The sequence below is a fragment of the Neophocaena asiaeorientalis genome, unplaced genomic scaffold (genome assembly GCF_003031525.2).
Source record: "Neophocaena asiaeorientalis asiaeorientalis breed wild unplaced genomic scaffold, Neophocaena_asiaeorientalis_V1.1 scaffold120, whole genome shotgun sequence".
NCBI classification, from domain to species: domain Eukaryota; kingdom Metazoa; phylum Chordata; class Mammalia; order Artiodactyla; family Phocoenidae; genus Neophocaena; species Neophocaena asiaeorientalis.
This window is the reverse complement of record NW_020185322.1, coordinates 50,595-122,683: the sequence shown is the minus strand read 5'-3', so window position 1 is coordinate 122,683 and position 72,089 is coordinate 50,595. Positions and strand designations below refer to the sequence as shown.

Genomic DNA, 72,089 nt, shown 5'->3' with positions numbered 1-72,089 from the left:
AAAATAATGTTAGCTTAGAATAATGTTAATACACAAAGAGTAAACCTTCCATTTGATAAAATAAATTGGACTGTATTTGCTCCTTATTCTCAGTAGCATGATTTTCTTCATTATTGTTGGATATGTGTATTTTAGGAGTAAGGTCACATTATTTTTTAGTTAAGGCAGGGTTTCTCAATCTTTTTTCCTTCTCTCATTGATTGCCCTCTAGGTAATAAATGCTTCAGGAAAAGCCAGATTTCCATTCTATTATTTTACCTCTTTTCTATTCAAGAAAGCATGTTATATAATATTTCAAACTATACATAGCTTAACCTTCTTCCTCCCTCGGCTGCACCCCTAAGGAATGCAATGATTGGGTTACAGTAGAGCCTCTCAAGTTAGGTCAGAGGAGTGACAATGGACCACAGGGGACCACTGATAAACTTGCTAATCCCCAAATGCATCATTTTCTGTGCTTCCAGAGCAGTGAGTTGTACTTTAGGAATTGTCTTTTTGTTCATGACTAACTGCTCCTTACTATTACTAAGTAAGTTAATAAAGTTCGATTTTTCACATACCAAAAATATGCACTATTAGGGTTTATTGAAGATTCACTCTAACTGAGTAATCTTGTAAAAATCCTGATTACCATATGCCAGTTTGCAAGATTATGTCCAAAATTCTGATCACACAAGGGCACCTGCAGAGTTGGAACTCAAACAGTCTTCAGGAAAAGCACTTTGTTATCAACGCATCATCAGTTTATATTGTTGACAATGGATATTAACTCCTGTTATTTTGGGTTTTTAATTAAAAATTGCCGTTAGTTTAGCTTCATCTTGTCAGCTTGGTTTTATTATACTTGTATGAAGTGATACGTGTTTACATTAACAATATTTTTAGACTGTAATTTTCCATTAACTGTATTTCATGCCCTGTGACTGAAGTACAAAACAATCATCCCTTTTGCACAGCAGATATATACATAATGTAGCCTTACCCTCAGTTTTGCTTGAATATATTCCTATTAATTTGTCCTATTTAAATAACATGTAACACACCATCAAATACATATTATAGAATAGTTGGTTTAAATTTTATACCAGTGTTTCACTCAAAATAATGTATATAAATGTATACTATAATTGTTTATATTGCTTTCTAATTCTCCATTATCATTGTTCTGTTTTTTCACAGGAATGTGGAAAGAGCTACCCATCGTAGCTTATGGGGTCAGTTATCCCACTTAAGTGGGCAGAGGTTTAAAAGGTTAAAGATTCTCAGCTTTACATAATTTTTTTAACCGTTTTTTCCTCCCTCTTAGGAAAGTGACAACGCAGTGGGCTCTACAATGATGAGTTGGAATACAGTCGAAAAGCCTTTAGGTACAAAATCTACAAATGCCATGGAGACCAAAAGTTTCAATAAAAGGGATCGTGAGTTAGCCGTTTCTCCCATTCATAACAGCAGTGCCGATCCTGCCACTGGAAACTCGTGTGGAAACCTTGCTGAAAAATGTTCTTCTGGGGAAGTTTCTTGGGAAGCAAGAGAACTGAATGTAAATAATATTCATCTGGCTGCTGACACAAGCCAGTCTGGTTACCATCAGTCACATCAATGTGCTGTGGATTCCAGTGGGGTGACTGAAGAACACCTTGGGAAAAGAAGTTGTAAAAGAAGTTTTGAGTTAGTTGACTCCAGTCCTTGTCAGGAAATTATACAGAATAAAAAAAATTGTATCGAGTATAAGAGTAGTAATGAAATGAGAGATGGTTATGTCAATCAAAGGACAGGCTTAACAGCTGAAGTCCAGGACCTTAAGCTGTCGGTATTCAGAGATCAGCAAAATGACGGTGCTAATAAGGAGAACATGGACAATTCTTTCATTGATAAGCAACAAACCCCAGAAAAATCACCTGTCCCAATGATAGCAAAAAACCTTATGTGTGAACTGGATGATGAGTGTGACAAGAATAGTAAGAAAGACTACTTAAGTTCTAGTTTCCTGTGTTCCGACGATGATAGAACTCCTAAAAGTATTTGCATGGACTCTGATTCATCTTTTCCTGGAATTTCCACCATGGAAAGTCCATTAGGACGGCAGTCCTTAGATCCAGATAAAAGCATCAAAGAATCCTCTTTGGAAGAATCAAATATTGAAGACCTACTTTCTGCATCCCCCAGCTGCCAAGAAAGCACCTTGCCGAGAGGTGATGAGAGTCCTGCCGTCCAGGACAGCAACCGAAAAATGTTAGCTCCTTCTTTGGAGGCGTTGAAAACATTAACCTCTAAAAGAAATGCTGTGGCTTTTCGGAGTTTTAACAGTCATATTAATGCATCCAATAGCTCAGAACCATCCAAAATGAGCATTACTTCTTTAGATATGATGGATATTTCATGTGCCTGTAGTGGTTCATATCCCATGGCTATAACCCCTACTCAAAAAGAAAGATCCTACATGCCATATCAGGTATGTGATCACTTGCTAATATTCTGTCCTTTATATTTTAGAAAAATAAACTATTAAGGCCAGACACTTGCCTGTCAGCTAGACTATATAATATTAATCATATAGTTTTGTTTTGCTTGTTGGGAATCTATGGCTCCTTGGAGGTTTTAGTACAGAAAGGTAAAGCAGGTAGCAGTGTTTATCATTCTTAACTGCAATGCCTCCTTCATTTGTACTGTTCTGTATACTTTCACATATTTACATATCACGTTTACATATTTACAATCACATATTTTCACTTGATCACAGCAACTCTGAGATACAAAATTAAAGTCCATCTACCTTACTGCCTTTTAAGGACATATTTAGATGATCTCTTTCCTTTACAGAAGAAAGTTGAAAAATAGATATTTCAAATCTTTTTTTTTTCCTAAACCTTTATCTTTTTAAACCCAAAGTTTCATTTTTGCCTCCTTCCTTCAGAGAGACATCATAATACAGAAAGTGTAAACCTCGACTGTAGGGTTACAAGACTTGAGTTTTCTATTTAGAACTTACTGAGTGACTTAGAAGTCCTTATCTTCAGAGCCTCTGTCTGCCGTTTGTCTGTAAAATATAATGACACCTGTCCTGCTGGTCCCACAGAGTCCTTGTGAGACAACAAAATACCTTAAAACCATAAATGCCAGTTAGCACGAGAGGTTATTTATGTGTAGTTCTGTTGTGTGCATTGTCCTAGTAATTCACTCATTTGTCAGCCACAGCCTCCCTCTGTGACTGCTCTCAAGCTTGTATTGATCCATCCTATCAAGAATTTTTTCCTGTGGATTTTTTTCATTGTTTCTTGCATTTCCAGCTCTTACTGAAATCATTGGTGTTATCTAAGCTATTGAATTTCATTATTATAATTGGGGCTTTTTACAATAGGACTTTTCATAATTATAATTAGTTACAAGGCCATTTTCAAAACTGATCAAGTATTTGAGTGTATCTTTTATGTCCAGCAGCCTAGCTTTTCTTTTGTTTTAGCATTTCTGTTCACTGTAAAAGGAATTAAGATATTTATTGTGTCTTAAACTCTTTTGAAATTAGCAGACCCCAGATCAGGTCAAGTCAGGAACTCCATACCGAACTCCAAAGAGTGTGAGAAGAGGGGCGGCCCCCGTGGATGGTGGGCGAATTCTGGGAACTCCAGACTACCTCGCACCAGAGCTGCTGTTAGGCAGGGCCCACGGTAAGGCATGCACATCTTGTGTTTTTGAAGTATCACTATGTTTTCTTCTGAGATAAATTGTTTTAAATTTCTTTAGTACTTAGATTGCATAAGGTAAAAGAAAATGAACTTGTGCAATACTCTTTTCTCACATATATGGCCCTTTATTATAGGAAAGAAGACATGCAGCCATTTGTTCTTGGCCTGCTGGTTTAGTCTCAATGATCCAGAGAAGTCCCGCCTTCCACCCCCCTCTACTGTCTTTGTTCTAAATGTCTCCCCAGGTCTATTTTAGTTTGGGTTCAGGAATAGACAGTTGGGCCTACACTAAGATCCCGCATGCCACGAGGCCAAAAAAAAATCTGTCTCTGATCCTGACTTTCTCTAGGCAGCAGACACGTGGCCAAAGTACCTATTCTGTATTCTACTGTCATTCAGTTGCTATGTATCAGAGCTCGACTTGTCCTCTAGCTTGCTCTTCCTCTGTTCCATCTCTCTGTTCACCATCTTCATGGTGACATAAACATTGTCCCTACCTTCAGGCATTTAAATCTGATGAATTACATCTCTGCAGTGTGTCTCCTCACTTTTTCATCTCTGCCACTATTCCATGTAAGAACCTCATCTTTCCCTTTCCTTCATTTAATAACTTTCTCTTTGATCTCCTCAACTTCATTCTCTTTTTTGCTATCACTGCCACCAGACTTTCCCTTTTAAAGCATAATAGAGTTCATGCTACTCTTCTCCTTGAAACAGAGGAGGTGTTTGGCTTGGTGGCTCCTTCCTACCTGCAAAAAGAAAGCCAGATCACTGATTCGAGGTTCTGAGCTCTCATGCTAGTCTCGTCTCTCAGTTAGTCTCTTTATAGGCCTTATCTTCCCATTTTACTTAGACACATTTATTTTCACATTTTCCTTATTTTGCACAACTGTTTTGCCTTAGTAGGGTTTTTTCTTTTTTTGGCTGCGCCGTGTGACATGTGGGGTCTTGGTTCCCCAACCAGGGATTGAACCTATGCCTTCTGCAGTCGAAGCGCAGGGTCCTAACCACTGGACCGCCAGGGAAGTCCTGTTTTGTTTTGCCTTAGTTTAGAAAAGCCAGTCCCCAGTCACCTCCCTGTCAAATTTCTTCTCATCTGCTCATCAGTTCAAATGTCACCTCTTCCATAAAGCATCCCTTGATCAATTATGGAGAACTAATTATTCACTGCTGTATCTAGAGTCTGAGTTCTCCTTGTGCATAGCCCTCCAGAAGAGCTCCTTGGCAGCCCTCACTCACCCTTGTCAATAATCTCTACAATGTTGAAAGCAGACACATTTAATATTCCCCTTTCTTTATCCGCCAAAGCATCTTAAGTTCCTCTGGGCACTTAACTAGTTTTGGTACTTTGTCCTTTTTGCTAAGTCACAGATTTGCCAGCTCATTTCCTATATTATAATTTACATTTTCTCCAACTTAGGATACAATATGAAAGTAAACCTCAAATGTAAAGATTTACTTGATAAGATCTTGCCACTCTTTTAGTGGGACATGTAGTTAGTTATCTTAGCTAGCTAGTGAAATATTCTAAAATTTTTATTTTCTATAAAAGTAATTTGATACATAGTGTTTAAAATAAATAATAGACAGCAATTTATAATTTTAAAAAACAATTCCCTGCTCTCTAACCTCTTCCCTGGAATCCCAGGCCCCAGAAACACTCACTTGGGCTCTTTAGTTTTCTAATTCCAAACATCCTACTGAGACCTCTGATGCCCTCCATGTCTTCCCTTCAGCCAAGGGGACTTAGGGACCCTGGCCTGAGTTTCCACAGCTTCTTGTGCATGTTTGTTTCAGCTCTTTTAAAATTGTGTTAAAATTACCTGTATTGTCTCTCCCAGAGTAGGGTGTTTTCTCCTTGGGGAAAGCTGTCTTCCTCATCTTTGTATCTCTTATATCTGGCACAATACCTGGCTTCTAATTCAATGAATGATGTGAGAATGAACTCATAACTTTAAGACAATGTACCTAACTCCTGTTTTCTTACATGCAGGATCTCTGACTTTGGGTGAGTAAATTTCTCCATAAAGGAACATGGCAAAGCACATTTAACTGAACAAAGTCTAACTAGATCACATTGCATATAAAATATTTTTTCATTTCAGCTCATTTATGAACTGTCTTCTGTCTTCTGAGCAGGAAGACATCCAGAGAAATTGCTCTTCTCTGTGAAAACAAATGTAGGCATGTGGCATTTTTTTATAACTTTTAAAGGTAGCAGAGAGTGTGGATATAGCTTTTTCTATTGCAACTGAAGAAATAGGCTTGATAAAAATATTAATATTAGTGGCTACAAAAGGGCTTGAATTTTCTAAATCATTCAATTCTATTATTATTAAAAAATAGAAAGGAATTAACAGTATCAGTTTACAAATTAAAGAAGCAGGTTTTAAATTAGAAAGCCAGTAGTATAAAACAACTTTATTCTATATCTCTGGCTAATGATATATATTATAATTGATTTATTTTATAGTTGATAATATGATTTATCACAATACATGATCTTATTAGACTTTGACTCAATTATATGGGTATGTATGACATATCCATGGAGAAATCATGTATGTTTTGACATGACATGAGTACATTTTTGGCTGAGCTGGGAAAAGGGTCCTAATTTCTAACCTAAGTAAAATAAATTAAAATGCACATTTTTTCCTGATTTCCCCCTACTTTTCTGTTATTTGGTTATATTATCTGAGCTGTTGGAATAATTCTTTCTCAGTGCTGCTTAAAAGCCTACTAACCGAGGTGTTTTGTATATTTTTATAGTGATTACTATAGAAATAGAAGCCTAGAGACTGTTTGTACCTTGTGTTCCTTAGGGAAGATTGGATTACGTGGCTTGCAGATGAAAAGGCACTCTAAATGCATGTGATTATTTTTTCTAATGGCATATTCCATGATGCTTTCCTACTTGTTTTTTTTCTTTCCTACTTGTTTTAAAATGAAATGGTGGTAGTTGCTTAACCACAGTAATGAATTTTGTGAAATTGATTTTTTTAAACATCTTTATTGGAGTATAATTGCTTTACAATGGTGTGTTAGTTTCTGCTTTATAACAAAAGTGAATCAGCTATACATACACATATATCCCCATATCTCTTCCCTCTTGCGTCTCCCTCCCACCCTCCCTATCCCACCCCTCCAGGTGGTCACAAAGCACCAAGCTGATCTCCCTGTGCTATGCGGCTGCTTCCCACCAGCTATCTGTTTTATATTTGGTAGTGTATATATGTCCATGCCACTCTCTCATTTTGTCCCAGCTTACCCTTCCCCCTCCCCATGTCCTCAAGTCCATTCCCTAGTCGGTCTGCGTCTTTATTCCTGTCCTGCCCCTACCCTAGGTTCTTCATAACCATTTTCTTTCTTTTTAGATTCCATATATATGTGTTAGCATACGGTATTTGTTTTTCTCTTTCTGACTTACTTCTCTCTGTATGATAGACTCTAGGTCCATCCAACTCACTACAAATAACTCAATTTCGTTTCTTTTTATAGCTGAGTAATATTCCATTGTATATATGTGCCACATCTTCTTTATCCATTCATCTGTCGATGGACACTTAGGTTGCTTCCATTTCCTGGCTATTGTAGATTGTACTGCAATGAACATTGTGGTACATGACTCCTTTTTTTTTTTTTTTTTTGCGGTATGCGAGCCTCTCACTGTTGTGGCCTCTCCTGTTGCGGAGCACAGGCTCAGCGGCCATGGCTCACGTGCCCACCGCTCCGCGGCATGTGGGGTCTTCCCGGACCGGGGCACAAACCCGCCTCCCATGCATCGGCAGGCGGACTCTCAACCACTGTGCCACCAGGGAAGCCCCCTGCATGACTCCTTTTGAATTATGGTTTTCTCAGGATATATGCCCAGTAGTGGGATTGCTGGGTCATATGGTAGTTCTATTTGTAGTTTTTTAAGGAACCTCTATACTGTTCTCCATAGTGGCTGTATCAATTCACATTCCCAACAACAGTGCAAGAGGATTCCCTTTTCTCCACACCCTCTCCAGCATTTATTGTTTGTAGATTTTTTGATGATGGCCATTCTGACTGGTATGAGATGATACCTCATTGTAGTTTTGATTTGCATTTCTCTAATGATTAATGATGTTGAGCATTCTTTCATGTGTCTGTGGCAATCTGTATATCTTCTTTGGAGAAATGTCTGTTTAGGTCTTCTGCCCATTTTTGGATTGGGTTGTTTGGTTTTTTTGATATTGAGCTGCATGAGCTGCTTGTAAATTTTGGAGATTAATCCTTTGTCAGTTGCTTCATTTGCAAATATTTTCTCCCATTCTGAGGGTTGTCTTGTGAAATTGATTTTAAAGAGTAATTTTCAGGCAAATTTAGTTCTAGACTAGAGTCTCAATTCTAAATTTATATTGAAGTTAATCATTTTTGGACTGAAATTAACCTTTGCTTAGGAAATTTTGTTCATAGATGTATCTAAACAAGCGTATAAACCAGATTATAAGGTCATGTTTAAAATAATTGTCTAAAATGTCTTTGTATACAAATGATGCTTCCAATGAAGATTTTATTTAGAAATCAGTTTTACCTGGGCGTGGGATGAATTGGGAGATTAGGATTGACATATATACACTACTGATACTATGTATAAAGTAGATAATTAATGAGAACCTACTGTATAGCACAGGGAACACCTATGAGAAGGAAATCCAAAAAAGAGGGGATATGTGTATATGTATAGCTGATTTACTTAGCTGTACAGTATAAACTAACACAATATTGTAAAGCAACTATACACCAATAAAAATTTTTAAAAAAAGAAATCAGTTTTACCCATTCATTAAGACTTATCTTCTAATTACCTCCTCAAGCAATAGTTTGAATGAATATTTTTCGTTAAACTATTTTGTCCCTCTATGTTCTTAAAAGGAATAAAGCCACATTAAAACCTTCTGTAAGGGGACTTTCCTGACAGTCCAGTGGTTAAGACTCTGTGCTTCCACTGCAGGGGGCACGGGTTTGATCCTGGGTTGGGGAACTAAGATCCCACATGGTGTGTGTGGCAAAAACAAAACATAACAAAAAAACCCTCTGTAGGTAAGGCTTTCCCTAGTTAGCAGGTTATCCTCCAGTTTGCATTAATATTACTACCTCATCTCATTCCTTTGTGAAACGAGTGGGCTATAGAATCATCTGAATGTTATTGTTTCCTGATTTGAAATACTCTTTTAGAGAATAATTTTTAGATTAAATGCATTCCTTGGTTGTGTTTTAGGATTTAGCACAAATAAGTATCCAGAATATCAGAGGTTATTAATAACTTTTTAAACTTTTTTTTAACTAGCCATGTTAATTGCTAATCTAAATGTCTGTTGGGCTGGCCAAAAAGTTCGTTTGGGTTTTCCATATCATCTTATGGAGCCCACTATTTTCCAAGAAAGTAATTACCACATTGCCTAAAGGAAGTAATTTGGGTCTTTGCACGTTTGGAAGCCAGAAGAAAGCCTTAAGGAAATGAGCCTTTGGGTCTTCATTGTGCCCAAATATCCACAGTTAATGTTTTAGTTGATCAAACATTTATAGAAAATGCTTGCAAGTTCAGCTGCTTCCTCTTAAATTCCAGGTCCTGCAGTAGACTGGTGGGCACTTGGAGTTTGCCTGTTTGAGTTTCTAACAGGAATTCCCCCTTTCAACGATGAAACACCCCAGCAAGTATTCCAGAATATTCTGAAAAGAGGTGATTCTTTTTCTCCTATTAAGATAGATTCATTTATCTCATTTATCTCTGTGTATTATTGTCTTGAGCAATGATTAACAAGTTTATTTGTATTTATAGATATCCCTTGGCCTGAAGGTGAAGAAAAGTTATCTGATAATGCTCAAAGTGCTGTAGAAATACTCTTAACCATTGATGATACAAAGAGAGCTGGAATGAAAGGTAAGGTTTTGTGTTAGTTAACTTTTACCCTTGATTTGTTGAGCCAGACTACTGATTTAGCTCAGTAGTTGCGGCTCGTGGGCTTCAGTAGTTGCGGCTCGTGGGCTCTAGAGCACAGGCTCAGTATAGTTGTGGTGCACGGAGTTAGTTGCACCGCGGCATGTGGGATCTTCCCGGACCAGGGATCGAACCCATGTCCCTTGCATTGGCAGGTGGATTCTTAATCACTGTGCCACCAGGGAAGTCCCTGGTATCATTATTGATTATCAAATATTTTTATGGACTTTGACTCCCTGTTGCATTCTTCACAGCCAGGTTGCCTCAAAGAAGACAAAATTGGTGCATTGTGGCCCATTCAAAGGTTCTTTCCAGTGCAGGAAACTCCAATTAATTTTAAAACCCAATTTTCAAAACTCCAGTAAATCTCATTAGCAGCTGCCTTTTTGTCACAATGTATATATAGAGACAACTAAGCACTGTGTCTCAGAATGCATTTCCATGTGAAGTAGGGTATATTACTAAATGGACTTTAGTAATATGTCATTCACATCAGCTTCTAGTTGTTCCCTCCAATGAGGTCAACAGTTTATTTATTTAACAAATCCTATAGAGTGACTTCTAGGTGCTAGGCAGTGTTTTCGTTTCAGGCACTGGAGGTATCCTAGGGATGAACCAGACACATCCCTGTGCTTAAGTTCTAGAACTTACATTCTAGTGGAAAGACAGGAAGTAAACAAACAGTCATAACATAACACCATCTATTGGTAAGTACATGAAGAGAGAAAGCAAAGTGAGAGGGTACAAAGTGAAGGCAAGAGATTTATATTTTAGATGGGGTGGTCAGGAAGACCTGAAGAGTAGAATCTGAGCAAAAACTTATGTAAAGTGAGAATGCAGACATTTGAAAACCAAGCTCTAAAAATTGCTTTAGGGGACTTGCCTGGTGGTCCAGTGGTTAAGACTCCAAGCTTCCACTGCAGGGGACACAGGCTCGATTCCCTGGTCAGGGAACTAAGGAACTAATATGACAAAAACATCATACAGTTTTATTTTTATTTTATTTTTATTTTGGCTGCAAGGTATGGCCAAAAAAAAATAATAATAAAACAAAAAATTAAAATAATAAAAATAAAGATTGCTTTAGAACAGCCTTCTCCACTGCTGATGATTTTGCTCCCCAAAGGACATTTGGCATTGTCTGGAGACATTTTTTGGTTGTCACAACAGTTGGGGGCATCTAGTAGGTAGAGGCCAGGGATTCTGCTCAGCATCCTACAGTGCACAGGACAGTCCCTACTACAAAGAATTATCTGGTCCCAAAGGTCAACTGTAACAAAGTTGGGAAACCGTTGTTTAGAAAATGGCTATAATGCTCTGTAACTTGCTCAGTACATTCTTACCAGTGACCTCAAATTTTTGTTCATTAGTTAAATGAACAGTTTACCTAGTGAAGCAGATAGGGGTATTCTTCAGTTAAGAAACAGTTGTTTCAACAACTGTTTATTTAGTTAATCTTAACCTAGATTAGAATTCTTTTGCAGATTCAGTTTAAATAAATAGTTATGATGAGAGGATCACAAAGCATCACATCACATCCAGATATCCCAGTTCGAGTTAATACTACAAATAACTCTAAAGTAACACATGCTTGAACCGTTGAGACAAATAAATTCTCTAAATGTGCATTATTTTTGCTCTTTTATCCCTTTTCCTACCAGTCTTTTAGTTTATGGAAAATCCATCATATATACATATTGATTTTCCAGCCCATTACCCCCAATACAGACAAACAATTCTTTCCTGTCTGTGTAGTCGTCTCCTGATATTTTCCTTAAATTTGATTGCTTTTTTGGTTTGTATACTGCCTTAATTGACACTTCATTTTTTTGCTGTCTTTATTGTTGCCTAATGAAGTGAATAGTTGAGGAGAGGGGTGGCTATGTCTCCCAACTAAATACCTGTGTGATCAAAAGAGATTTCATTTTACTAGATAGAAGGAAAATGTAGTTAAGGAGGAAGGCGAACTTGAGATTTTGTAAGTGGAAGCAGTAGACTTGGATGTGGCCATACTGCTGGGCGGCTGGTGTGTTGTAGAGGTGCAAGTCAGTGAAATCAAAGAAATCAAAGAACCAGGAAGAGAAAGCATGTGTCAGAAATATCACCAGTGTGTATGTTGAAATTACCAGGAAGGATAAGGATGGAGCACAGGGAAGAGAGCAAGGGACTGGAGGATGAGCTTCCTGCTGAAGTAATCTAGGGTGACGATGCTGAGGATTACAGAGAACAAAGCAGGTGGCAAGGAATTGGAATGAGAAGTGGGGCATTAATCATGGAAGATTAGGATTAGTGGTGTGGAAGCCGTGTCGGGGAACAGGAAGTAGGCCAGGCTGTCTTCTCTCATCGAGTCAGGGATTCTGAGAGAAGATGCAGGCAGTGAGAAAGATAAGCTTCTGTTAAGGCACCTGTCATATGCCAAGTGACATACAGAATGACACTGTGTGCTGTTGGGAAGTATGTGGTTGAAGAAAGAGAGAGATGTTTTTAAAATGTCTGTGAAACGGACATAGTAAACCAGGGCAAGCTACATGTGAGACAGTCTCTCTTTAATTCCTGTAAAATAGGACTTTGGTAATGGTGTCATAATATTGCTTTGTTTGATATTTTTCCTAAGAGTTGAAACATCATCCTCTCTTCAGTGATGTGGACTGGGAAAATCTACAGCATCAAACGATGCCTTTCATACCCCAGCCAGACAATGAAACTGATACATCTTATTTTGAAGCCAGGAATAATGCCCAGCACCTGACAGTATCTGGATTTAGCCTATAGCACATAAATTTTCCCTTTAATCTAACCTTGCCTTATAGGATAAGCTAGCATAATTACATACGCCTTAATACTAGATTGATCTAAGGGGGGAAAAATCATTATTTTACCCAGATCAATGAGCTTTTCATGTATGTTACAGCTTCCACAGCATTAAAAGGCTATCAAGAACATAATCAGTAATTTATCTTAATCTCAGAGTTGTACATAGATCTTCAAAGCTTTTTTCAACGTATTTATTTTGTTAGTGCACTTTATGAAAATTAATGCTTTAGTAAAACTAGAAACATGACCACTTTAGAGAAAGAGTGAGCCTCGAGCTTGATTTTCTTTCTCATCTGTTCATCTCAGTCCACCATTCAGTTTGGTGTTAATATGACAAAAACATCATACAGTTTTATTTTAGTGTAATTTATCTGTACCTGATAGCCTGCAAAAGCCAATCATTTAAGGCTGTAACTGTGACCTCAAAAATGCAGTTGGAAAATTCCTTCATTCAGTAATATAACTCCTTTCGGGAATGAGGAATAAACAAAAGGACGAGGGTTTTGGCTTATTTTGCTATGAATACAGTTTTGCTGCCTTGACTGCTTCTGGTGCTTTTTCTACAATACATATGTATTTAAAATAGTACTGGAGAGCTCAGGTGAGATATACTGTAGCAATTTTAACAGCTTGTTCAATTTTAACAAAAAATGTAATGGTTTACATTTTTAAATAATTTGCTTAAAACATATGCAGCATTACCAGAATAGCCGGATTCTTTTAAAAAAATAACTAACTTACTTTCACTTAATAAATATAATTGTAACATACTTCGATATATTCTCTGTCAACATCATTCTTTTAAATATAGATACACTACGATTCAGCTTCACAAGTCATATCTTAAATTCATTGAGGTTTTTTGCAGACTTACCCCCCAAAAGAGAAAAGTTCAAATTTAAATGTACCATGTGTAAATTTTCTGTTAATCTATTAAATACTATTGTTCCTTTTGCAAAATGGCTTGAGTGTTTTTACTTTCCATCACCATCCCAGCACGAGCCGTGTTACTAATGTAGTTGACGAAGATAATATAAGTTTAAAGCTCTTATACTGAAAGAGACACTGTAATAATCATTGCAATGTAACTGAATCCATGATTTAATGGTTTCACTGAGCTTGTTTTAGTAATGACTACTCAGATTTAATCCACCTAATTGTTACCTCTTCTAACAATATGTTCAAAATACAGTTGTTAACAATTAAAACTTTGTTTAATGTAAATTACATCTTTCCCTTAAATTAGGTAAAAGCTAGGATTATTTGTCATCCTCTTATGGAATTTTCAAGTAGTAGAAAGAACACTGGCTTTGGAATCAAGCACAAATGATTTAAACCATTGCTCTGCCAGAGTAAAAAACCTTGGGTGGATTAAACTCTGATTGTTTACCTGTATTGTGAAGATTAATTATGAGGAACTTCCAGGACACCAGTCTTATCAGGGATTTGAAACATTACTGAATAATCAAGGGAGATGTACATTTAACCTATTCCCAATGCAGGAGACAGTGCCCTTAAGTGGAAAAGTTAAGAACAGTTTGCTGTTGCAGCCCTAGCAGGCGCAGCGATGGCCACCTGGAATTCTGCATGCTGTAATGGTGTTTGCTGGGAACAAGTGATTTATTATCTGAACTTAAACCTTTTTGTGGGTTCAGATACTCATTAAGGAAAAACCTGAGACAGAACAAGAATGGAAAAATGGAAGTGTTTTGGCAGTTGTATGGATGTGTGTGCATACATGTCTTTGAAGAACACAGATTGCTCTGCCAGCAGAAATCTGCATTCATTACTATATATGATTTTTATTAATTGAAAATAAATTTCCCCCCACTTCCACTAACTGTTAAACAAATATAGAAAACGTATTTACTTTAGTGTACCTTTGTCAGAATTAAATTAATTTACTTTAGTGTACCTTTGTCAGAATTAATTTAATTAAATTAATTAATTTAATTAAATTAAATTATACAAAGTATGTAGCAAACATAAAAGGTGTTTAATAAATGATCATTATTTGAGCCCTAAGTACCCTACTACTTCTCGGAATATTTGTCTTAATTTGGGGTTTGGGAAATGGTTGCTGTATAAAACTCTGCTATTATTCTCCAAAACATCTTGAAGTTCACTTTCAGGTCTGATCACTCTGTTTGCCAGGAAGAAACATCTTGTTTTTAGCCAGTGAAGAACATGCTCAGAGTCCAAAAGATTGTGCAAATATTTACCATTTCCACCAGGCCTCCTTTCAGTTAATATCAAGCTAGCTGTGGATGGGTCATTCTTATAACTATGGAAAGTGGACTGGTCATGGCAACATTTGAAGGAGGGAGACTGAATAGAAGGCTACTGAACCAGCCCACCTGGATTCAAGACATTTTAAAGGTGCAATCAATACAACTTACTGATGGATGGGATGAGGAGGGTGAAAGAATGGGAGTTTTGAGCTGGTTTGTTACATAGCATCATTGCAGCAAATACCCTTCCTATACATCCCAACTTACAACAAAGTGACATTTCAGACACCAGAACAAAGAGAATATCCTATAAGAATCCAAAGAGAAAGAAAAGAGGATGGTAAGGTAACAGAAAATATATATATTGGTCTCTGCCTCCTGTTCCCACACAGAGCTCCTAAAATACTTCTATCAATAATTTCCGAAGAGATAAGAGCACCAGGAGCATTTTTTTTGTTCTCATATTTGGTCTTTGAGTCTGGTTCCTGACCCAGGGCTTCTGGCTCCCTTGGGATTTCCTGGGTGATAGCAATGTCCTTTGTTCTAATCAGGTGACTCTGGGTGGGCTCCTGTAGGGGGGCCTGTCAACAGAAAGACCCAGCCATGATTAGAAGCTTGCAGTTTTCTGGGACTTCCCTGGTGGTCCAGTGGTTAAGACTTCACGCTTCCACTGCAGGGGCACGGGTTCAATACTTGGTCAAGGAACTAAGATCCTGAATGCCATAGGGCCAAAAAAACAAACAAACAAGCTTGGAATTTTCAGCCCCACCCTCCATTCTCCAGAGAAGGGAGAGGGGCTGGAAAGGGAGTTAATATTTGATTGTGCCTATGTGACTAATCCTCCATCAAAATCCCCAAAGTACAGGGTTTGGAGAGCTTCTAGTCGGTGAACACGTGAAGGTGCTGGGAGAATGGTGCCCCCTAGAGAGGGCACAGAAGCTCCACACTCCTTCCTGCATACCTTGCCCTATGCATCTCTTCCATCTACATGTCCACCTGTATCCTTTACCATATCCTTTAGTAACAAACTGATAAACAGTAAACTGTTTACACATGAGCTGTGACTGCAAAGGAAGGAAAAAGAATGAAATCTTCAATTTTCAGTAGAGGGGGGACTTCCCTGGTGGTGGTGGTGGCACAGTGGTTAAGAATCCGCATTCCCAATGCAGGGGGCTCGGGTTTGATCCCTGGTCCGGGAACTGGATCCCACATGCAGGCCGCAACTAAGAGGTTGCATGCCACAACCAAGGACCCAGCGAGCCACAACTAAGGAGCTTGCCTGCTGCAACTAAGGAGCCCACGTGCTGCAACTAAGAAGCTGGTGACCTGCAACTAAGGAGCCCACCCGCCTACTGCAACAAACACCCGATGTAACCAAATAAATGAATTTAAAAAATTGTTTTTCAGTAGAGGGAAGTAAATAGATAATTCCCAAAACAGAAGTATCAAAAAGTAGCAGTTCAAGAAAGCAAACAAACAATGACAAACAACATAATTACTGAAATTAAAAACACTCTAGAAGGACTCAATAACAGAATAACTGAGACAGAAGAATGGATAAGTGAGCTGGAAGATAAAATGGTGGAAATAACTGCCAGGGAGCAGAATAAAGAAAAAAGAATGAAAAGAATTGAGGACAGTCTCAGAGACCTCTGGGACAACATTAAACGCACCAATATTCTAATTACAGGGGTCCCAGAAGAAGAAGAGAAAAAGAACGGGTCTGAGAAAATATTTGAAGAGATTATAGTTGAAAACTACCCTAACATGGGAAAGGAAATAATCAAGTCCAAGAAGCACAGAGAGTACTATACAGGATAAACCCAAAGAGAAACATGCCGAGACACATATGAATCAAACTATCAAAAATTAAATACAAAGGAAAAATATTAAAACCAGCAAGGGAAAAGCAACAAATAACATACGAGGGAATCCCCATAAGGTTAATAGCTGATCTTTCAGCAGAAACTCTGCAAGCCAGAAGGGACTGGCAGGACATATTTAAAGTGATGAAAGGGAAAAACCTACAACCAAGATTACTCGACCCAGCAAGGATCTCATACAGATTTGATGGAGAAATTTAAACCTTTACAGATAAGCAAAAGTTAGAATTCAGCACCACCAAACCAGCTTTACAACAAATGCTAAAGGAACTTCTCTAGGCAGGAAACACAAGAGAAGGAAAAGAGCTACAAAAACAAACACAAAACAATTAAGGAAATGGTAATAGGAACATACATATCGATAATTACCTTAAATGTAAATGGATTAAATGCTCCAACCAAAAGACACAGACTGGCTGAATGGATACAAAAACAAGACCCATACATATGCTGTCTATAAGAGACCCACTTCAGACATAGGGGCGCGTACACACTGAAAGTGAGCAGATGGAAAAAGACATTCCATGCTAATGGAAATCAAAAGAAAGCTGGAGTAGCAATTCTCATATCAGACAAAATAGACTTTAAAATAAAGACTATTAGAAGAGACAAAGAAGGACACTACATAATGATCAAGGGATCAATCCAAGAAGAAGATATAACAATTGTAAATATTTATGCACCCAACATAGGAGCACCTCGATACATAAGGCAAATGCTAACAGCCATAAAAGGGGAAATCGACAATAACAAAATAGTAGTAGGGGACTTTAACACCCCATTTTCACCAATGGACACATCATCCAAAATGAAAATAACTGAGGAAACACAAGCTTTATATGACTATCCAACAGCACATTAAAAGGATCATACACCGTGATTAAGTGGGGTTTATCCCAGGAACGCAAGATTTCTTCAATATATCCAAATCAATCAATGTGATACACTATATTAACAAAATGAAGGAAAAAAACTATATGGTCATCTCAATAGACGCAGAAAAAGCTTTTGACAGAATTTAACACCCATTAATGATAAAAACTCTACAGAAAGTAGGCATAGGGCGAACCTACCTCAACATAATAAAGGGCATATATGACAAACCCACAGCCAACATCATTCTCAGTGGTGAAAAACTGAAACCATTTCCTCTAAGATCAGGAAGAAGACAAGGTTGCCCACTCTCACCACTGTTATACAACATAGTTTTGGAAGTTTTAGCCACAGCAATCAGAGAAGAAAAAGAAATAAAAGGAATCCAAATCAGAAAAGAAGTAAAGCTGTCACTGTTTGCAGACAACATACTATATACAATGGAATATTACTCAGCCATAAAAAGAAACAAAATTGAGTTATTTGTAGTGAGGTGGATGGACCTAGAGTCTGTCATACAGAGTGAAGTAAGTCAGAAAGAGAAAAACAACTACCATATTGTAACACATATATATGGAATCTAAAAACAAAAAATGGTTCTGATGAACCTAGGGGCAGGACAGGAATAAAGATGCAGATATAGAGAATGGACTTGAGGACACAGAGAGGGGGAAGGGTAAGCTGGGACAAAGTGAGAGAGTAGCACTGACATATATATACTACCAAATGTAAAATAGCTATTGGGAAGTAGCTGCATAGCACAGGCAGATCAGGTCGGTGCTCTGCAACCACCTAGAGGGTTGGGATAAGGAGGGTGGGAGGGAGATGCAAGAGGGAGGGGATGTGGGGATATACGTATACATATAGCTGATTCACTTTGTTAAACAGCAGAAACACAACACTGTAATTTATAATTGTAAAGCAATTATACTCGAATAAACATGTTTAAAAAAAATAAAGGAGCAGTTCAAACATATTGTTTAGAACCTTGGAGGTAAGTACAAAACAATCACCCAATGTGCTGAAAGTAGTTGCCTCTGGGGCAGAAAAAAATGGCAAAGTTTTTAAGGAAAGGAATAGTATCCAGAGCATAAATGGTAGAAACTAGCTGTTGTTAAAAAAGAAAAAAAAATTTTTTTGGTACATTTGCAACATTTCCAGTGTCTACCTCTGCAAAAGGGATTTGGATTCTTATGTACTGATAGTGAAATAATAACCCCAGTCATTATTATTACCATCACAGTAGCTATCAGTTACAAAGTACTTACTGTATCCTGAACATTGTTCTACGTATTTTATACATATATTAACTCTATGAGGTGTTTTTTTTTTTTTTTTTTTGCGGTACGCGGGCCTCTCACTGTTGTGACCTCCCCCAGGCTCCGGACGCGCAGGCTCAGCGGCCATGGCTCACGGGCCCAGCCGCTCCGCGGCACGTGGGATCTTCCTGGACCGGGGCATGAACCTGTGTCCCCTGCATCGGCAGGCGGACTCTCAACCACTGCACCACCAGGGAAGCTCTCTATGAGGTATTTTTATCCACATTGTATACATACGAAAACTGAAACATAAGGTAAGGGACTTCCCATGATTGCAGAGAATTTGAACCTACACAGTCTGGCTTCAGAGCCTACACTCAGTCCTGACAATCATGCATTTTCTATACTAGTCAGGACTCTGGTTCCAAGTGTCAGAAACCTACCTTAAACTGCCTTAAGTAAGAAGGCAAATTTATTAACCCATGTAAACAAACTGTATAAACATAGGGGTAGTGTTTTCAGAATTAACTGGATTAAAGGACTTGAATTCACTGTTTCTGACCCTTGTCTAAGTTCCTAGGTCTAGATGTTGGCCTTATTATCTAAGGTTCCTCCAAGTGGCAGGATATACAGCCCCAGGATCTCCCTGGTAATAACCTTACAGCCTGTAATTCAAGGAGAAACAGAACACAACAACGAGATACCACTACACACCTATCAGAATGGCTAAAACCCAAAACACCGACAATACCAAATGCTGACAAAGATGGGGAGCAACAGGAACTCTTATTCATTACTGGTGGGAATGCAAAATGGTACAGCCACTTTGGAAGACAGTTTGGTGGTTTATTACAAAACTAAACGTAACTTTACCATGCAATCCAGCAATCAGCTCTTTAGTATTTACCCAAATGAGTTGAAAACTTACGACCACACGAAAACCTATGCACAGATGTTGATAGCAGCTTTATTCATCATTACTAAAATTTGGAAGCAACCAAGATATCCTTCAATAGGTGAATGGATAAATAAACTCTAGTACATCCAGACAATGATACATTAATCAGTGCTAAAAAGAAATGAATTACCTAAATCAGAAGTCAGCAAACTACAGCCCATGGGACAAATATGGCCCCCTACTTGTTTTGTAAATAAAACTTTATTGACACACAGCTATAAAAACATAAAAATAAATGAGCTATGAAGACATGAAATTACATGGAGGAACCATAAATGTATATTGCAAAGTGAAAGAAGCCATTCTGAAAGGGCTACATACTGTATGATCCCAACTATGTAATATTCTGTGAAAAGGCAAAATGCTCTCTCTAGTTTCCTGAAATAAATCCAGAGAATAACTCTGACTGTTTCACTGATGGTCATACACCCCTTCCTAGGACTGTCACTGTGGTCAAGAGGAGAATGAGATAGACACTGGCCAGGTCTGAGTCACATGCCCATTACTGTGGCTCGGGGGGTGGGGCAGGATTACAGTGGAGGAAGAGGAGCTCTGTGCTATGGGGAAGGGCAAGGAGAGTGATGCTGTTATCAGGAGGAGGAGGGACAGGTGCTGGGCAGAGAAAATAACAATGGCTACACCTCGCCTGTATTATGTACGTATTTAAAAGTTCTTTTAGTTGTTTCTTTTGAAAAAGGAAAAGAACACTTACCGTTTTTCAGCTTGAAAAAGTGGTTCCACTGGGAAGGAGGATTAATGGAGAGAGAGAAGGTCAGTGGGAAAACAAGGGTTGAGAAGCAGAAAAGAAAAATAGATAAAGAAGAGAACTCAGTTAAGTGTATTAAAGGCCAAAAGACATGGCCTTTCCTGTGTATGGGCAAAATTAAATTTGTAAAATTATATCTATATAAACAATTTTATTCTTTAAATAATATTCTTTCTTATAGACAAAGATATAATTATGAGACCCAGTTCTAGCCAAGTAGATGGAGAAGGAGTATCCTGTGTGAGATTTCCAGGAAAGTTACTGTTTCCCGATCGGATAAGGATCTTTGCCTACCTGTAATGTAGACATTGGACCGAGATGTACAGCAGCCATTTAGCGAACAAGACAAGGCCCACACCCTAAAGATGACAGAACAGAAAGAACCTGTGTCCCTAAGGACATTGTGGAAGCACCTTACCAGCCCTGGACTTCCTACCTCTGGACTCCTTGTATATGAGGAAAAAAAACTCAAGCCACTGCAGTTAGCTTCCTATTACAGGCCCCAGAACACTGGTATCTTAATGTTACAAATAGCTAACATCACTTTTATCACTATCTGGAGAAGTTAAAAGTTATACATTTGTATTAAAAACATAAAACCTTCTACCATTTTCTACCTAAGACCAACTGTATGTATTTAACATGGCTGACTAAGGCCACACTGAGTGGCTACGGGAAGCTACCTATTTGGAGTAAGAATTGAAACTAAGATTTTGACACGATAAGTAACATTTTCAGCCAGATGACTAAATGAATTCAACTTCAGCCTGTTTCTGATTTTTATAAAATTACATGTAATAGCATGGCTTTATTTTGAACGAGGCACAATTACTTCCTATGAACCCCTACTATTTATTCTCATTTAATCCTTATATAATCACTGCACTTCTAACAGTAACAAGGAATAAAAACCATAACATTTTTCATTAACCTTTTATTTTTAACTTAATTTTACAATAAAGAAACAGAAAAGAAGTAGATCATTAAAAAAATACCATAGCTGTCAATTTTAAATGAGGTTCTTGTTAAACAAAGCAGTAACACTACATCCTATAATTACGTCTTTACTTGTATATACAAGAACTGTGTGCAAAGTGCTTTTCAAACTATAAAATAAGACTTTGGAATAGGATACAAATGGTTATCCCTAGGAATTAGTTACCTCCAACTGCTTGTAATGAATCACAACTGCTTACATTCTTACTTTGCATCTTATTTATTTATATACTAGGCGAAAAGCCACCATTTTCTGATACCAGATTGATAGCTAATTTTTAAAAATAACTCCAGACCCACAGGTCTAAATTTTATTTTTACATATAATTCAGTTACTGGCTTCATTTTTTTTCCCTAAATAAATAGAGGACAGCTTTTAAAAAGCAAATATTAGTATATCTCTTGAGACAGATACATTTTAATCAAGATGGGATTAAAAAATAAAAAACATCAAGTTACATGTAAGAAAAAAAATAAGGAAAAAAAGAGTCTTCAGAAAAGCAAATTGTATTCTTATACTTTTTTCTTCAGGTAAACAAAGAACCACCTCTAGACTAGGGATGGATTACTTTCTCTCTTATTGAGAACACTGAACACATGATGCTAAACCCAACATCACACATACCAAGAATTTAAAAAATTATCTGATACTAAACCTTTGTATCAGAGAAATCTTTAAAGCATAAGGTACATCTACATGAGCAGGGAGTTTTAAAAGGCATGCAGGAAGGATAATTCCAAACAAAGCCTTCAAGAATCTAAATTACAGTCTTCTTCTTAATCTAAATGTGGGAGGTGGAGGAGAGACACAAATTTACATTAGTTGGGTATGTCTTATTCAAATGGAAGCATATGGCCTGCTAGCTTGCAGATCTCTCCAATACCCCTTGTGAAACAGGTGTATCTCCAATATTATACCCCGAAGGAAAAACTGAGGCACTAAGAGGTTAAGAGTCCGGTCTGTGTGGTTTACCAGTTGCAGAAAAGTGATTTTCATGTGTTTCCTCTTTGACCTTTGTAAAAACAGTATAAATAAGTTTTCATTTTATATTTCAAAGCACCCTATGAAGCAGAAACAAGATGTCCTCAGTTAAAGGAAAATTATTACAAAGGAATCCATGTATATGATTGAATACAAATCTTATTAATGATCTGCAGGTTCAGAACACGTTAAGCCCATTCTTCATCATTTCCATTAGCAGGTTATGTCTATTCTGTGAATCACTTGTAAAAACAAAGCCTAGTACATAGGGCTCTACTTTGTCATAATGATGCCTAAATACTAAAGTTAGAGATGTGCATGCCCAAGAAAGATTATGGGCAGCCCACAAAGTGGATGTGGAGAAGATTCTTCCAGTCGTTTTCTACTGAATCGCATGGTGGTTCAGTGACTAAGAAAGTCGATTTCATCTCATTTGAAATTCACTCCTGGTTTGCATACTTTCTCATATTTAATTTAGAAAATTAAAGATACCCAGTTATTAATCTGTTCTTATTATCACAACTGTACCTTGGAAAAGCAGCTTATATTTCTCTATGGGAGATAATCAGGTAAACATGTTACCAAACAATAATTAATAATTTAATGTCCTTCAAGTTCAAGGGTAGGGTAAATCTAAGTCTATTACTTATAACCTAGTTGAGATTGATTATTCAAGTATCAGCAATATTAGTCCTTAAAATGTTATCATTTGTGTAGTGCAAAATATATATATGTATATATGTACACAAACCAAACTACTGGACAACAAAAAGAAATGTAATCATCACAAACGAGGAGTTTCGTGTGAGCTCCACAATCTATTTCATCCCGAGGTCATCCAGGCCCAGTAGCCTTCTTCAGGAAAATATTTTCTTCAGTTCAATTTTCTTTGAAAAGAAAGGAAAAAAACAATGTCCTATGAGTATAAATACAACCTGAATATGAAACATATCGATACCAAAGAATTCGCTGATGGTAACATAATAATAATATTCAAATTCAAAATAAGACCATAAAATTACAAATGATCCTTATGAAGTTACTTCATGTCACTTAGAGCTCGATAGGAAAGATCCAACTGCAAGTGATGACATTACCAAGTAGTTTCTAACAAACGATTTAAATGTACATTCCTCTCACAGCTTCTAGATTCTCATCTTTTTCTAGTTGGCTATTCCACAGTTCAGATTTTTGCAAATTATTTCATAATTTTATCAAAATGGAAAGTTTTGAAACAAAAAAGCTTCATAAAACAACAGAAGGGGGCTTCCCGGGTGGCGCAGTGGTTGAGAGTCTGCCTGCCGATGCAGGGGACACGGGTTCGTGACCCGGTCCGGGAGGATCCCACATGCCGCGGAGCGGCTGGGCCCGTGAGCCATGGCCGCTGGGCCTGGGCGTCCGGGGCCTGTGCTCTGCAACAGGAGAGGCCACAACGGGGAGAGGCCCGTGTAAGGCAAAAAAAAAAAAAAAAAAAAAAAACAACAACAGAAGGTTGACAGACACACAACCTGGACTGTTCATTTAATCAACACATATTATGTATCTGTTATTTTCCAGGCACTGTGCCAGGTACTGGAGATTCAGACATCTCTGAGGCAGGCTTTTAGCCCTCAAAAAAGCTCTCAGTTTAGTTGATAGGATGGGGATGGGAGGGACATATAAACCAGCAACTCAGATGTGTATAATCTGATGGTTTTACTGATAGCAGAGTGAGCTACCAGAGAAGAATGGGCTTGTGACCACAACAATCACATGTGATCTGAGTTCTGGGAAAGGACCCACAGCTGTAAAATCTCTATATCCTCCTCAGCATTCCAGATGCCAAAATGCCTGAAACTCTCTCATTACAAGTTTATTCCTCTCCTCTGTAGAAACGCCCTTATGCAACCTCCTTGGCAGGAATGATCTTTTAAATAATCAGACTACTCCTTATCCTTTGCAGAAATCTTATGTACACCTTGGCAGGAGGGACATTTTAAATAATCAGTTGGATTTTCACATAATAGGAGGAGATTACTCTGGCATGAAGAAAAACGGCCCCTGGAGGCAGAGAATCGTGGGTGGTTGTAAAGACTGCCTGAGTGAGACTTCAGCAGAAATGCTAGTTGGGAGGTGCCTGAACAGTTAGCAACACTTACTAAGAACCCACGTGATGCAGATTGCTATACAAGATTTACCAAATCTGTAGATTTACCAAAAAACACACAACTTGGGTCTATGAACCCCCCAACCTTCAACTGTAATAGGAAAATAGAAGAGACATAAATCATTATCACTATCTTTGGAATTTTGGGATGTTTTCCAGGCACATAGTGAGCTCTTTCTCTCCTTTTATAAAAAATTAACTTGTAAAATGTAGGGTATAGTGCGATAAGAGAAGAAAAGTTACAGAAAACAGGAATAACATTTTGCCTTTCCCCAGCCCACTTAACTCTCTGCTCTGCCTGGACTGCTGAGATTCTTTCCCTGCCTCAGAAGCCTGGGCCTGAATTTTTGGTCCAGTATCACCTTCCCCAGGCTCCATCTGAAGAATGTTTCTCCTGAGACCTGTCCCACGCTATCCAGTTTTTATTAAATAAAAACTGAAAGCTCATTGTCTCTAAGGAAACCACCTACCAGCACATTTATGAACCTGGACAGACTGATAGAGGAAAGTGGTTAGAAACATCCTTTCCTTCAAATTACAGGCAGACCTTGAAGATCATGCAGGTTTGACTCCAGACCATCGCAATAAAGCTAATATCGCAATCAAGTGAGTCACACAAATTTTCTGGTTTGCCAGTGCATATAACAGTTTACACTCTACTGTGGTCTATTAAGTGTCAATAGCATTATGTCTTAAAAAACTGTACATACCTTAATTTAAAAATGCTTTATTGGGCTTTTCTGGTAGTGCAGTGGTTAAGAATCCACCTGCCAATGCACAGGACATGGGTTCGAGCCCTGGTCTGGGAAGATCCCACATGCCTAGGAGCAACTAAGCCTGTGTGCCACAACTATTGAGCCTGCGCTCTAGAACCCACAAGCCACAACTACTGAGCTCACGTGCCACCACTACTGAAGCCCGCGCGCCTAGAGCCTGTGCTCTGCAACAAGAGAAGCCACTGCAGTGAGAAGCCCACGCACTGCAACAAAGTGTAGCCCCCCACTTGCCGCAACTAAAGAGAGCCCATGTGCAGCAACGAAGACCCAATGCAGCCAAAAAATAAATAAATAAAAATCCCTTAAAAAAATCATTAAAAAAATGTTTTATTGCTAAAAAATGCTAACCATCATCTGAGCCTTTGGCAAGTCATAGTAGCAACATCAAAGATCACTAATCACACATCACCATAACAGATATAATAATAATGAAAAAGTCTGAGATATTTCAAGATTTACCAAAATATGACACAGAGACATGAAGTGAGTGAATGCTGTTGGGAAAGCGGTACTGACAGCCTTGTGACAGGGTTGCCACAAACCTTCAGTTTGTAAAAAATGCAGTATCTGAGAAGTGAGGTCTTTGTGTAATAGATTAAGAATAGTCTTGTGGACTTAAAAGGTCTGCTTTCAGGGAATTCCCTGGAGGTCCAGTGGTTAGGACTCGGTGCTTTCACCACCGTAGGCCTGGGTCCGATCCCTGGTTGGGGAACTAAGATTCTGCAAGCTGCCGCCCTGCGGCCAAAAAAAAGAAAAACTGGCCTGCTTTCAGTATTTAACTCATGGATAATTTTAATAGCAGAATGACCAGGTTAGGTAACTGAGGGGAGGTAGTACCATAGGAGGCTGTTCAGGGTCTAATTTTGAACAGGTCTGCAGATGATACTCTTCATAGCACATACAGAAAGAATGTTTTTCAGATCCCCTGCAGAGTGATATGAGATCTCTTTTACTTTTAAATTTATATTTTTCTGATGTAAGCTATTATATATAGAATGGATAAACAACAAGGTCCTACTGTATAGCACAGAGAACTATATTCAATATCCTATGATAAACCATAATGGAAAAGAATATAAAAAAAGAATATATATATTTGTATAACCGAATCACTCTGCTGTATAGCAGAAATTAACATTGTAAATCAACTATAAAAAAATTTATATTCTTCTATACTGGGGAAAAAAGAATCAAGCAGTGGACCTTAAGTATTACTTTTCATGTAAAAAAAAAATTTTTTTTTAAAGCTTACCACAAATAGATAACCACTTATTTTGCATGTGTATAGGATTATCTCAGTGTGTGTTTGCATCCAGATGTTAAACATCAAAGCTTCTCCATGTCACATGGTACTTCGGCTGCCATCCTGCCAAGAGTGGGCCTTCAGCCAGGTATTCAGCACATATTTATTGAAAGCCTAATACATGCCAGACACTGTGCTAGAGGATGAGGTACAGGGTGGGCCCTGTTATAAGTAGGGCACACCCTCTCCTGGTCACACTTTTCCTATCCTAAGAGGATTTCTAAATCTTTCTCTTCATCTCTAACACAGACCTGTCTTCTCTAAACCATGCACAATGTTCTCTAGTCTTCTTTCCTATAACTGTCAGATTAAAACCTGTTAAACACTGCCAGATTAAAAGATGCCTAAATCCCCTCAAGCCAAAACTTATTTCCATCGCCAACCCCAGTTGACTCCTTACATATATAAGTAAACAATACATAAAAACACTATGTCTCATCAAAATGCAGTTGCAGAGCACTAATAATTTACAACTTTGAAGGATTAAATACCTAACATACATTGGAAAACTGGATAAAGATTCAATAATAACAAAGTAGAAAATTATGAACAGAGAAAAGTTTCTCCATTCAGAGACATCTGTCAACAACTGAAAGGAATACTTAGGAGAAATGGCATATACTTTTACAAGTAAGGAACATTAAACAAAAATAATAATTTTAGAAAAACTGCCATTTTCCGTGACTGCTGAAGCAAAGTACAGTTTGTTTTTTCAGTCTTTAATAAACTGACAAGCTGCTTCAACCTTAAGCATGAAATAAATTATTAATGGAAGTAAACTTTAAGTTTTTTTGTTGTGTGTTGAATTTCTCTATTCTCCAATCCCCAACTTTCTACAAAGGAAAACATGAAAAAGAACTTTGAAATGCATTGCAAAACATGTAAACACCTCCCATTAGCACCACTGTTGCCAGCCGCTTAAATCCAGTATAACCACATATTGAAAAAAAGGTTTGGTTCTTTTTTCCTCCTATTATCACGGATATTAGGATTTAAAACACTGTATAGCACCCAACCATCACAGGAGAAACACAAAATGTGTGAAAAAAGAAAAGAAAGGATTTAAATTAAGGTCTATATCTTTTTTTCCCTCTTTTGGGCCATATCATGCAGCATGCGGGATCTTAGCTCCCCAGCCAGGGATTGAACCCACACCCCCTACATTGGATGCGTGGATTCTTAACCACTGGACCATGGTCTACAGTCTATATCTATAGATATAGTCCCAAGGTCTGTATCTTAACAGCTGAAATAACACATACACAGATGGCTTAGAAAGGGGATAAATGATACTGAGAAGGCAACTTAGGCTTCTGAAATCCCACAAAAGTTTTTTAAGTGAGCAAGAATATTCCAAGAACATTAATGTACCAGAAAACGTATTGAGTTCATTTATGAACATACATCAAACAGTCTTAACATAAGCAGAGAACAAGGAAGACTAAACCAAGTCACCTAAGGCCACATGCATTTCCTTTTCTCTACTATAAAGCATTCTCACTGGAGCACTTAGTGTGCTGCTTAGCCCTTTGACGTAGGAGAAGGGTAAATGTTTGGTTTTTGCTTTTGTTATCACTTGCAGTAATTAGAAACGTGGGTTCTTTGGTAGAGGAACAACAGACCTATAATTATTTAAACTTGTAGATTTTTTAAAAATGTGTTTCTACTGCACATATGTAAGAGAGCACTTAAAATCTTACCACCAAATACCCTATATCTTTTCCCCATCTGTTGTGACTTAATGGCAAATGGTGATGAAACACCAGAAACATAATCAGTGAGGCCACGAATGACAAATATTTGTCCATCTGCCCATCCAGGGAAAGTAATTCAGTTTACATAGTGTCCAAAAAAATGCTTTTAACGATTTTCTTGAACCCAAGAGTTTTGGCCTCAGGTTATTCCTCATCTAGACAATCTCAGAGCACTTGCAAGGATTCGAACCTATTATTCTCAGACTTATCTGAGTTATTTCCTGGCATCCAAACGAGTTCTGGCCCTCAAATTAGAATAAGCCCTATTTCTAGTCAACCACCAGGATGAACATTTTCTGAAATGCCAATGTCTATATTTCTAAGGTATAGAGAGCATGCAGGCATTATTAGTTTTCTTATCTGTTGTCCTTTAATATTAGCAAAGGGCCCCCCCAAAAAATCATACTTTCAGAACACTGTTTCTTCATAAGACATAAAACTTAAGCCTGTAATCATTTTCTTGCTGTTGCATAAATCAAAGGTGTAAAAATACATCAGATGCTCTCAAGTGAAAAAATTTTAATCTAACAAGTATCTAAAAACCCACTAGATATCATTTCCAAGGTAGTTTCAGTCTCAGGATCAGTACAGAATGCTCAGTATGACTACCTATAAAATGGACCTATCTCCCTAACTGCCGCTGAAAGCTCTGTCTGCTATAGATTCTAAGAGTTTACATACCACTTTGAATTATAAAACTATCATATTACCTTCTCCTTCTTTGGTAATATAAATGCACTAACCACTGGGCAATAAAAGGCCATATGATAGCAAAGATTAATGCACCAGGAGACATCTCGAAGGGCCACCAAGATGGTCTCTGAGAAAATAAAATAAGCTGGTCACCAATCTATTACATATTGCACATATAAATTTAAAAAACACACCATAATTTTGAAACTATATAACTAATAATAGATCTCACTCCTGCTAAAGGGAGGGAGATATTTTAGAGCATAATTCAGTAAGTAGACTTTCAGACTTACTACAAAACAAATATATTTTAAACTTCAAAGTTCTAAAGGGTAGATTTCATTTGGAATACTTTAAGGATGTCATATAATCGAAATTTACTGTAACTTATTTGAAACCCTGGCACTTAGATTTAAGATAAGAATTTCTTACCGGCGAAGGGGGCTGATTACCGGTCTGTAATGCTGATGATTTTGCCTATCAACACAAATGAAACTGATTTAGCTTTGACAAAAAGAAAAAAAAAACACAGTAATTTTTTCTATTTCCTATCTTTTTTTTTTAAAAAGGGTGAAATATTGGATTACTCTCGATTTTTCTGCTAACTATGCTTCGATTATCCTGAAACTCACAGTGACCAAATTAAAAGTCCCTAAAATTCCTAGCCAAATAATTACCTCTGACATTTTATAGTTCAAATAATATAAAGTTATCAAAATAAAACCTCAAATTAATCAGAACCATTACTTCTTTTACATTCTTATTAAATTACTTACTCAACATTTCTTATTAATTCCTTGATTTCCATATAAACTACCAACTTACAAACACATTTGAGAACTATAGCCTTGATTATTAAAGCTGTAAAAGTGTAAAGATTATGTGAACAATATCCAAATATCTGTTTTGGAGATTCCTGATAAGCTATAGCAAACCATAGTGGAGGTCAAATCATAACTCTACATTTCTCTCTGGCTTGAAAGTGTTGAGCCTAAAACTAATTTACCGTAAAGAATGGGTAAGTTAGTGTATTACCTCCACAGCATTTTAAAAAGAGGTCAAGATAGAAGACAACGCTTACTACAAAAGGATGGCCCTTCAATGGTGAACCCTAGGACATTAGCTGTGGTCTCTATTAGTGCCACAAACTGCACTGTTCAACACTTATTCTTCTCGGGTTCTTCTTCCTGTCTCCAACATGGTACTGCTAATTTTATATGCTGAAAAATTCCAATTATTTTAAGTGGTATTTGGCTTTTGGGTCAGTCTTTTCTGAAATAATATTTTCAAAAGTAGATCCTTTTAAAAACCATTAAACTCCATTGATGTGTGTAAATCAGATTATTTTTAAATCTAACAGCAGATATTTATTGTGCCCCCTCCTTGGAACAAGGCTCTGTCCTTTAGTAGCAGTAAATAAAATAGTATATATATAGTCCCTACAATCACGGTGTTTATAGTCTAGCAAGAAAGACAGATATTAAATGCACATACCAAAAAATCACACGTTTAACAAGAAAAAGCATTTTGTAAACTGTTACTGTTTAGCATTTTGTGGATCCAGAATTTGTCTTTCTTAGCAAAACCACTCAAATCAGTGTATTTGAATATTCTTCTCATTGGAACACATCATATACCTCTTGATAAAACATAATCTGAGCCTGGTTCCCTAAACATATAATCTTACTTAACTGCTAAAATAAGCTTTGGGTATCATTTGTATGGTTCATTTAAATCAGATTAACACAGATCCCAATTACACACTGTTTGATGGGATCAACGGCAGATGAAGACAAGACAAACGAGGAAGGCTACCTGCGATGCCGTCAGTGTCTCCAGTTTGTGGAGTCTCTGAAGGACGTTCTGCATGTCTTCCTGCAGGCGCATGAGCACGAGAGCGATCTGCTCGTTGAGGCTGCCCCTCGACCCTCTGTCTGAACCCCAGCGTTCCCCATCACCTCCGCTTCCCACTTGCCGACCTTTGCTTCCTTCACTCAAATGTTGCATCCTGTGCCCTATTTTAAGAGAGCAAAATAAGTTAGTTTTAATCACTCTTAGAAAAGTAGAAATGGTGGGGTGTCTTTTGTGTTTTTTTTTCATTTTTCCTCTATTTCTTTGAGATCTAAATCTCCAAAGTAGAGTGGAAGCAATCAGGAAGTATACAAAATAAACTATCAAAATCAAAGAAGTTGACACAGGTATAAACTTCTATTTATAGTCTTAATTTTTTTTTTTGCTAAGGTTTTATAATGTACCTAATATACTAGTACATGACTCAATGTATATAATACGCAAATAATATACATATTTGGGGTACATTCTTAAAAATTCTTCACTAATACAGTAACAAGATTGAAAAAATATGAGGCTGTTTCTTTGGAGTATTAAAAGCTACACTAAATAGCCATGTCTTCCTATTTGATCACTGTAAGCCTCCCAAAAGGTTTTTAAATGGTTTTTCTTATAAATTCCATTATACTTATATTGAAATCTCACCACTATTAACATTTTGTTGTCTATCCATACGTTCTTTTCTCTACGCGTATATTTACAGAATTGGCATTACGCCTTATATGTGATTTTGTGTCCTACTTTTAAAAAATATTGGGCTTCCCTGGTGGCGCAGTGGTTGGGAGTCCGCCTGCCGATGCAGGGGACACGGGTTCCTGCCCCAGTCCGGGAAGATCCCACATGCCGCGGAGCGGCTGGGCCCGTGAGCCATGGCCGCTGAGCCTGTGGCGCAACGGGAGAGGCCACAGCGGTAAGAGGCCTGCACACCACCAAAAGAAAAAAAAAAAAATATATATATATATATAATGAACATTTACGTGCACCATTAAGTTTTACTCCAATTCCAAAAACACTGAAACAGCTATATGAATTCACTAGTAAGACCATGAAATAATTTACTCAATCATTTTGCACTTTTAGATAGTTAGGGTGACTCCAAATTTTTGCGATTACAAATAACATTGCAATGGATGTCTTTGTATATAAATTCTTGTCCAAATTTCTGTTGACTTCTTTAGGTCAGACAAATTCAAAGAAGAATTCCTGGGAAAGGATAACAATTTTGTTGTGGTTCTTAATGAGTGTTGCCAAGTTATTTTTCACAAAGGCTGAAACAGTTTTTTGTTTGTTTGTTTGGCCTCGCTGTGTGGCATGCAGGATCCTAGTTCCCCAAACAGGGATCGACCCTGTGCTCCCTGTACACACCAGGGAAGTCCAAAACAGTTTTATATTGCAGTGTGTAAAAGGTACTACTATGTTACCTTACCCTTGCAGAAATGGAACATCACAAGTTTTACATGCTTGCTAATATAATACATAAGTTTTGTTTTAAATAATAAACAGAAAATTGTCTACCTCATTGCCCTTTTGGCATCCTGGAACCCTACAGAAGCAGGATTCCCAAAACTGAACTTGCATCAAGCAGTGTTTGGGGCTGTAAGAGAAATGGAATTGGAGCCATCTGCCAAGTTAAACCCCAAAGAGTACACTGAAATGCTCGATGCCATTTTCAAGAAGACCTCTACTCTTGTATCGAAAGGAAGTAAAATTTGAAGTGGTCATTCCTGAACTCAGCTATTGGTCTGGAATTTACACAGAAAAAAAAAAGTGGGAAGTTGAATTTCAGGCTTAGTTTTTTCCTGCATCTTTAAAAGCTTGACATATTCTGTGATGGTCTATCAGTGGGTTCTGATGGTGCCAGAGAACTACTGCTGTCTCTGCTCACTTTACTACATCCTTTGTAATACTCAGTGTTCAAACCGCCTTCACAAAGACAGGATATCAGCCCATTCCCCTGTACGGGCCCCTGTGATTTCTGGGAGCCGTAGAGAGCTGTAGGTGAGTAAAGTCAGATTTTAAACAGGAAGCGTTTCATATAAACAATTTTGTTAAATTACCTAAAGAAAGAAACCTGAATCCAAGGTTCTAGTAATACGTTGTGACCTTTTTCTTAACTAAATATTCACAAATTTGTATTTTTTCTTGTAAAGAGGGGCCCTCCGCCCAAACTGTATAAGCTGCCTTTCTTCAATAAATGAATGACTTGCATTTCTGCCATGTCAATTCTCTTCTTTACTGTTTCTAATGTATTTATAACTTATATAACTATGACTTATGCCTCCAATTTTCCCCCTACCTATGCAATTTCCTTTTTTTAGGCCTTATCATCTCTGCTTCGATCTCCTATTTCTAAGTGTTTATATTTTTTTTATTGAGTGAGGAATACTGGTTATCTAAAATGTTCTGTTTTCTGGCATATATATTCTTCCAAAACAGATCTTTTGTTTGCATCCTAAGTGCCTTTCCCCCTCTCCACTCTCCTTTTTATTTTTTCCTTGTCTGTAGGATTTCTACATAGTTCCCAGGTCAGTTTTTGTCAGCTTGTTTATCTATGACACAGGCAACTCTATCAATCTACCTAAATAGAGTGGGTTTCCTGCCACATTGACATTGCCCCAATGGTATGTCGCCCCAGACCTGACCTTGTAGACTTGATATCATCAGTGTCTGCTGCTTCTATATTAGGCTCTTCTAAGTGGGACTAGAGGTAGGGGCTGAGGTAACGGGGGAATTGTTTTCTATTCTCTTTCTTTGTACATTGTGAAATGCCCTGTGTTGGGGACTTTTCCTGGATCAGCGAGATATATATATAAAATGACATATATATTCAAATGATAGATGGCCTTATATTTCAGATCCTTCCTCCATATAAGAGGCCAGATGGCCTTTGGCAGTGACCGAGAATTATCACTGAGCAATTATCTCCCCCTGCCTCCCTCAGTGTCCTCAAGATCAGAACTAGAAGAGGGAGGTCATGTCTGAAAGCAAACCCCAGTTTCTTCTAGCTCTGGCTGTGGTTCTTCTTGTCCCCAGGGGAAGGGGAGATGGGAGGGTATGTGAAATTCGGTGAACTGGACACTAGGCTACCCAATCCTCCTGTATCTTCTCTTTTTTTTAAGCCTCTGTGACAAGAGGTGATTAGTTCCACCAGATTATGCCCCATTCTCCAGCCTCCTTCTCAACCAGAGGTGGAAGAGAAAAATAATAACAAGTCTTGCACTCATTCTGGCTGTGTGTCCAAAAGAGTTCCAGAAGGACACTCTGAGTCTTCACCCTCGAGCCACTATGGCTTCCGGTCTGCTTCCCACTAAATTGAGAGGTTTTTTTCAAAATTTCATTGACTCACCTTCATTCTCACTGTTTCTATAGAGAACAGAACTTCCTATCGATTCTAGTTTCTTTCTAATTGTCCTGTCTCTGTGATACTTTGCAAAGTTTATGGTACGAGGATGAGTCCCTTATCTAGTTGCTGTTGCCATATTCCTTGATATTTTTTTCTTCTTTTTTATTCATTTAATTAGGTTGAGGGCGGGACATGTTATGACCATCATACACTTGACTATCTTACCCTAGGGGTCCCCAGAGCCTGCTTTTTCCCTACTGCTTTATAATATGCTATCAAGATTTATTAACCTATCCTATATTCCGAGCACATAAAAGTCCTGGCAAAAGGAATGCGTGTAAAAGTGTAAGGATATTAAAATAATATAGTATTCCACTAATTAAAGTTAAATGTGAATTATTAGGAAAGACTCCCCCAAAGCACTATTTTTTTCCTTTAGGTTGAATTTTGAATGAAGGGATAGTCAAATATCAACAAAGAAGAGACAAAAGACTATGCCAAACGATAGGAAAGACATAGACATGGAAGGGGCAAACCGGTGGTGGAAGTGGGAAGATTTTCTTTACTTATTTGAGGTAGATGCTAAAAAGGAGAGTGATGAAAACATGAGGATGATAACGTCAGGAAGAGCAAAGGACAGGTTGAATCAAGTTCCATGTGAAGGTGAGGAGTGTAGGCTTTATAGGCAGACCTATATATATATATATATATATAGAGAGAGAGAGAGAGAGAGAGAGAGAGAGAGAGAGAGAGAGAGAGGTATATATACAGACAAAAAACACTGTATATTCTTCAATAGGAAGAATGTGTCTTAGTAAAAAAAAAAACAAAAGAAAAACAGAGAGATTATCCTGATCACTTTGAGAATGTATTTACTTAGAAAATAATAACAGTCATACAAGCTTAAGAGGTTTCTGAATCAGTGAAAAACGAAAAGCTTGGCCTGGCTATCAAATTGGAAAGGAAGACATTAGAGAGAATGAACTACAGGTTTATCTGATGGACCAAATGTAGAAAAGGGGAGACAATGGTGACAATAAATAAGAAATACAGTCCAGAGTTTCTTGCCTGGGTGTCATAAGGGTAACAAGGAAAAAATTAGCATCTAGAATTATCAGGTTCCATAAGTATCATGGTACACAGTTTGATAACTACCAATAAGATTTACCAAATTAATTATGTTAGTAAGGTTCTCATTATTCTTAGTTATGTTTTTGTCCTTATACTCTCATATAGACCAAAAAAAGTACATTAAAGTCTCCTGAATATTAATATGATTTTCCCTATTTCTCCTTATATCATCTGCAGATTTTGCTTTTTGAAGTGTTGATGTTATATAAGATATTAACAATTTTAAGTCTCTACTGCACACCCTAACATTACAAGTGGCCCTCTTTATCTTAATGCTTTTTGTCCTGAAATTAATCTTCCCTGATATCAAGATTACTAATCTTGTCTTATTTTAATGTGCATTTGTGTGAGATACCTTTGCCTATATTTTTATTTTTTACTTTCTGTAGACTATAGCATGAAGTTATGCTTTGCTTGGTGAACCAATCCAAATACCTTCTTCTTTAAGTAGGTGAGTAGAGCCTCTTTACTTGTACTGCTTTCACAAATACATTTGATCTTAAGTCTTTTATATTATGCATTGTTTTAAAAAATATTTTACTACATGGTTTGTTTTCACTGCTTTTTTAAAAAGGTGTATTTTTTTCTGATAAATTAGAAAGGTTTGTTTTTGTTCAAATGGCTATTTTGACAGTACCTATTGATTCCTTACTATAAACAACTGTAAATTAATATTCCTACTTTTCTTCCCCACTCAACTCTTTATTACCTGATCACATTAATATTCTTAATGTTTCCCTCTGTACTGTTAAATGTTCTTTTATCTCTATTACTTGATTTATCAGCTTGAAATGATGTCTTTTGACCTAAGCGGGGAAATGGGAAACAATAAGGAATTCAGATCTTCACCTATAGTAGGAAAAAAGCAGCAGCACAGCTGGAGCAATCAGTGAGCGTTCAAGGAGGTGATAAAACATAAATTTGGCTACCTTAAAACACTGCATAAAAGATGTGGAAATAGACATGTTTTCTCCCACACCTTCAAAGAATACACTGCTATGCCCTGTAGAGTCAAAGGAGAGAACCAGACATAAAGGAAAATGGTTAGATGTTCCGCGAAGATAACTTTCAACATTCCCTTTGCAGAGGGACAGTCCTGGTGCCTCTCCTATCTAGAACCTCCCCATTTCATTAATTCGTTTATAAAGACAGTGAGAGCAAAAAACAAGTGCTACACACCTCTCCCTCTCCTGACGTTAGAGAATTCCTCACTTTCTCCAGCCCGTTTCTCACGGTGCGGCGCTCCACTGTTATTCCCGCCATCCTCTCCTCCGTGCTTTACTTCACCTTTGCCTTCCACTGCTGCTGCCTGTGTGTCTCCCCTGTTGCCACTCCCAGGAGATACTTGAACATCTTCAGGAAAACCAGAACTTTCCAAGGGCTGACTGGGATTACCACCCAAGTAATAGCGAAATGGTCCATTGTTTGACGTAAAGCTATCTAAAGACTACAAATGTAAAGCACGTAGTTATACACCACAAGGTTTCCATGACAATAGAAGAATGACTGGTTTTATAAAGCGGTATTTTTTAAAAGTTATTATAGAAAATATTATTTTTCTTAAAAATGTCTTTAATTCATATTCTGCCTCCCATCTGTAGGGGAGAAATGGGATAGAGATGATTTATATACATCTCAGCAAAGAACTGAGATGTTTGGCAGTGAACTGTGCTCATGACTCAGTCATTCATCCAAGAAACATTTTAAATATCCAGAGTTACTGTATTCAAAAAGCACTGTCACGAGGCTTCCCTGGTGGCGCAGTGGTTGACAGTCCGCCTGCCAATGCAGGGGACGCGGGTTCGTGCCCTGGTCCGGGAAGATCGCACATGCCGCGGAGCGGATGGGCCTGTGGGCCGTGGCCACTGAGCCTGCGCGTCCGGAGCCTGTGCTCCGCAACGGGAGAGGCCACAACAGTAAAAAAAAAAAAAAAAAAAAAAAAAAAAGCACTGTCACAACATTGTAAATCAATTATAATTCAATAAAATAAAAAAATTAATTAATTTAATTTTAAAATAAAATAAATTTTAAAAATTTAAAAAACACTGTGTTAGAACAGGGGTGGGGAAAGACCAGGGGGAGGATGTAAAAACAACAAACATAAATATAGACGTCAAAACCACCCTGGTCGTTATCAGAAAAAGTTGTCAAAGAGAAAAATACAAAATTCATGTACTTTTAATGGTTTTCCAAATGTTAGTTTTCAATACCAAATCTTAATTAACTGAAATTTGAAAAGTATTTCCACTTAAAATTTCAGTCCAGGGCTTCCCTGGTGGCATAGTGGTTGAGAGTCTGCCTGCCGATGCAGGGGACACGGGTTCGTGCCCTGGTCCGGGAGGATCCCACATGCCGCAGAGCGGCTGGGCCCGTGAGCCACGGCCGTTGAGCCTGCGCATCCGGAGCCTGTGCTCCGCAACGGGAGAGGCCACAACAGTGAGAGGCCCGCGTGCCGCAAAAAAAAAAAAAAAAAAAAACAAAACTTCAGTTCAATGTATTTAGTCAATATGAAGACAGATTTATTTGTTTGAAATTATTCAGTCTTCTTGACTGTTATCAATGTCTCAAACATAAGGACTAGCATAAGGAGTTCACTTTCTGCCTCCCATCCCACCTCTCTCAGAATATTTATAACTGTAAATACATTATAAATTATAATATTTAAACAGTTTTGAATATTCAGGAATTTTATATATTTTTTAATTCACAAAAAAACAAAATACAAATGTTTAAACATGTTAGAGGTATGTTTTCAAAGTGGTGAACAGCATACACATCTGTTATTAACAGAAGTTATGCATGGAATTCTGATATATCACTTTGAAAATTTACCAATTAAAAAATGTCATTTTTACCTCTTCTTGTCCAAATTGCTCCATGGAATCACAGTATACTTCACTGTCTGAATCACTCGTCAAATGCTGAATTGCTGAAACATCTTCAACATGATCATCATTTACATCTAAATATATACAAATGTCCGGGTAGAATAATTATTCTCTATTTGAAGACAAATGCATTTATTACATTTTCAAAATTTATCTGCTCTATATTATTTTCATATTGGGAGAATAAATTTGATTTACCATTTCATATTGGGAGATAAATTTGATTTACTTCCTTTTAACTTACCCAAATTTTAAATTTAGTCAGTAATTTTTACGTAAAAAGACTACAAAGTATTTTATCATGGAATTATAAAAAGACACTGTCCAGATCAAACTTATAAAAACCTAGTAACTTTATAAGAAAAAACTGACTACTGGCTAGGACCCTAAATTTGGGACGCAACTGTGCACATTTGGTTGTTATATTAAGAAATGGTATTTCTTGGTTTCTCTAGTGAATTACAGCAATGTCAATAATTCACTGTATACACACTATAGGCTCACTCCTAGAGCCGTAACTTATGAAACAACTATACCTTATTTTGCTGACCTGAGAACAAAAGTATCATATAATTAGAGATGTGAGTTAAAAGAAACATCAGTAATAAAAGTAAAAATTTCAAAGATTTTATTTTAAAATTCCATATAAAAACACAATAAAAAATATTTCAAGAAAAATATAAAAGCCTTGGCCCTATTTTGGTCTTTCAAAGCTATAAACCCTTATAATATTAATAAACCTTAACATGTTACTGAATAGAGGTTTTTAAAATTCTCAACAGCTCCTAAATATCCTAAAATTATTAAAAGAATATATTATTCATAAGAAAGAAGCCAGAGAAACAACTTTGATGTGACAGTACCTTGGTGAACGCAGACAGCAGTTTTTTCCGTTTGCTCCAAGTTTTGATCTACAGATTTTACTGTCTCAGCACCTCTGCCATTCAGGGAAGGACTGGCATGAATGTCGTTCTGTACACCCTGAACAAAGCTGTCTTTTTCATAGCCATTAGTGACAACGATTTCCAAGTTCTTATGGTCTGCAGATTTCTTCATCATTTTCTTATCTTTTATGTGAAAATGGAGAGATTCATAAAAATTCACTGTAGGAAAACTTCTGTACACTATGTTCTAATATCAGGTAGTCATTTCCCCAGCGTATCATAATCCATTTGAAGGGCTTCCTACGTGGATCAGAGAGATGGGGTGCTCCTTGAAAAGGGGTTAATTATATGCTGAGAGCTCACCCAAACTGTGTTGGTTTCAAAACTGCTTCAGTTCCCTGTGAATCTTCTAGAACCCCTTTTAAGAGATAAATCTCTTGAGGTCTTTTCACTCTTTCGGGCATAGGCAAATTGCTCTATGAGACCCAGCCATATATAGGTCTACATAGCCAGTAAAAAGAGCCTTCAAAGAAGGTATTATTTGTCAGCCTTTACTGGAAAGTGAAGGCAAAACTAAGCTGTATGGCTTGTTTTAGTGTCTTTCTGCCTCCCCTTTCTAAACTAGTCTCCCCAAGAATCACTGGTACTCTTACTCACAAGGCCCCCCTAATGCAGAACCCCACGATTCCAATGTTCCCTCTTCATCAGAATCTCTGCTTGCATTCTATTCTCTGGAATCCATGCCATTCTTGACAAGATATTGAGAATTTAACTTGTCTCCTTGGTAACATATGCATATTTATATTGGAAACAATACCTTAAATGAATACATTTCTAATGCAGCATTTCAGGCTTTACATCTAGAGGAGTGGCCTATCCTTGTTTGCCTTCAATTCACATCAATCCATCTATGCTTAAGGTTGGCTGTCCCTAAACTCTGTAGTAGAGCCTCTTGGTCCACAACGAACCTGGTTATAGGGTCAATAGCCCACATCCCTCCACGTGCCCTAATCGCACACAATGCCAAATAAGTCCAAACCTCTCCATAGCCTTTCACCTTAGTTAATGTAGAGTGATTAGCTCATAACCCAAAGATTACCGTTATCACTTTGTTCTGCTCCTTTCATGCCTTCCTGGGCCTCTTCTTCCTCAGATTCAGCTCCACTATCGCTGCTTTCAGCTTTACCATTAAGAGTTTTGGCATTTGGTGTAGAAGTTAGAACATTACCAAGATCTAAAATATGAAATGACCATTTAATCTGTAATGCTATAACACACAATCATGTTGTAATTTAAAAATAATACTGTAATTCACAAATAACTAATAAAATAATCTTGAAGTAAAATGTTAGAATTTTAACATATAATGAACAGTATTATTTTCTTTGACAGTAAATATATGTACATTACATTAATTCCTCCAGTTATCAGTTCACAACAAAATGATAAAGCTATCTTAAATCCTTTCTGAACAAGACAGTGGATAAATTATTTTTAAGGTAACATCGATCAAAATGTAAAGTTAAGAGATGATCTTTAATACACAGTAAATGAAGAGACAGTTGCTATAGGCTAGCATGCTGAAAACATACATAGCTTTGGCCCTAAAAGCAATCTTATCAATATTATAGTTGGACTACATTAAAAAGTTTTTTTTATATAACTTTATTTATTTATTTATTTATTTTTGACTGTGTTGGGTCTTTGTTGCTGCGTGCAGGCTTTCTCTAGTTGTGGCAAGCGGAGGCCACTCTTCATTGCAGTGTGTGGGCTTCTCATTGTGGTGGCTTCTCTTTGTTGCAGAGCACGGGCTCTAGGCACACAGGCTTCAGTAGTTGTGGCACACGGGCTTCAGTAGTTGTGGCTTGCAGGCTCAGCAGTTGTGGCTCTAGAGCGCTGGCTCAGTAGTTGCAGTGCACGGGCTTAGCTGCTCCGTGGCATGTGGGATCCTCCTGGACCAGGGCTTGAACCTGCATGCCCTGCATTGGCAGGCGGATTCTTAACCACTGTGCCACCGAAGCCCCTAAAAAGTTTTTTATCCTTTTATTACCTTTAGGGCTTCAGGTGCACAACTTACATTATTATGTCTTTACAGTTAAGCTTTTTTTTAAAAAAAGCATTAGTAAATGGGATTAATCACTTAAAAAGGCAAATTGTCCTATTACCCAAAGTCATACCTTGAGAGTAAATACATGGAAGCTTCTCAAACATTAACATGGATAGGAATCACCTGAGATCTAGTTAAAAGGTAGGATCTGAATCAGTAAGTCTGGGGTAATCTAAGATCCTGGATTGCCATAAAGCTCCCATGTGATGCCAGTGCTGACGGTTACTAGACCCCATTCTGTGATATTGGGAATTATAGTTCCGTAACTCTGAGATACTGAAGGCACCCTAAGTGGTTCTTGGCCAAAAACAGTGGTCTTCCTCCATAAACTGCTGGGCTTTATTTTCAATTATACAAGTCCATTTTGGATGCTCCCATGCATCCCAAATAACATATAAAATCTCCATTCATCTTAAACAGTCAGGCCTATATTCTTATTATATTCCCTAATTAGTAGAACTAAGGAGTAAAAATTCAACTCTATCATAGGCATTATGGTCTGTTCTCTCTTAGAGAATCATGATGGCAGCATAGCTTTTGGATCTCCCTTACTCTTTCCCTGACAACCAGAAAATAAAAAATAATAACAATTGACAAAAAAATAAATAAATAACAGAAACACTCACCACCCACAGACACCTTCAACAAAACAAAGCATCAGGGAATCCCCAAAACCCCCATCAAATGGATGGTTGCAGCAAAACTACTTGACAGCATCACAGCAGCTCTGTGACGAGAGTTGCAGAAAGCACAGAGAATTACTAGTAAGCCCTACTCAACATCCAAAAATCAACGTAGTACACCATATTAATGGACTAAAGGATAAAAGCCACAAGATTATCACAACGGATGCAGAAAAAGCACTTGACAAAATCCAACACTCTTTCATGAATATAACGCTGAAGAAATTGAGAATACAAGAAAATTTCCTCAATCTGATAAAGGGCATCTAAGAAAACTCACTAGAATCATACTTAATGTTAAAAGACTGAATGTTTTGTTGCTAAAATAAGGAACAAGACAAAGATGTCTGGGCTTCCCTGGTGGCGCAGTGGTTAAGAATCCGCCTGCCAATGCAGGGGACACGGGTTCGAGCCCTGGTCCAGGAAGCTCTCACGTGCAGCAGAGTAACTAAGCCCATGTGCCACAACTACTGAAGCCCGTATGCCTAGAGCCCAAGCTCTGCAGCAAGAGAAGCCACCACAATAAGAAGCCCACGCACCTCAATGAAGAGCAGCCCCGCTCGCCACAGCTAGAGAAAGCCTGCACACAGCAACATAGACCCAACGCAGCCAAAAATAAAATAAATTAATTTTTTAAAAAAATGACAAAGATGTCTGCTTTTGTCATCTCTATTTAATACTGTACTGGAAGTTCTAGTTAGGGCAATCAGGCAAGAAAAATAAATAAAAGGCATCCAGACTGACAAGGAAGAAGTAAAATGATCTCTGCAGATGACATGCTCTTATACATAGAAAATCCTAAGTTATCTACAAAAAAACTATTAGAACTAATAAATGGTCAAGCAAGGTTGCAAGATACAAGATCAATATAGAAAAATTAATTGTATTTCTACAAGCTACCAACAAACAATCGAAAAATGAAATTAGAAAGTTTAATTTACAATAGCAGCAAAAGAATAAAATAACTAGCAATTGAAAGAAATTAAAGAACATTTAAGTAAATGGATTAGAAGACAATATTGTTGAGATGACAATACTTCCGAAAGTGATCTATGATTCATTGCAATCCCTGACAAAATTCCAGCTGGCCATTTTTGCAAACACTGACAAGCTGATTCTGAAGTTCATAGGGACATGCAAGGAATCAAGAATGGTCAAAAATGGGAATTCCCTGGTGGTCCAGTGGTTAGGGCTCTGCACTTCCACTGCAGGGGGCATGGGTTCGATTCCTGATCAGGGAATTAAGATCCCTCAAGCCGTGTGGCACGGCCAGAAAAAAAAAAAGTATAGTCAAAACAATGTTGAAAAAGAACAAAGTTGGAGAGCTTACACTTCCTGATTTCAAAACTTACTATGTATATATATTCTGAAAAAGCCCATGTGACATAGATAATCTGTTCTACTGGGCCTAAACGGCTACTTTTAACATGATTCTTTATTTAAGAAACAAACTCAAGATTGCAAACTGTCTTGCAACTTGGCAATATCTTACAAAATTGGAAACACTTATCTAACGCCCACATCCTCTGATCCAACAATTATATTTCTAATATAATTTCTTACAGATATGCTTCCACATATGTAAAGTGACATTTGTACATGGTTACTTTCAGCAGCATCTTTTGAAGATCAGAAGAGGAAACAATCTAAATTCCATTAGAGTGGTACAGGTTAAATAAATTATGGTATAGGTCCGCATCTCTTACAACTCTTGGATCTAGATACAATTTGAAATCCAGAGTTTTCTAATTTTGCAAAGGTCATATACTATACATAATGTATAGTATATGACACCTTCAACAGAGTCTAAGGTGGATCTCACTAAAAAAAAAACAAAATTAAGATATTTGTAGCAAAATATAATAGCCGTACAAAATAGGATAAAAACTTAAAATAGCCTCATGTCATTTAAGGTCAAGGTTTGCTCCTCCTGCTAATGTTAGGACAGGTTTTGCTCTCAAACGGGTTATCAGAAAAGCTTTATCAAGCCTTTTGAACTCTTAAATTATAGCTAAGGGATTATGGAGCTGAGCCTTTATTATCATTTTTCACTCTTCCTTGTTTTTATAGCTATAGTTGTTTCAACATTTGCCTCTGGCAGTTGGCTGGACACAACCAAAGCAGGTCCTGATTTATTCCCCTCTGCATCCTAATAACACACTTCACAAACAGAAAACATTTAATTTTTTTTCTGACTTGAAAAATTATGAATTATAAAGAAGATTATTTGTTAATATTTGACCCCTCTAGGTAGACAAATCAGAAACAGAGGGTGTGGTACAGAGTTATGCCCAGTAAAAGTCACCATCAGTTAGTGTGGCGGACACAAACTGCAGGCCTTATGACAGAACAGGAAGATTAATATTTTGATCAATTAGTAAAAGATGCCTTGTGAATGGAATGCCAGGAAAAAAAAAAGGATGGGCAGGCTGATTTTTATTTAAAACATATATAATTGTCATTTAGAATGACTCTTAGGAGCTCATTTCACTCTAATTTCTAAAACAATTTAAAGAGCAAATGTTTACGGTTAATACCAGCAAATCTGCAGATTATTCAGCTCCTGCTAGTACATAAAAAGATAAGACTTTCAATTCGTTACTGAGAACATGAAAACAGAACTCTAAAAACAAAAAGACCAAGTGAGGTGAATTCACTGACGTCTTGTTTTAGCTAGCTACACTAGAGTTAAACCATACTACAAACATATTCACTTAAAATTAGCTAGCAAGTCATTTCAGCCATAGCAATATAATAGCTAATATAATTAATAAATCAAAATAGAAAATATGAAATATGAATCATAAAAATAAAACCATGAATTCTGTTATAATTTTGTATACAAATGAACCGTCTGTCATGTTTTAATAACCTAAGGGTAAAACTTACGGTTTATACCAACAAGCACCTACTGAATAGCACAGGGAACTCTGCTCAATATTCTGTAATAACCTAAATGGGAAAGTAATTTGAAAAAGAATAGATACATGTATATGTATAACTGAATCACTTCGCTGTACACTGAAGCTAACACAACATTGTTAATCAACTATGCTCCAATATAAAATAAATTTTTTTTAAAACTCTGAAAAAAAAATTAGGTTTATAATATTTTGGAAGTTGGTGCAATGTATTTGCTTGAAAGAAAACTCTTGAGTGAAAAGCCCATAAGTTATATAAATTTGTGCAGAGTTCTTTTGGCATATAAATTTTAAACCAAAGTTTCACATGGATTTCATTATTCCTACCTTCTAAGTATTTAGAGATTTTCTCCACTCGGACTGGCATGTGAAAGTAAAAAAAAAAAATTAGACATATAATATAAATATTAATGCATGCATAATGTATCAGCTGCTGAACGAAAAACTAGGTAAAAGAGTCCAACCTGAGGTTAAATCAGAACTTCTGCCACTCTTTTTGTCTTCTATAATTTCATAAAACGGACCAATGACATGTAGCAATTCTTCAACTTTTTCAGTCATTGGCATAGTTTCAAGAATCTGTAATCAAAAGAAACAAATCCTGTGAAAACCAACTATTAATGTGATCCACACTAGCACCAAATAATATATTTATAATTTACTTACTGATAACTTTGAGATTTGAAGTGCTTTTACAGACTCCTGAAAGTATCTATGTTAATTATATATTGATGCCTATACCACCCTAGGAAAATTTCAAGTAAAGATTTAAAAGCGTTCTCATTTTCAAAACTATTTTACATAAGCTTCGTGTAAAATTTTATACAATAAGCTATAGATTGTGCATTAAGCACTAAAGGCCCTAATGTAAAATAAAATAGAAAATTGTGGGGTTAGAGTAAAATTATTGTGTGTTCTTTAACACCAAGGTAGTGTTTTTAAAAGGGTGTTAAGTAAAGTAGGAAATGGCAACCACTTTCAGACACCCTCATAACTACGGGCCAATTTAGAATCATCAAGTTTAAAGAGCAAGGTAAATTAGGTGAAAAAGTATTCAAATAAAGAAACATCAACTGATGACTGACAAAATAAAGTATTTCTATATATAGAATATTTTGCAGATATTAAAAAGACTATGATTAGTTCTGTGTGTGCTGACTGGAAAAATATCTATAATGTTTTTTTTACAGGCAAAAAGCTAGTAGCTGCACAGTATGTTTAATATGATACCATTATTGGTTTTCTTTCTTTTTTTAAATAATAGGATATATATATACACACGTCTTTTCTGTCTCAATCTACAACATACAATTAAAAGTAATTACCACTAAATAGTTAAAATGGAGGGAATGAGGAAAGATTATAACAATATTTAAAGAAAAAAGAATGTTATCAAACCAAAGCTGTACATTATCGTTCTCTCTCTGCTTTTGAAAGACTCCTTTGTTCTGCTACTGATATACTTAACAGCCAAAAGAACTAAGCTCTGACCTCTTTTATAGAAAGACAAAGTCCACCAAATAAAAATTGTGAAAATGTAACGAAGTGCACAACTTTGAGCAATGCAGAAGACATTAAAACAAAACAAATTACTCTGAATCTACCAAATAAAAATTACTACAGAGATTAATACTATCAAAGCATCTGGCAAAAAAACATTCCTTTTTTACATATTTTCTCTATGTTCAAAGATTATTTAAGATTATTATACAGATCTAGATTTCACAACTTCTGATCCATTACCAACATATCAATACAAGTGTTCCTTTATAAAAAGGCAGTAAGATCATCTTTAAAAATCCATGATTTCTTCATTAATTTGCTCCTTGAAGAGCTAGTTAATAAAGAATGCCCTCTTTACTAGTTACCAGAGAAACTAAAAGCATCCTTGTCTTATTCTGCTTCTGAAGGATTTTTACATTCACAGAAAAATGCTTGTTACTGATAAATCCAGTGATAGAAACGTCTCAACTTATGAGTCAACACTTGTATGAGAACACTGTTGGGCAGTCTTGTTACCTATTTCTCATAAAAAGTTTGAAAACAGAAATGTTTTCAAGACAGCCCAGTTAAGTCCCACACTCCTGAGTAAGGGAAATCAGTATTTGAAAAGATTCCTGGGCTTCCCTGGTGGCGCAGTGGTTGAGAGTCTGCCTGCCGATGCAGGGGACACGGGTTCATTCCCCAGTCTGGGAGAATCCCACATGCCGCGGAGCGGCTGGGCCCGTTGGCCGTGGCCGCTGGGCCTGCGCGTCCGGAGCCTGTGCTCCACAACGGGAGAGGCCACAACAGTGAGAGGCCCACATACAGCAAGAAAAAAAAAAAAAAAAAAGATTCCTATCTATATACTTTCTGCAGAAGTCAACGATAGAGAAAGATAAGAAAGATGAAAAAAATGAAAACACGGGAATTCTCTGGTGGCACAGTGGTTAAGAATCCGCCTTCCAATGCAGGGGACACAGGTTCGATCCCTGGTCCGGGAAGATTCCCACATGCCACAGAGCACCTAAGCCCGTATGCCACAACTACTGAGCCTGTGCAGCCCACAAGCCACAACTACTGAGCCCGTGTGCCACAACTACAGAAGCCCACGTGCCTAGAGTCCATGCTCCACGACAAGAAGCCATTGCAATGAGAAGCCCGCGCACCACAACAAAGAGTAGCCACTCGCCGCAACTTGGGAAGGCCCGCGTGCAGCAACAAAGACCCAACGCAGCCAAAAATAAATAAAATAAAATAAATAAATTTATTTAAGAAAAGAAAAGAAAAGAGCATGTCCCCACAATGTGACACATCTGAAGGAAAAAACATTTACCTTAAGATGAACTTTGATGAGACAGATAAAGCCCTGATAAACTCAATAATCTAAATTCTATATTCTAACACATTACAATCTCTTTGTTCCTAAAAACAAAGCAGCTAATTTGCTTGATAACAAAACTAAATCAAAGCTGCTCTAAATAGGGACCTCCCTGGTGGTCCAATGGGTAGGACTCTGTGCTCCCAGTGCAGGGGGCCCAGGTACGATCCCTTGTCGGGGAACTAAATCCCACATTCATGCCGCAACTAAAGAGCCCACATGCCTCAACGAAGATCCCGTGGGCCACAGCTAAGACCCGGCACAGCCAAAATAAATAAATAAATAAATATTTTCTTAAAAAAACTGCTCTAAGTAGTTTTATTTTCTATTGTGAATTATTTTCCCTACCTTTTTCATTTCTTCAACATATGCAATCATGGCTTCCTCTTTGGTCATATCACCCAATGAACTCCAAGCATCCCTAGAAATAAAAATATCCAATTAACTACAGAAAGACACCTGATTTCAATTGCTCAGAATACAATTTATAGTTATTGCTATAGGATCATTAATTTAAAACAGGCCTTACTTAAAGCTATATTAATGTTTCCAAAGGATCTCTTTAAATGTGCCACCTTGAAGAAAAATATCACAGTGAATAAAATGGCAAATTAAATAGTAGCTAAAACTAATTAGTATAAAACCTATCTATAGACCATAGATTATAGGGACTACATTATATAGTCTCTATAATCTCTATATAGATTATACAGACCATAGACTGTTCATAATTATTTGCTAAGAACTCTTTAAAAGTCTTTATATCATTATAAATAACAGTGACAAAAATGAACATTTTAGAAACTACATGAACGGTCACAGTCATGTTTTAAATGAACAGAAGTTTTGGTTAATTTTTTTTAATTAATTAATTATTTATTTATTTTTGGCTGCATTGGGTCTTCGTTGCTGCACGTGGGCTTTCTCTAGTTGTGGCGACCAGGGACTACTCTTTGTTGCGGTGCACGGGCTTCTCATTGTGGTGGCTTGTTGTGGAGCACGGGCTCTAGGCGCCTGGGCTTCAGCAGTTGTGGCTCACGGGCTCAGTAGTTGTGGCTCACGGGCACTAGAGCGCAGGCTCAGTAGTTGTGGCGCACAGAATTAGTTGCTCCGCAGCATGTGGGATCTTCCTGGACCAGGGCTCGAACCCGTGTCTCCTGTATAGGCAGGCGGATTCTTAACCACTGCGCCACCAGGGAAGCCCATGCCTGCATTCTACAGTCCACGCGCCTAGAGCCCATGTTCCACAGCAAGAGAAGCGACTGCAATGAGAAGCCCACGCACCGCAATGAGGAGCAGCCCCCACTCGCCACAACTAGAGAAAGCCCACGCGCAGCAACGAAGACCCAAGGCAGCCAAAAGTAATAAATAAATAAAAATAAATAAATTTATATTAAAAAATAAGAGTCTAACACTTGAAAAATGGAAAAGGTTTCTTACCTCTAAAAAAAAAATGAAAATGTGAGGGGCAGGAAAATTTTAAAGCCTCAAATAATGAGAAGAGCCCTTTGAAATTTTTGCCTAAAAAGAAAACCTCTCATTTTAGAGATATTTTTCAGAAGCAGTTTAACTCCACCAAAGGTCAATTCTGAGGAAAATCATTAAGTAAATAAATAAGTTTTCTTCAAACAGCTTAAATAACATATTGCTCTTACATTTAACCTAATATGACTAGTCATAAAGACCTTAGAGGAAAGTACAGGACTAAGAAATCCTCAAAGATGAGGTATCACCTCACACCAGTCAGAATGGCCATCATCAAAAAATCTATAGACAATAAATGCTGGAGAGGGTGTGGAGAAAAGGGAACCCTCTTGCACTGCTGGTGGGAATGTAAATTGATACAGCCACTATGGAGAACAGTATGGAGGTTCCTTAAAAAACTAAAAATAGAACTACCATATGACCCAGCAATCCCACTACTGGGCACATACCCTGAGAAAACCATAATTCAAAAAGAGTCATGTACCACAATGTTCATTGAAGCTCTATTTACAATAGCCAGGACATAGAAGCAACCTAAGTGTCCATCAACAGATGAATGGATAAAGATGTGACACATATATACAATGGAATATTACTCAGCCATAAAAAGAAACGAAATTGAGTTATTTGTAGTGAGGTGGATGGACCCAGAGACTGTCAAACAGAGTGAAGTAAGTCAGAAAGAGAAAAATAAATACCAAATGCTAACACATATATATGGAATCTAAAAAAAAAAAAAAAAAGTTCTGAAGAACCTAGAGGCAGGACAGGAATAAAGACGCAGACATAGAGAATGGACTTGAGGACACGGGGAGGGGGAAGGGTAAGCTGGGACAAAGTGAGAGAGTGGCATGGACTTATATATACTACCAAATGTAAAATAGCTAGTGGGAAGCAGCCACATAGCAAAGGGAGATCAGCTCGGTGCTTTGTGACCACGTAGAAGGGTGGGATAGGGTGGGAGGGAGACACAAGAGGGAGGCAATATGGGGATGTATGTGTATGTATAGCTGATTCACTTTGTTATACAGCAGAAACTAACATACCATTGTAAAGCAATTATACTCCAATAAAGATGTTAAAAAAAAAAAAAGAAAGAAATACCCAAAGGAGTTTAAGGACTTCCAATGCAGGGTGAAGAAACTTAGCCATCAAAACATGTGGCTCTTAAAGACTTACTCTGCCAATTAGCACACTCTGTTCCTGACATACATGACGTATGGTCATGTGAGACATCAGACATCCTGTTAGACATTTGTCACCTCTTCAGTAGTGTTTAAGAACATCAAATGTTAGTCAACTGGAAACATGGCAGAGGTATTCTGTGATTCTATTAAATATATTAAAAATGAAATTTCTATTCAAGTACAGTGGGACAGGAGTGACAGCTTAGAGAAAAAGTAAGGCAGAACCTGAGTCATGCTCCTAGTTATTTATTATCTCAATGGCTCAAAGCAAACAAGGTCACCTGACAAGCAAGAGGTCACTCTTCTTCTTGGCAGGTAAAAGAGGCAGAAGAGTCTGTTGTTTCTTTAATATAGTTTGGGACTTATTCTTGGCATAATAAAAAGAACAAACTCCATAAAAGCAAACACTAATTGAAAATGCTTTTATATCTTTGATAAATCTACCTCTTTTGGTTTTATTGTCTTCTTTTCTTCCCCAAGACCTTCCTATTTGTGTGAAATTGTGTTAAGAGCACACAGAGGGGGCTTCCCTGGTGGCGCAGTGGTTAAGAATCCACCTGCCAATGCAAGGGACACAGGTTCAAGCCCTGGTCCAGGAAGATCCCACATGCCATGGAGCAACTAAGCCCATGTGCCACAACTACTGAGCCCACATGCCACAACTACTGAAGCCCACGCGCCTACAGCCCACGGTCCGCAACAAGAGAAAGCACCGCATTGAGAAGCCAGCACACGGCAAAAAAGAGTAGACCCCGCTCATTGCAACTAGAGAAAGCCCGCATGTAGCAATGAAGACCCAACGCAGCCAAAAATAAATAAAGAAATTTATTTTTAAAAAAACCCCTTGTTTAAAAAAAAAAAAAGAGCACACAGAGGATAAAAATGTATCCAGTACCTAGAATACTTTGTGCACAGAATAATCCATAACCACATAAGTAACAGTCATATGATAATTATGTCATTAAACTCAAAATTCTTTCATAGCTCTCTACATAAAATTACCATTTATATCTTCCAATAGGATCCCAGAATCCAGGCCTTGATAGTTTACAGGGTCCTTCAGTTGCCTGCTTATAAAAGCTATAGAACTTGAGCATCATTTCATTTGTTGGCTGGAATGAACCTATTGGAAACATACATTAAGTAAGATCACTTGGAGAACACAATTGATGAGCTAATGCTTAGCTTACTAACAGTGATTTTTTAACATTTCATTAACAGTTCAGATAATTTATTCTTATTTTACAGAAACAAAAGTTATGGCTCAGTTTATTTCTTTGATTTGAAAATACTCTGAGATTTTACACTTTAATAACAATGCCTAACATAGTTCAATAAATAAGAGAATAAAAGAATAAACATGTTGTAGATGTAACCAAAATAACTGGCAAATGTCATTTTAAAAAATAAATTAAAATATAGAATAACTGTATCATGCAACTGTAATAAGGTATTTCTATTAAAAAATTGTGACAAACCACACTACTGTGTGGACTATAGCACAAATGAAAGTTAAATGTATACTCTACTTAATAAAACTGCAACAGTAAGAAATTCAACTTCTCTTGGCCAAATTTCCGATTTCTCAGGGGATTAGGAACTTTGGCTAAAGCCAACCAGTGTGTACTGTGGTAGAAAAAGAATTAATCCAAGATAAAATAGATTTCTCACTTCCTACCTCCATAGTTTTGGACCTGCCAATTTTTTGAGGATCAGTTTTCACTTGTTTCTAGCTTATCAATAAACTTTTTTATGTTTAAAGTTTTCAAATTGTTTGAACAAGTGCTATAAGTTGCAATACTCTTCATGAGAGAGAAAAATTGGAATATAAATGTTTTATAATAACTAACTGGCTAAATAATTAAGATATACATACATTATGGGATTATTTATAACTACCGCCCTTAAAATTTTTACTGTAGAAAAATATAAAAAATAGCATGAGAAAAGTTTCAAGATCTACTATAAAATGAGTTAAACAGCAGTTTAAAACAGCATATCCAGCACAATCCATTTTTACAAAATAAGTACTTATATACTTAAAAAGCAGAGTAGAAGGAAACATGTCAAAATGTTAAAAGAGGATAGATATCGCTGTCATAGACATATAGATTACTTCTAGTTTCTTTTTTGCTTATTTGCATTTTTAAAAAATTTACATTTATTGTGCATTACTTTTGTTCCAAATTTTATTATAAAAACAAAAATTAAAACCGTAAAAAGATGTTTTTAAAACTTCACAGCTTGCATAATAATCTGATAACATGTAGTAATCAAAAGCTAGTAGTTTATAAACATTGTGAAAATTACAACACAGACAAGCTGAGAGCTGGTGTTTCAGGTTTGGCCAGGAGTGAATAATTAATTCCAAAATCACAATAATAAATTAGCTACACAATATATGCTCATTTAGGAGTATCCATTAGATACAGTGTTTCAATGATATAGTCTTTATATAGCAGAGGGGAAAAAAATGGAGAAACTATAGTTAAAAATGGTTACCTATTTTAAAAAAAAATGGTTACCTACTTAAATGACACAAACCTAAATTTAAAACATCAAAAGCCTCATCTCATAATATCTTCAGTAAGTCAATCAACTGAGATTTAAAAGTTTATTGGTTAAGGTGAGTAACATATACATTAGGTTAGAGCAAAAACTAATAACATATATTGAATATATTCTGTGTATAAGACACTAGATAAAGTATAGCCTCTATCCTCAAGGTGCTCACACACAACATCTTACCGAAAAACCTGAACAAACTTTTTGGCCAACCCAATACATTTGATATGTATGTGTTTAAAACATAATATAGGAAAATAAATTTCTAAAGGTCAAGGGCATACCAAACATAGGTGCTATAGGATTCATTATAACTTTATGCCATAGATAAAGATTAAGCAACAAGCAACATAAAAACTATAAGAATATCTGCAAAATAATCCAGGACAGATGACAAAACTTAAAAGTTTTACTATAAAACTATTTAATGATTCATTATAACAATACTTCTGCTTCAATTATTATCAGTTTAGTTTCAGGAGATAATAGTACAGTACTGAACATTGCCCCACCCAGCTGCCCTTTGGCAGAGGTTCTTAACTTGGCAATACCTTTTTAAATGTTATATAAACACAAACTGTATTTACACTTATATGGGTTTCCTAATGAGTGATATATGGTATCAGCAAAGATAGCAAACTATCATCAAGTCTAGCTCTATCAATTTTCAAAACATATAAAAACGTGTGGTTTAGAAGTAAGGATGAAGGTACCATTTAAACAAAACTCTTAGAATCATGCCTTCCTGTAAATTCTCTTCATCAGACATTTAAAAAATCAATACCTAAATAAGTTCCTATGTTATTTCTCTACATTTTGTTCATTCACTCTTCTTTCAATCCCTCATATGTCCTCCTCCAATTTGGTGTTTGAGATTACAAAAGGAAAGCTACTTTGTGTATATTTGTTTTCAAAACCTTTTGTATCTGCACTTAATGAATGTTTGTTAATAGTATTGAACATTCATTACTTAGCCAAATGATAATTAATGAAAATAGGGAACATGACATTAAATACTATAGTAGTATATTAGTGTTATATTCAGTTAGTTTTACACTCTGGCACAATGATAGTAGTTAAAAGTATCATTAAAAAAATACACATTTATTGTGGAAAAATACACGTTTATTGCAGAAAGATATGAAATGAAAAGTCAAATTCCCCCTTTCCACGCCTCTCCACCGAACAAATATTTGAATAACAGCCTTAAACTTCCCAACATTTGTCAAAGACATAAAATTACAAATTCAAAAAGCTCTGCAAAACCCCAAACAGCATTAATATGAAGAAAACCATACCAAGACAGATCATAATCAAACTGCTCAAAACCAACGATAAAGAGAAAAATCTTGACAGAAGCCAGAGAAACGACAGGCGAAATATGAAAGAACAGCTCCAATGACTTTTCATCCAAGGTGCAAAGGTCCCATACGAGTATGAAAAAGAAAACACTAGGACCATAGAACAGGTTTTTTTTTTTTTAAGTAGTAAATATATATGTACTTTTAAAATAAGAGAAATCGTTTTTACAAATGAATATAGTTGTTCTTTCCTTTCTTTCCCTTCATATCAAAAGTTTTCAAAAAGTAGACTTTATGAGTATGCGGCCCTAGGCATCCCCATCCCAGATTTTTAAAAAACATACCCAAATCCGCAGTCATTAAGGGACTTTTCTTTCGACAACAATATAAACTGCTTGAAATCTGGATAATATATTTGTCTCAGGCTTGAAAGATCAGCAGGCAATTAATTCCCATCCGACACCTCCCCTTCAATTACATGCCTTTTCAACGCAAAAAAAGAAGTAGGTTAAATAAGCAAGACTAGAAGCAGAAAGAAGGCTAAAGGAGGTGAGATTCAGAAACTGGGGCCTCAAGCCTCTGCAGAAGGCTTGTCCAGCCGGGCATGCACGTACCATTTTTCGGCAAACTCTGGATCACCTTCACCGCCGCCTCAAACCGGGTTTCATGCACGGATCTCGTGTCCGCCATCTCCAGCCTCCAGCGCCGGCCCCGGTCCCAAGGTCTGTCGGCTGGAATCAGGCAGCAGCAGCAGCACCACCTTTCCCAGGAGCCTGCATGAAACTGGAACATGGAGCGCAGCCGCGGATCAACATGCCCAAAGGGAGGAGGACCCGGAGCGCAGCTGGTCAGTTCCCCGTGGCCCTGCCCTATCCAGGCCACACAGTCTGAGATGGCCCGGCTCCTTCCTCCTCCCCGGGGCGTGACCTAGGCTGGGGAGGCCGGGCCGCCCAGACAGAAAAACAACTCACCGAGAGGAAGAGCATCTCTAGCAGAAGGCGGAGGGGCCCCGGGCACTGGTGGTCGCTGTGCCGCTGACCCACCCGCAGGACCCTGGCGGAGCGGCCACACCCCCCATCCCGGCGAGGTCCGTCTGTCCGTCCGCGCCCTCCCCGCAGCCCCGCCCCAGAGTCTTGGGGGGACCCACTCTCTACCGCCACCGTCGCCGCGCAGCAAACTCCACCCACCCGCCCAGCAGCCTTGGCGATGACGCGCGCCGTCTGTCTGTCCCTGGAAAAGGGCCGGAGAAAGCGGAAAAGAAGAGCAGCGAGATGGATCGGCGGAGGGCCCCGGGCTCGTTGTTTGAACAGGCCCGACCGATGTGTCGGCGCCAGGGCAGCAGAGGCGGGGTTGCAGCGCGTGTAGGCACCGCTGGGCAAAAAAATGACTGTGGTCCCCAGCGCCTTTCCTCTCTTAGGTTAAGGTTTGAGAAAGGTGATGGGACTTAAGCAAAGAGCTTTAGATCCAGAGAGACCTGGTGCGAACCTTAAATTCTGCCATTTAAGTTCTGCGACCTAGGGCAAGTTACTTAGCCTCTCCAGCGGCAATCTTCCTAACACCCGAAAGGGTAGATGAAAGGATTAGGGATGCTGGATGGAGGTGCTTAGCAGTGCTTGGCTCGCAGGTCTTTGACAGCTTTAGCCGCCCCGAGACAAGGACGTCCGAGCAACAACCAAAGGAGAGGGGAGGTTGCCCGCTGCTTAGACTGGGCGGGGGGAGGGAGAGCACCTTCCCTTGCACCAACCCCGACTTCGATCCCCAGAGATCCGGGCTCCGTACAGCTCCAGCCCGAGCTAATGGGCGCCAGGGCGTGGGGGAGGGGCGAACGAGGGACCAGTACGGATCATCAACCCTAGAAAGAGGTACCCTGGGCCTTCACCTTTCTAGCACATCGCCCCGCGTCCTCAGGCATCTAGGAAGCGCCCCCAGGCCCAAGGCGGGGGTACTGCTATAGGTTCTGGGGGTGGAGTCCTGCTGCCCGGAAATCCCAAAGTCGCCAGGTCCCTTTGTCAGTTCGGGAGGGGTTAGGAGGGTGACTAGTCCAAATCTAGGCGCAGACTCTAAGTTACTCTTCCCTTGGAGCCGCAGTGCCGGCATTTACCTTAGTATTGCCGGGCAAGGCCTGTCCGGTAAGGTTCCCGACGCCCGCCCCTCGCCCTGCCCCGCGGGCTTGTGGGAAATGTAGTCCCTGCTCCGGGCGCTTCCGGACACCTCCCTCTGGCGGCGGGCGTTCCTCCCACCTGTTCCGGTTCGTTTTCTCTGTCCCGCAGATGCTGGAGCCGTTGCGACGGAAGTCCCGCCTTCCTGCTGCGTCGCACTTTGTGCTACTTCAAAACACCACATCCGCTTCCAGCCAAAGGGATAGCTACTCAGTGGTCCTTTCAGAGGTATCCAGGTGGGGCTGGACTGGAGTGGGAGAGAGAGCTGGGGTCTTGTTTCTTGCTTCTGATGCTTACTAACTTTGAGATCGTGTGCTGTTAGATTACCGTCAGGTAATAAAAACTACGGCTTACTGAGTGCCTGATACTTGCCAAGCACATAATGTGTATTCCAAAAACGCTGTAGGGTGTTTGTCAATGAGGAAATTGAACCATATTAACTCATTTGCCCAGGGTCAAGTAGCAGTAAGTACAGGAGTAAGTAGACAGAGCCAGGAGTCAGTCAATGCAAAAAAATCTTGCTTTATATCTTGGATTTTTTCCAGGACAGCAGAGTGTAAGAAACTAAGTGTCCAACTAGGGAGATTTTATGTGTTTAATATCTACCGCTTCCTCTACTCTTTCCTTGCTCTTTTATTATATATCTTTTCAGTTCCAGTCAGTCGTGCATACTTATAAGAGGGCTTGGGTATTCATTTCGTATCTAGAACTTCATTTTAGCAACTGTTCATTAAGCTTATGTAATAAGCGAATTTACAGTACATTGGTCTTTAAGTTATGATGAATAAGAATTTTTCTGCCAGTGACTTCTGTTGTATTTCCATTTGCTGGTACTATGAATTTCCAATCAAGGAGAATAGCATAAGGAGAAAAGAAATTGAGGTTATTCAGGTAAAGGTATTTTAAAAGTAGCTCCTTCTTATAGCTGTGCTGGTTTAGATGTGGTACTTCCTACTGAAATGTAATGATGAATATGATGGATTGAATCAGTTCCTAAGGTGCCTTCCAATTATGTAATCCTGTAATTCTACCTAAAATATATCTCATGGAACACTAATGCCTTTTAGTACTTTCAGTACAGTGCCTAATATGAAGCATTTGTTTTAAATTGAGATATATTGACATATAACAATATATTAGTTTCAGGTGTACAACATAATGATTTGATATTTGCATACATTATGAAATGATCACTGCAGTAAATAAAGCATTCTTGATCATGTATTTCTATAGATATTTTTATATAAATTTATTTATTTATTCATTAATTTAATTTTTGGCTGCATTGGGTCTTCGCTGGTGCACTCGGGCTTTCTCTAGTTGAAGTGAGCAGGGGCTACTCTTTGTTGCGGGGCGCAGGCTTCTCATTGTGGTGGCTTCTCTTGTTGCAGAGAACAGGCTCTAGGCACGCGGGCTTCAGTAGTTGTGGCACACGGGCTTCAGTAGTTGTGGCTCGGGGGCTCTAGAGCACAGGCTGAGTAGTTGTGGTGCACGGGCTTAGTTGCTCCGCGGCATGTGGGATCTTCCCGGACCAGGGCTCGAACCCATGTCCCCTGCATTGGCAGGCGGATTCTTAACCACTGCGCCACCAGGGAAGCCCTCTACAGATATTTTAATTAAGAATGGGTCCGCTTCTTACACATGACCACAAGAAAGGTAAAATAGTACGTTTAAGGGTTTTAAGAAACATAAAGGAATAAATATTAAAATAAAAAGGATTCTTTTAGGTGCTCCTTCCTTTACAAACATTTTAAAAGTCCTGCTATGTCTCATGTAATGTAATTGACACTGAAGTAACAAAACCTTTCAGGGAACTCAGTCTAGTGTGGGAAACAGGTATGTAATGTAATAATTACACCGCAATGCAGAAGTGTTAAAACTGAAAGATATAAAAAACACTATATTATGTGTACCAAAAGTCACCTACAGGGCTTCCCTGGTGGCGCAGTGGTTGAGAGTCCGCCTGCCGATGCAGGGGACACGGGTTTGTGTCCCGGTCTGGGAAGATCCCACATGCCGTGGAGCAGCTGGGCCTGTGAGCCATGGCCGCTGAGCCTGCAGGTCCGGAGCCGGTGTTCCGCAACGGGAAAGGCCACAACAGTGAGAGGCCTGCGTAACGCAAAAAAAGAAAAAAAAAAGTCACCTACAAAAGTGTTCATAATAGCACTGTTTGCTATCAGCCCAAACCTGGAAGCAACTCAGTGACCATCAACAGTGGAATAGGTAAATATGGACTACTGAAGAGCAATGAGAGCAAATGAACTACCTCTGTTCAGCATCTTCTGTGAATCTCAGAGGCGCAAGGGAAAAGAATCTAGGTTCAAAAGAGACCATATTGTATGATTCTGTCTACATAAGTTTCAAACAGGCAAAACCAACGTATGTTCAAATTCAGGCTGGAGGTAAAGTGTCTGCAAATGGGAAGAGGGAAGTTTGAGGTTCTAGTATTGTTCTATTTCTTGAGTTAGTTGCTTTTCACAGGGGTACAGGGGTATGTTCACTTTGTGTAACTACTGAAATGCATAACTAAGATTTGTTTATTTTTCTTTGTATATGTTAGCCTTCAATTAAAACTTCCATTTAAAAAATTTAAGTGCCATGGGAACAAGAGAAAGATTAAATCTATGTGACAGATGAGGGGGATGTCACAGAGGAAGCAACTTTTTAGCTGGTTCTTCTGGAATGGGGGGAGAGTCATTCTAGGTAGAGGTAGAAAAGCTAAAACAAGTGATCATTTTGTAATGTATAGAAATATCGTTATCACTATGTTGTGCACCAGGAACTAACATAGTGTTGTAGGTCAATTATACTTAAAAAGAAAAACAAACTCATAGAAAAAGAGACCAGATTTGCAGTTACCAGAGGTGGGAAGTGGAGGGAGGAGGAATTGAATGAAGGTGGTCAAAAGATACGAACTTACAGTTATAAAATAAATACTAAGGATGTAATATACAACATGATTGATATAATTAACACTGCTGTATGATATATATGAAAGTTGTTAGAGTAAATCCTAAGAGTTCTCATCACAGGTAAAAAAATACTTCTTTTTCTTTTTTGTTTATTAAACTTCCTGTGATAATCATTTCAAGATGTATGTTAAGTCAAATCAGTATGCTGTACACCTTAAACTTATACAGTGCTCTATGTCAATTATATCTCAGTAAAACTGGAAGAAAAAAAAGCTAAAACAGTACACCATATGTGGTTAGCAGCAAGTTTGTTCACGTGATGGCAACATAGTTTTGAGGGAAGGTGGGTCAAAGCACTGGATGAAAGGTCAAAGCACTGATTGAGGCCGACTTGAAGGTTATATATGCCATGCAAAGGAGTTTGTACTTTGTTATGGATCCATGAAGACTATTTTTGTATCAGCTACAGTTTGGTTAGGAAAGCAGAACTACTATGATTGATACGGTATAAGAGATTTTTTGTGGGGGGGATTTATTTTTGGCTGCGTTGGGTCTTCGTTGTTGCGCACGGGCTTTCTCTAGTTGTGGTGAGGGGGTCTACTTTTCGTTGCAGTGCACAGGCCTCTCATTGCAGTGGCCTCTCTTGTTGCAGAGCATGGGCTTCAGTAGTCATGGTACACGGGCTCAGTAGTTGTGGCTCTCAAGCTCTAGAGCACAAGCTCAGTAGTTGGGGTTCATGTGCTTAGTTGCTCTGTAGCACGTGGGATCTTCCTGGACCGGGGCTCGAACACGTGTCCCCTGCATTAGCAGGCGGACTCTTAACCACTGTGCCACCAGGGAAGCCCGGTATAAGAGAGCAATTACAGGGATTAGAGTTTACATAACTGTGGGAGCTGATAAAGAGGCCTTTGGAACACTTTGCCTCTGTTTCTGGAGGTGAGGCTAAAATGGCTATAGGTCAGCATATCTTATAGTCATGAACTGGTGTGAAGGACTGAAGAGCAAACTGAGACCCCTAAGCACAAACTGAAACCAATGAGGACAAATTGAATCCTGTGTTATCTCTCACTGCTTCTAAATTCAGTGATGTGCATATAACCTTCAGAACAAAATGGTACCAGTCTCCATGGAGCTGAACTCATGCCTGACTTAAGACCCAGAGAAGCTGTGTGTCAAGCTGCTACTCCACGCCTGGTATCCTTCAGAGCTGCTTCACTTCTGCCTGCCAAACCTCACATAAATTCATCTGGGAGGGGACTTTCCTGGTGGTGCAGTGGATAAGAATCCACGTGCCAATGCAGGGGACATGGGTTCGATCCCTGGTCCGGGAAGATCCCACATGCCACAGAGCAACTAAGCCCATGTGCCACAACTACTGAGCCGGCACACCTAGAGCCCGTGCTCCACAACAAGAGAAGCCACCCCAACGAGAAGCCCACAACGAAGAGCAGCCCCCGTTTGCTGCAACTAGAGAAAGCCCATGCACAGCAACAAAGACCCAACGCAGCCAAAAATAAATAAATTTTTTAAAAAAATTCATCTGTTAGATACGGTTCTAGCTTCTCTAAGAATGATGACCCAATACAAATTCACCACAGTTATTATAATTATTACTTGGCGTGGCCAAATTTTATTCCAGAAATATATAGAAAGATAAACATTAAAAAATCTAACAGGGGTGCTTCCCTGGTAGCGCAGCGGTTGAGAGTCCGCCTGCCAATGCAGGGGACATGGGTTCGTGCCCCAGTCCGGGAAGATCCCACATGCCACGGAACGGCTGGGCCTGTGAGCCATGGCCACTGAGCCTGCGCGTCCGGAGCCTGTGCTCCACAACGGGAGAGGCCACAACAGTGAGAGGCCCGCATACCACAAAAAAAAAAAAAAAAAAAAATCTAACAGGAACTTCAGTGGTGGTCCAGTGGGTAAGACTGCATGCTCCCAATGTAGGGGGCTGGAGTTCAATCCCTGGCTGGGGAACTAGATCTTACATACATGCCACAACTAAGAGTCCACATGCTGCAACTAAGACCCGGTGCAGCCAAGATAAATATAAATAAATAAATATTTTTTTTAAAAGAGTTCTCATCACAAAATAAAAAACATTTTTTAAATCTAACCTAAATAAAAAGAGAAAATGAGAAGACAAAACAAAAACCCAACCTTGGCTGTTATTCAGAAATACCATCTGTTATGGACTGAATGTTTGTGTCCGCAAAATTCATGTGTTGAAGCCCTAGCCCCCAATGTGATTGTATTTGGAGATAGGGCCTGTGATAAAGGCTAAATGAGGTCATAAGGGTGGGACCCAAATCCAATAGGGTGGTGCCCTTATACGAAAAGGAGGAGACACCAGAACTCTTTTCTCTCCACTATGTGAGGACATAGAAAGAAAGTACCTATCTATAAGCCAGCATCTTGACCTTGGGCTTCTCAGCCTCCAGACTGTAAGAAATAAATTTCTGTTGCTTAAGCCACCCAGTCTATGGTATTTTATTATGGCAGACTGAATGGATAAAGACTCCAGCCATACTTCTGAAAGACAGCCAAAGAGGAAAAAGAAATGAGGCATAAATATAAGAAAGGAAGAGACAAAATTTTTATTTTTGGATAATAGAATTGTCTAGAAAAATAATATTGAATAAGCTAAAATGCTATTAAAATGAATTTGAGTTCAAGCAGATGAATAATTTGAGATAAATATACAAAATCTATAGTTTTCTAATATTGGAATGCAGAAGTCAAGGCCAGAATGATTAAAGACTTAAATATAAAAAGTAAAACTAGGGGCTTCCCGGGTGGCCCAGTGGTTAAGAATCCGCCTGCCAATGCAGGGAACATGGATTCGAGCCTGTGTGCTACAGCTACTGAGCTTGCATTCTAGAGCCCACGAGCCACAACTGCTGAAGCCCGCGTGCCTAGAGCCCGTGCTCCGCAACAAGAGAAGCCACCGCAATGAGCAGCCCGCGCACCACAATTAGTAACCCCCGCTCACCTCAACTAGAGAAAGCCTGCGCATGGCAACGAAGACCCAACACAGCCAAAAATCAGTAAATAAAATAAATTTTGAAAAATTTTAAATAAAAAATATAAAAAGCAAAACTACAAATTCTTAAACGATAAGGCATTCTTAGCTAATGCAACAAGACAAAAAATATGAATGAGATATAAGAATCAGGAAAGAAAAAGTGAATCTTTCATTATTTGCAGATGATATGTTTGTCCACGTAGAAAATTTAGGGGAGGGAATGCCCTGGTAGTCTAGTGGTTAGGACTTGGCACTCTCAGTGCTGAGGCTCAGGTTCAGTCCCTGGTCAGGGAACTAAGATCCCACAAGCCGTGAGGCACAGCCAAAAAAAAAAAAGAAAAATTAGGGGAAGCAACAGTTATTACAGTGAAGAAAGTGTTCAGCTGAACATAAGGTCAATCAATAATGATCCCTTAAACCAACACTAATCAATTAGAAAGTGTAATAGAAAAATATTGACAACAGCAATACATTCCAAAGTACCAGGAACAAATAAAAAATGTGTAATACCTTTATGGAAAATAATGAAATTTATCAATGGGCAAAATTATCAAAATTTATCAACACAGCCAAAAATAAAATTAATTAAAAAAGAAAAAAGTTCTTAGGGCTTCCCTGGTGGCGCAGTGGTTGAGAGTCCGCCTGCCGATGCAGGGGACACGGGTTCGTGCCCCGGTCCGGGAAGATCCCACATGGCGCGGAGCAGCTAGGCCCGTGAGCCATGGCCGCTGAGCCTGCGCGTCTCCGCAACGGGAGAGGCCACAACAGTGAGAGGCCCGCGTACCGCAAAAAAAAAAAAAAAAAAGTTCTTAGAAGAAAAATAAAACAGCTGCTGCATTGCACAACACCAGAGGGTACCATTCGTGTTTTAATGGATTTTAGTCGATGCCCCCCGAAGTCATGCAGCACAGTGGTCTTGTTTATGATTAAGTATTAAGGAAAGGTTTACATAACAAGCCCCCCCAAAATAGAATTGTGAAAAGAAAATATGGATACTTGTCTTAGCTTAGGCTTGCATTAACTAAATACCACAGACTGAGTGGCTTAAACATCAGATATTTATTTCTCACAATTCTGAAGGCTGAGAAATCCAAGATCAGGGTACTAGCTGCCTGGGGTTCTTGGTGAGAGCCCCTTCCCTGGCTTGCAGATGGCTGCCTTTTTGCTGTTCTTTCCTCAGTGTGATGAATGCTCATTGAGAGAGAGGTCTCTTTCTCTTCATCTTCTCATAAGGGCACTAATCCCATCATGAGAGTCCCCAAGTTCATGAACTAATCAAAACCTAATTACATCCTGAAGTCCCCACCTCCAAAAACCATCACACTGGGGATTAGAGTTTCAGAATATGAATTATTCGGGGCAGAATAAACATTCAGTCTACAATATGTTTTACTACATCCAAATTGAAAACTTTGGTGTGAAAGAAGATATATAAAACTAAAAGCATGCTACCGATTTGGAAAAAATCTTTCAACATACTTTTTTAATATAAATTTATTTATTTATTTTAATTATTTATTATTGGCTGCATTGGGTCTTCGTGCTGTGCGCAGGCTTCTCATTGCGGTGGCTTCTCTTTTTGCAGAGCACAGGCTCTAGGCTCTCGGGCTTCAGTAGTTGTGGCACACAGGCTCAGTAGTTGTGGCTCGCAGGCTTAGTTGCTCTGCCGTATGTGGGATCTTCCCGGACCAGGGATCGAACCCATGTCCGCTGCATTGGCAGGTGGGTTCTTAACCACTGCGTCACCAAGGAAGTTCCTCAACACATATGTTGAGTGATAGTCTCTATATCCAATTCCCTTCTCTCTTGTCTCTATAAAGGTTATAAAAAGCTAAGAACTCAATTTCCTAGACTCTCCTACAGCTAAAGGTAGCCGTGTGTCACAGTTCTGGTCTGTGAGTATAATGGCAGTTGCTGGATAGTGCTTCTGTGAAGGATTTTTTACCGGTAAAGATTTAGTTGGCTTGCCTCTTAGCCTTTTACCCTCATCCTTCTTCTTAATGAAAAGTTGTTGAAATGGATAGAGGTATAGCAGCTGTCTTACCCTATATATAACAAGAGTCATGTATCAAGGAGAAGAGGAGCCCGAGTCCTTGATGACATCATGAATACCAGCACCAGCCTTGTTTGGTCTATTTGTCCTTCCAAATTTCCTAAATATAAAAATATAAACATCAGAAAGCTGTTTGTAATAGTAAACTGCTTGAAACAACCAAAATACCTTCAAATGGAGAATGCATAATAAAGTGTGGAGCATTAAACAATGAGATACTATACAGTGATGAGAAAGGAATGGACCATTCGACTGTGAATCACAAGAATATAATGTTAAGTGGAAAAAAATTTGTAGAATATATAAAACACAAAGAAACAGAATTATAAATTATTTATACAAACGTAATGTGTAAAATATCTTTCAATAGAAAGATAAACACTAAATTCATGCTAGTGATTGCCTTGGTGGGTGGAGGGACTGGTTATGGCACACAGAGGGTCTACATTTTTATCTGAATATTTTATTTCCCTGAAAAAAGCAAATATGAGAAGTGTAACAAATTTTATTTTGTAGAAATCTACCCAGTTGCCCCACATTGCTTATTGAATAATTCACCTCTTCCCCCCGATTTGAAATGCCCCCTTTAAAAATACTAGTTCCCACAACCCAGCAGCAACAACAAAAAACAGATTTAAAAACGTACAAAGGACTTGAACAGACATTTCTCCAAAGAAGATATGCAGGTGGCCAATGAACAGATGAAATGATGCTCAGCACCACTAATCAATTGGGGAATGCAAATCAAAACCACAGTGAGATACCGCATCACATCACATTAGGATAGCTATTATCAAAAAATCAGAAGGTAGCAGTATTGGTGAGGATGTGGAGAAATTGGAACCATTGTGTATTGCTGGTGGAAATGTAAGATAATGCACCTGCTCTGGAAAACAGTATGGCAGTTCCTCACAAAATTAGATATAGAATTATCAGGGAATTCCCTGGCGGTCCAGTGGTTAGGATGCTGCACTTTCACTGCCAAGGACCCGGGTTCAGTCCCTGGTCAGGGAACTAAGATCCCGCAAGCCCTGCAGCGTGGCCAAAAATCAGTCCCTGGTCAGGGAACTAAGATCCCACAAGCCGCACACGGTGCCCAAAAAAAAAAAAAAAAAAAAAAAATTAGAATTATCACACGACCCAGCAATTTCCCTTCTGGACATGTATTTGAAAGCAGAAACTCAGACATATGTTTGTACAGTCATGTTCATAGCAGCACTAGTAACAATACCCAAACGGTGGACCGTATTGTCCATGAACAGATGAGTAGATAAACAAGATGTGGAACATACATATGATGGAATATGATTCAGCCTTAAAAAAATGAAGGAAATTCTGACGCATGCTACATGGATAGACCTTGAAGACATTATGCTAAGCCAAATAAGCCAGTCGCAGAAGGACAAATATTGTACTTCCACGAGGTACCTAGAGTAGTCAAATTCATATAGACAGAAAGTAGACTGCTGGTTGCCAGGGGCTGGGTGGAGGGGTGAATGGACAGTTATTATTTAATGGGTATAAAATTTCACTTTGGGAAGATGAAAAAGTTCTGGAGATGGACAACGGTGATGGTTGTACAACATTGTGGATATATTCAACATTACTGAACTGTACACTTAAAGCAGTAAATTTTATGTTAAATATATTTTGTCACAATAAAAACTCAACTTTATAAATTATATGCCCTTGGAAAATGTGAAAACGGTGGGAAAATGGAGAAATCCTACTTCACAGAACTTAATTTTGCAATGCAAATCTTTTTTTTTTTTTTTTTTTATAATTCAGGCCTTTGTGTTTATTTCAGCAAAGCCAAATCCAGTAAACTGTTTTCATCCAGGATTAATCAGAACTACAAGGTTGGACTGTTCTCCTTCAGAATAGGCCAGTGTGTTTCAGATGGGTAAATGGATTTGCCTTAAACAAGCAAACGAATGAACAAACTAGTTCCTATTATATTTGGGGGCTTCTTTCTGGACTTTCTATTCTTTTTCTTTTGTCTCTTTATCTATTCATGTGCCATTACAAAACCATTTAAGTTATAGTAACATTTCAATATGTTTTGATTTATTTTGTTTTTGGATGTGCTGAGCAGCTTGTGGGATCTTAGTTCCTCCGACCAGGGATTGAACCCAGGCCACAGAAGTGAAAGTGCCGAGTCCTAACGATTGGACTGCCAGGGAACTCCCTTAAATATGTTTTGATAACACATAGGGCTATATTTTCTTATGTAAAATAAAAACTCTTCACTGCAGTATTGTGGTGATAAAGTTTGAAAAAAATTTAAATGTCCTTCCACATGGAACTGAGTGAGTAATTATGACCCATCCAATCGGTAAAATACCATAAAGAATAACAGGGCAGTTTTAACGTATGATATGGAATGATCTCCGAGATATGGTTAAATAAACAAAAAAGAAAGAAGGAAGAACACTATGTACGATTTAGGTAAAAATTTTGTTTTTATGGGCATAGAAGAGCTACAAGGCCTATAAGAAATTAATAATGTTTGTTGCCTCTGGGGTTGGTTACTAGGAATCAGGTGTGATTCTCAATGCATACTTTTTTGAGCTTTTTGAATATTAAACCATGTGAATGTCTTACAAATTAAACTAAATAAATAAAATCTGAAAAAAAAAAGATACTGTTTGCTCAAAGCACTTATAGGACTATTAGGACTACATTCCTATTTACCCTGCTCCTTGGGTTGATATCAAAGTGTTGCTCTTATATGGACATCTCCATCGACTTGATCTGGTGGTCCAAGAATTTTACAAACTTTTCAGACTAGGTTTCCAAATAAGAAATGTGTTTTCCATCACCACGGAATACTCTTATATGTATATTATTTAAAACAAAATTTTCATTAAATAATACTTGTGTTATATACTCTTAAATTGTCTCCTCCTTTTTATTTTTAAAAATCCTGGTCATGATCCATTTCATTGATGTTATGATCATAGTTAGAGATATTAACTAATTTTCTAATGAAAAACACTGGTGTTCTTTAAAATTATAGGATTATAATTGAATTCTTGCAAACATTTTTGAAGTATTTCTTATTGATTCTCTGTGAAAATGAAAAAGAGTGTAATACTGGCCAGTAGTGGAATAGTTGAGTCTAAAATTCTTTTTTTTTTTTTCTGCATCATGTGTAGAGTATTGGCCTAAGATATCCACACTTGCAATTTGCCAAAATAAAACAGCATACAATCTAGAGGCAAAATATAGTAAATTTATGCCTTTATTATTTTATGGGATTCATATCTGTCAAGATAACAAATTAAACACACTAACAGAGATTGAGTCTTATTCTTTTTTTAAAAAATTGAATATTTATTTATTTTTGGCTGTGTTGGGTCTTCGTTGCTGTGTGCCGGCTTTCTTTAGTTGTGGTGAGTGGGGGCTAATCTTCGTTGCGGTGTGTGGGCTTCTCTGGTAGCGGAGCACGGGCTCTAGGCGCACAGGCTTCAGTAGTTGCAGCATGTGGGCTCAGTAGTTGCGGCATGCGGGCTCTAGAGAGTAGGCTCGGTAGTTGTAGCACACAGGCTTAGTTGACCCACGGCATGTGGGATCTTCCCGGACCAGGGCTCGAACCCATGTCCCCTGCATTGGCAGGTGGATTCTTAACCACTGGACCACCGGAGAGGTCCTTGAGTCTTATTCTTGAATTCACATCAGCTGTACTGGACTCTTTAAATTGTTTTGGTAGTAGAAAGTCTTTGGTGGACAGTTTATTTAATCTCAGCTTATAAGAACACAACTGTCCATAAAGGAGTTTAACTGCACTCAGTCTAAAAAGGCTTGGATTCCACCATTGACAGCTGGTGCTAGGGAAAGCCAGGAGGTGAGTCCAGAGATAAGTCATTGGAACAAGTGAGTCAGAAATTTTATATATCCCTTCCCCTCAATCCCGTTGGTACGAGCTTCGTCCTGCAGCCACATCTAGCCTCTTAGGAAAGCTGAGAAATGTAGTTTACTTGGATGACCTAGTGAACAGTAGGAAGGGAAGAACAGATTTGTGAGGGCAAACAATTTTGATCAGAAATGCTTATATTTGTTGAACACATTTTTTTCTCTTTGTTTTTATGTTTTGCTCTTGAATGGCAAAATACCATAAGCAAAGACTAAAGTAATTGTAAAGTCATACAAGGTGTAGTAACCCATTTAATATCCTTAACATATGAGGAGAATCTACAAATCAATAAGAGAAAGTGAACAATACAAAAAAGTGCAGTGGACTTGAATGGGCAGTTTTTAAAAGTGGAAATCTGACTAATCAATAAAGAATAAACATACGAAGAGATACTCAAGCATACAGATTAAAATAATGAAATGCCATTCTCCATTCAGTATACTGGCCAAAAGTATAAACACCAAAAATATTCATGGCAGGCAAGGATGCAACTAAAGGGACGGACTTGCTGACTGAGCATAAATGACTGAAGCTTTTTTCTCTCTAATATTTGTTATTTTCTTCCTTCTTCTTTACTTAGTATGATTTAGTTTACTCATCCTTTTCCAGTGTCTTAACATGACAAGTTAGGTTACTGATGTGGGATCTTCCTTTCTTTCTTTTTTATTGTGGTAAAATAAACATAACAAAGATTTCCATCTGAATCATTTTCTAGTGCACAGTTCGGTGGCAGTAAACGCATTAACACTGTCGTGAAGCCAAGATCATCATCTACCCCTACAACTCTTTTCATTTTGTAAAACTGAAACTCTCTACCCAGTAAACAATAACTCCCCATTCTTTCCTCTCCCCAGTCCCTGGCAGCCACCCTTCTATTTTCTGTTGGTATCATTTTAACTGCTCTAAGCACCTCATATAAGGGGAATCACATAGTGTTTGTCTTTTTGTGACTGGCTTATTTCACTTAGCAAAATGTCCTCAAGGTTCATTCATGTTAGACTTCCCTGGCAGTCCCGTGGTTAAGACTCCACACTTCCACTGTAGGGGGACACAGGTTCGATCCCTGGTCGGGGAACTAAGATCCCACATGCTGCGCGGCCAAAAAAAAAGTTCATCTATATTGTAACATATCAGAGAATTTCCTTCCTTTTTAAGGCCGAAAATATACCATTGTAAGTATATACCACATTTTGCTTATCCTTTAATTCATTGTTGGACACTTCCTTCCACATTTTAGCTATTTTGAATAATGCTTCTATGAACACGGGTATACAAATATCTTTGAGCTATTTGCCTTCAATTCTTTTGGGTGTATGCCTACAAGTGGGATTTCTGGATCGTATGATAATTCTATTTTTAATTTACTGAGGAATCTCCATGATTAGTACTAGTACTTATTTAGGACTGACTGCATTTCTGTTTTTGAGTTCTATGAGTAAGCCTGAATTTTTGTAATGTAATCCTTTTTTTCTTTTTCTTTTTTCCTTCCCTTTTCCCTTTTTCTTACGGTATCTTGAGTTGTTTTCTGTAACTTCCAACTAAAGAAATACTAACTTTACATGAATTGTCATTTGCCTTTAGACTTATTTATTTATTTATTTGTTTATTTATTTCAGCACGCAGGATCTTTCGTTGCAGCGAGTGGGCTTCTTTCTGGTTGTGGCTCCAGAGCGTGCAGGCTCAGTAGTTGTGGCACACGGCCTTAGTTGCCCCTTGGCATGTGGGATCTTAGTTCCCTGACCAGGGATCGAACTTGCGTCCCCTGCATTGGAAGGCGGATTCTTAACCACTGGACCGCCAGGGAAGTCCCTGTCTTTAGACTTTTTTTTTTTTTTTTTTTTTTTTTTGCGGTACGCGGGCCTCTCACTGTTGTGGCCTCTCCTGTTGCGGAGCACAGGCTCCGGACGCGCAGGCTCAGCGGCCATGGCTCACGGGCCCAGTCGCTCCGCGGCATGAGGGATCTTCCCAGACCGGGGCACGAACCCGTGTCCCCTGCATCGGCCGGCAGACTCTCAACCACTGCGCCACCAGGGAAGCCCCCTGTCTTTAGACTTTTTAAATGTCATTTTGTTCAGTTGTATTAGTCAGGGAAAGAGACATTACTCTAGATATTTCCAACAATAAGGGATTGGTAAAATCACTGGAAGCGTTGGAGGGACAAAGTTCAGGGAAGGGCCGTTGCTAGTACCCAGTTCGCCACTAGGTTCAAAGAAAGTGACCCTTGTTATTGCTGGCGAGGTCAGCTGCTCTGATAGTCGCAGACATGTGCAGCATCCTCCTGAAGCTGAGAGAGGGAAGTGGAGGAGGTTGTGTTGGTTCAGCAGCTTCCAAAATTAACAAGCGATTAATTCATTCAAATCATGCTGGAAATATTGCAGCTTCTGGTAAAGAAGAAAACACAACATGAGATTTCATTTAAAGGGTATATTTTTTCCCCAAGCACCCCAGTCGCCTTTCATTTTTAGCCATTGCTAATTTTTAATTATTTCATGATAACAGCTTGCTCCACACTAAGATAACACTGGCTTGGCTTAATGTGTCCAAGAAAGATCTTTCTGTGTTAAAAGAACCAGGCCTGCCTGAAAACTGGCAGATGGGCTTGACCTCCTACAAATGTCATGACTCTGCATAAAAAGACACCCACCATCAAATTTTATTATCAACTATAATAAAATTTGGAGTGTTTACAGTTCATTTCATCCCCTGAAATCTTCTTGTCTTGCTAAACTGTTCAAACAGAGTGCCCTATTAACCCTCCTTCCTTTTCTGGGGATTCCTGGGTGGTACTGTTAATTTGAAAAGAAACAAGGCAAGGTAATAATTGAGGGTTGTAGAATCTTAGGATGTCAGTTAATTCCTTACAATGGACTAAATTATGTCCCCCCAAAATTCATAGGTTGAAGTCCTAACTTCAAGTACCTTAGACTGTGAATGTATTTGGAGGTAGGGCCTTTAAAGTGGTAGTTAAGGCTAAATGAGGTCACAGGGTCCTACCCTAATCCAATATGAGTGGTGTCCTTATCAAAAGATGAGGGTTAGGATACACGGAGAGACACCAGGGAAAAGGCCGCGTGCGAACAAATTGAGAAGATGGCCATCTTCGAGTCAAGGAGAAAGGCCTCAGGAGAAACCTACTGACTCCTTGATCTTGGACTTGCAGCCTCCAGAACTGCGAGGCAATAAATTTCTGTTGTTTAAGCTACATAATCTGTGGTTATTTTGTTATGGTGGCCTGAGTAGACTAATACACTCCCCTCTCCTTTTTTATTTAGAATGTGATCATGTCACATAGTGTAGTGGATGGGGACCCTGGGGATGGGGGAGAAGAGCCCTGGTTGCCTGACTCCTGGTTTCTGTCCACTGTACCACATTGCTCCTCTACATTCTGGTTTGCTGACCACTAACTTCCAGTTTAGTATCCTGGGATGCAATATTGTGAATTAGCTTCCCAGGAGTCTGAGGTTCTCTAAGTATATGCAGTGTCTCCCCTTGTGTGTCAGATAACAAGATAGTCCAAATCATGATGTTGCCTGGCATGTCTCTTCATCCCTCTGAACTAAGGTCTTTATGATCATCAGCAATCTGCTATTTCAAAGTGGAATACATGAAATTTCAATTTCTCTCCAAGCATATGTGCAGAATTTGCAGTTACAAACTGTTTTTCATGACCAAAATGATTAGCTTGACTAGACATCCATGAAATGAAACGTACAATGTCTGATTTTCAACTGGA

General features: G+C 38.3%; 2 protein-coding genes across 11 annotated transcripts in view; one reads left to right on the top strand and one right to left on the bottom strand.

The window, feature by feature from the left end:
* The window catches only part of MASTL (microtubule associated serine/threonine kinase like), a 32,551-nt gene extending 20,049 nt beyond the window's left edge, over positions 1 to 12,502 (top strand). Inside the window, exons 8-13 of one of the 4 annotated variants that reach the window (XM_024734171.1) lie at positions 1,307 to 2,452; positions 3,524 to 3,665; positions 5,677 to 5,691; positions 9,280 to 9,393; positions 9,493 to 9,594; positions 12,266 to 12,502. In XM_024734171.1, coding sequence (XP_024589939.1) covers positions 1,307 to 2,452; positions 3,524 to 3,665; positions 5,677 to 5,691; positions 9,280 to 9,393; positions 9,493 to 9,594; positions 12,266 to 12,423 — 1,677 coding nt within the window. In that variant the 3' untranslated portion in view covers positions 12,424 to 12,502. The remainder of the gene's footprint in view (positions 1 to 1,306; positions 2,453 to 3,523; positions 3,666 to 5,676; positions 5,692 to 9,279; positions 9,394 to 9,492; positions 9,595 to 12,265) is intronic. The other 3 variants (XM_024734169.1, XM_024734170.1, XM_024734172.1) reach the window with 3 other exon arrangements.
* Positions 12,503 to 21,358: 8,856 nt separating this feature from the next.
* On the bottom strand, positions 21,359 to 56,472 carry ACBD5 (acyl-CoA binding domain containing 5). Of its 7 annotated transcripts, none has more exons than XM_024734160.1 (14): positions 56,393 to 56,472; positions 54,906 to 55,074; positions 51,428 to 51,548; positions 48,102 to 48,174; positions 45,358 to 45,472; positions 45,221 to 45,253; positions 40,282 to 40,416; positions 39,162 to 39,365; positions 38,266 to 38,372; positions 36,590 to 36,857; positions 30,901 to 31,100; positions 29,518 to 29,562; positions 29,103 to 29,212; positions 21,830 to 23,300 (listed from the first exon to the last, which is right to left on the bottom strand). In XM_024734160.1, the coding sequence occupies exons 2-14, from the start codon at positions 54,979 to 54,981 to the stop codon at positions 23,288 to 23,290; spliced, it is 1,500 nt and encodes a 499-aa protein (XP_024589928.1). In that variant the 5' UTR covers positions 54,982 to 55,074; positions 56,393 to 56,472; the 3' UTR covers positions 21,830 to 23,287. The 7 variants fall into 7 exon arrangements, with proteins under 7 accessions (XP_024589926.1, XP_024589928.1, XP_024589929.1 ...); XM_024734161.1 differs by having other exon boundaries at positions 54,906 to 55,064; positions 56,393 to 56,416; XM_024734162.1 differs by lacking the exon at positions 56,393 to 56,472 and adding an exon at positions 55,263 to 55,459 and having other exon boundaries at positions 54,906 to 55,064.
* Positions 56,473 to 72,089: the final 15,617 nt, after the last annotated feature.

Excerpts from the sequence above, each read along its gene's own strand:
- ACBD5 (XM_024734157.1), bottom strand. Across the intron at positions 45,473-48,101 it reads ATGTTGAAGAAATGAAAAAG|ATTCTTGAAACTATGCCAAT; the intron begins GTAGGGAAAATA and ends TTTTGATTACAG. Across the intron at positions 45,254-45,357 it reads AAGTTCTGATTTAACCTCAG|TCCGAGTGGAGAAAATCTCT; the intron begins GTTGGACTCTTT and ends TTCACATGCCAG.